The sequence below is a fragment of the Phragmites australis genome, chromosome 15 (assembly GCF_958298935.1).
Source record: "Phragmites australis chromosome 15, lpPhrAust1.1, whole genome shotgun sequence".
In the NCBI taxonomy this organism is placed as follows: Eukaryota; Viridiplantae; Streptophyta; class Magnoliopsida; order Poales; family Poaceae; genus Phragmites; species Phragmites australis.
In genome coordinates, this window is record NC_084935.1 from 10694765 (window position 1) to 10766853 (window position 72089).

The 72089-nt window shown below is 41.8% G+C and overlaps 1 protein-coding gene across 1 annotated transcript; it reads right to left on the minus strand.

Annotated features, from left to right (window-relative positions):
• Window positions 1-6495: 6495 nt before the first annotated feature.
• LOC133892575 (putative disease resistance RPP13-like protein 3) lies at window positions 6496-28574 on the minus strand. The gene is made up of 3 exons (XM_062333430.1): window positions 28163-28574; window positions 18082-18300; window positions 6496-9467 (listed from the first exon to the last, which is right to left on the minus strand). Exons 1-3 carry the CDS (start codon window positions 28426-28428, stop codon window positions 6767-6769), a joined length of 3186 nt encoding a protein of 1061 aa, XP_062189414.1. The 5' UTR covers window positions 28429-28574; the 3' UTR covers window positions 6496-6766.
• Window positions 28575-72089: the final 43515 nt, after the last annotated feature.

The following is a 72089-nucleotide window of genomic DNA, read 5'->3' on the forward strand; positions in this document are numbered from 1 at the left end:
TAGATTTTTGCGCATATTACCAACATTCCAGAAACCTTATCGCGCTAATTCTTATTCAGCAATGGCTGGTGCTTCGGATGCAATGAAACCTGAGAGGTTTACTGGTGGCATGAACTTCCGTAGATGGCAGACTAGAGTCAAGTTTTGGCTCATGTCGTTGGGACTGTGGTGGGTAATCCATCCACAGATGCCACTCACGGTTGATCAGAATACCAACTTTGGGAGTGCAAGAGACACTGCACTCGGTTGCATCTTGACCTTGTTATCAGGTCAGTTGTACGATGTGTATATGAATTACACAAACCCCACAGAGTTGTGGGAAGCACTTGAGCGCAAATTTGCGGTCTCCGAATCTGGTCGCTTGCTTTATACCTGTGAGCAATTCTATGACTACAGCATGGATGCTGCGAAGTCGATAGTTGCACAGGCGCATGAGTTACAGCTTCTAGTTGGGGAGATCGCAAGTTTGGGTTGTGTCCTGCCTGATAGGTTTGTGGCAGCGGGTATTATTGCCAAACTTCCTGCATCATGGAGGGATTTTGCCACTAGCCTGAAACACAAGAGGAAAGAGATCTCCACCGAGGATCTTATTATAGCCCTTGATGTGGAGGAAAAGGCAAGAGCAAAGGACATGCCGATTACATCCGCGGTAGCGGAAAATGGTGCTAATGCAAACATCATAGAGAAAAAATTGTACAACAAGAACAAGGGCAAGATGCAGGATGGTGGAAAGCCAAAGAAAACCACTAACTTCAAAAAGAAGAACATTGAGAAAAAATTGAAGGACAAAGCATGTTTTGTGTGTGGCAAAGATGGGCACTTTGCAAAGAACTGCCACTACCGCAAAACTAGAGAAGATGGACAGCCAAACAAGAAGGCTGTGAATGTTACTATTGGCAACAACGTCAATGAGGCCGGATCTTCTGGGTATGGTACTCTACCAGTTGTATTTTCAGTATTACAATCAACAGATTGGTGGGTTGATACTAGTGCCAATATACATGTGTGTTCTGATATTTCCTTATTTTCCTCTTACCAGGGAGCGCGGTCTTCCTCCGTCCTGATGGGAAACGGATCTGCTGCTTCTGTTCTTGGTGTTGGTACGGTCGAACTGAAGCTCACTTCAGGGAAGATTGTCCATTTGAAGAATGTGCAGCATGCTCCAACAATAAACAGGAACCTTATTAGTGGTTCTTTGCTTTGTCGGGATGGTTATAAGTTAGTGTTCGAGTCCAATAAAGTTGTCATGTCTAAATTCGGGAACTTTGTTGGTAAAGGCTATGAGAGCGGAGGCTTGTTCCGCCTAAGTACTATTGAGTCTAATTATAATTTGAATGTTGCATCCATGAATAATATTTGCGAGACCAGCTCTTGGCACTCTCGTTTTTGTCATATTGGTTTTGACACCATTGCTCGAATGTCCAGATTAGAGTTAATTCCGAAATTTGATTTTGTCAAAGGATCAAAGTGCCAATCATGTGTTCAAGCTAAACAACCTCGAAAACCTTTTAAAGGATTAGAGGAAAAGAGGAATTTGGCACCTCTAGATCTTATCCATTCTAATTTGTGTGAGATGAATGGATTGTTGACTAAAGGAGGCAAGAGATATTTCATGACCTTAATAGATGATGCAACATGCTATTGCTATGTTTATTTACTAATAACAAAAGACGAAGCTCTAAACTACTTTAAAATTTATAAGGCCGAGGTTGAGAACCAACTTGAGAGAAAAATTAAGCGATTACGTGATGATCGCGGAGGAAAGTATATCTCAAATGAATTCTCTCAATTTTGTGCTGATCATGGAATTATCCATGAAGTTACACCACCATATTCACCCCAGTCGAATGGGATAGCTGAGAAGAAAAACCGGACACTTACAGACATGGTGAATGCCATGTTAGAAAGTGCCGGTATGCCTTACGAATGGTGGGGGGAAGCTATTTTAACAGCCACTTTCGTCCTAAATAGAGTTGTGTCAAAGAATAGAGATGTCACTCCGTATGAGGGATGGAAAGGAAGAAAACCCAATGTCAATTTTTCTGCGTTCTTGGGGGTGTTTGGCAAAAGTCAATATACCTACGCCGAAAAAGAGAAAGCTGGGACCCAAAACAGTTGATTGCGTGTTTTTGGGTTATGCTCAAAATAGCAGGGCCTATAGATCTTTAGTAGTGAGATCTGATACTCCAGAAATTTGTGTTAATACAATCATGGAGTCTAGAGATGCTTCATTCTTTGAGAATATTTATCCCATGAGAGCAGCATGCAGTTCTAACTATAATGAGTATAATGAAACTCATGTAGATACTCCTGAAACCGTTATACCACCTGAATCAAATAATGAGATATCTGACAAGGATGACAATATAGTTGATGAGGCCCCTAGGATGAGCAAAAGACCAAGGATTGCAAAATCCTTTGGTGATGATTTTATTGTATATCTTGTTGATGATGTGCCAAAAACTCTTTCAGAGGCTTTTGCATCTCCTGATGCAGAGTATTGGAAAGAGGCGGTCCATAGCGAGATGGACTCTATCATGTCTAATGGGACTTGGGAGATTACTGATATTCCAAGCGGGTGTAAACCAGTTGGGTGTAAGTGGATCTTTAAAAAGAAATTAAGGCCCGATGGTACTGTTGAAAAGTACAAGGCTAGGCTTGTGGCCAAGGGTTATACCCAAAAAGAGGGAGAGGATTTCTTTGATACTTATTCTCCTGTCGCAAGAATTACTACCATCAGAGTGCTTGCTTTAGCAGCTTCCTATGGTTTTCATGTTCATCAAATGGATGTAAAAACAGCTTTCCTTTATGGAGAGTTGGAGGAAGAAATTTATATGGAGCAACCAGATGGTTTTCAGATTTCTGGGCAGGAAAATAAGGTGTGCAAATTGTTAAAATCCCTGTATGGCCTTAAACAAGCACCTAAACAATGGCACAAAAAATTTGATAACACATTAACATCTGCTGGATTCAGTGTCAATGAGGCAGACAAGTGTGTATACTATCGCTTTGGTGGGGGTTAAGGAGTAATTTTGTGCTTGTATGTTGATGACATACTAATTTTTGGAACAAATACTGCCGTGATTGATGAAATCAAATCCTTCTTGTCTCGTTGTTTTGAGATGAAAGATTTGGGTCCGGCAGATGTTATTTTGAATATTAAATTGATCAAGAGTGAAGATGGGATCACTTTAAATCAATCCCACTATGCGGAGAAGATTCTTAGCCGATTTGGCTTTGAAGATTGTAAAGTTTCTCCGACTCCTTATGATGCGAGTGTAAAACTTCGAAAGAACGAAGGACAAGGAATAGATCAATTGAGATATTCACAAATAATTGGATCCCTTATGTATTTGGCTGGTGCAACGAGACCTGACATTTCCTTTGCTGTGAGCAAATTAAGTCGGTTCTCGTCAAATCCAGGAGATGATCATTGGAAGGCACTTGAGTGAGTGTTGCGCTTTTTGAGAGGCACAACAACATTTGGGATTCACTACACAGGATATCCATCTGTGTTAGAAGGATATAGTGATTCCAATTGGATCTCAGATGCAGATGAGATCAAAGCCACCAGTGGCTATGTATTCACACTTGGAGGTGGTGCAGTTTCATGGAGATCTTGTAAACAGACCATTTTGACGAGGTCAATCATGGAAGCAGAACTTGTTGCACTAGAGACAGCCACTGTTGAAGCTGAATGGCTAAGAGAGCTTCTATTGGACTTACCATTGGTTGAGAAACCAATACCACCAATCCTTATGTACTGCGATAACCAAACTGTGCTAGCCAAGGTTATGAGTACTAAGGATAATACTAAGTCCTCCAAACATGTGAAGCGTAGACTTAAATCTGTCAGGAAAATGAGAAACTCCGGAGTAATAGCTGTGAGCTACATGCGTACTGAGAAAAATCTGGTAGACCCTTTTACAAAGGGATTACCACGAAATGCGATTTCAGTGATGTCCAAGGACATGGGAATGAGGCCCATTTAAGTTAGTGCATCACAATGGTAACCTATCCTTCTGAGCGGAGATCCCGTGAATTAGGTAATAGGAAAAACAAATTGATGATGTAACCAAAGAGTACATTACACATGTTCAAAATAAAAGTACTCTTGATTGCATGGAAGGTTGGCGTAAAGCCTTAATGTTTTTCGTTGCAGAAGATATTAGCCTGCAGGATATCTTGAAGGAAAACACCTACTTGAGCCTAACTGTTTGGTCGCAGTTCATGAGAACAAGGCATTCTCTTAGAAAGCTCATGAGAAGATATGAGAGCAGACCATAAACGCTCTGTTTAGGCGAGGTTGTTTTAGCAGCCTAGTATCAGTTGCGATTTCAAGTGAAATCTGCCCACACAAAACTGTGAATTCAAGGCATAGTCCATTCATCAGTTGTGGAAAGTTGAATCTTGATATTCTAGGTGTAAGTTCAACCCGTACGGGACTTATACTAAAAGATTGGTATATTAACAGCACTATAATACAGTGATCTTTTTTCCTTCTTTTTCTCGCTTTGGCATTGATGGGGGATTGTTGGAATGTGGCCCATTTAAAGCCCATTCATGAGAATGCAAAGTAAGAAGGTTTAGTCCCGTATTGCCAAGCAAGGGGATGTAGACCAACTTAAATACTTGAGTTCTCTGGCCTCTTTGAAATAGAGAAGATGAGAAAGAGAGAGTATACTTTGCTATATTCACACGCACGCGCACGCGCGTATTCGCGTATTTTTCACATGAATATCCGCGTGACTTGTGACTTGCGACGCGCGGACGTGGCGTGGCAGCACAAAATTGCAAGCCCTTTTGCCGCTCTCCCTTTTTAATTGTGATCAATGCCATAATCAGCTGTTTTAATCGCGATCAATGCCTTAACTCTGAGGGTTATTGGTCAGTTATGGAGGCTGCAATTGTGGAAATTTTATGAGAGAAAACGGCTCCAAGAGGGCAGCCATTTCCCTTTAAATCCTGGAGACGTCCAGGCTTTTGGGGACAGATCTCTCTGCTCCACATTTTCTTCTCCACCCATCCAGATCACTGTTCTGTGTGCTGTGCTGCCGGATCTCGCCGGCTCTTCTCCTTGCCGTGCACAAGGTTGGAGGGTGAGCGGTATCTCCGAGCCTCTGCCGTCGTGAAGCCCGCACGAGGGACGACAATAAGGTTTCTGGGCAGCGCACCTGCGCGACCGCTCCGCACTGCTTCATCTTCGATCTGCACGGCAGCAAATCGACACATCGTCAACTTCATCCCTTCATCAACCCGACTGTGAGTTCTTGATGAAACTGATGGATTTTTGGTACTTTTACTTGCTGCTAGGGTTAGAAGTATGTTCAAATGTTATAGATCGTGAAATATACCTTTGTATAAAATCTGGAATTAGATTTTTGCGCATATTACCAACAGTGAGTTGTATTAGATCATCCAAAACTGAATATGACTCAAAACAGCAGCTCTTAACTTGTATACAATTACTTTTCAAACGTACAACCCCCTTTTTCCTTTATTTTTAATGGGGTTTGGAGCACATTGTGTAGCAGGAAGCTCAACTGAAGCCTATAATCTGCAACAGGATAAGCAGTTGAGCCATTCGGTACCCAATTTTCTCTTAACAATGTTTTGTATCAGTCTCTTCTAGGTTTGCACGCCTACTGCTAGCTAGCTATATCTCTGAACAGCTCATCGTTGTACTAGTTGCATGCGTGTAGATATGTGTACCTAGATCGCTAACTGTGGCAGAACCGTTCGGGCAATTGCAAGCAGTGCCCAGAGGAGGTGCGTTGCGATGAACCCCTTTCGCCGGTCACGCAATACTCTACTATCACCCACGGGTAACACGGTACCCTGCTGCCTCTCACGGTGTGCTTGCTAGTTGTTCTCATTATATTTCACGGTCTAGTTTTAATTTTGAGGTGGTATTTATATCTGTATACAGTACTAAAAAAAAGGTGAAACTGAGAAAGGACTAGAATGAATTGGACCTGCATAAAGATGCACGCTTGCTAGTATAATATCTTGTGCAAGTGGTTGTCTCAGAGACTGAAACCCATGGAGCTAGGATTAGTACTGCTCAGAGACACTGACCATGGTATTATCGAACTGTTATTCTTGACGAAAACCGTCTATGTTTATCTGAAGAACATTACTGTGATTTGGAATTTTCTTTTATTAAACAGAGTCAGAATTATTCCAAGAAAAAAAGAGTCTAGAGAACAACATTTTGTAATAATAAGAAAGACACCCAGGGGCGGAGCATTGTGGTGGACAAGGTAGACCGTGACCCCCCTCCCTGGCCCAACAAATATTATGTATTTTATAGTGTATTTTAGATCTAATTTTTCATATTTCATTGATTCAGTCTCTTTTTGATCCAGTTGGAGCCCATTTGGCTTCACCGGCTCCCTCTGAATTTCGGTCCAAGCTCTACCACCAAAGGCACCCTTAAGCATTAAATAATTGTGACTTCATAATCAACAAGTTTTTTTAAACATTTTTGCAACATACACACCGTTACACATGCATATATTTTTCTGTAGGTTCTATAATACATAATGCAGCTAGATCCAGCTAGCACTTATTAAGTGGGCATGTCTAAATGCCACCAAACCCACACTTGTTACAATCACGAGAGAATTATACATGACACATACAAGCACATACGCATAAACGCTTATAATACACACAACAAGTCTCGAAGACCAGCAAATTAATTTACAAGCACACTAGGAGCCATAGTTCTGTCATATTGGAGAACTGTACGCCATATGTGGTCTTAATTTACCTTTGGTGTTCCACCAGCTACGCGTTGCTTGATGCTACCAGTTTTCTTTGGTGCAATCGGAACTTGAGTGATACATCCATAAAGCTCTTCATCCTCATCTTGGATTTTCTTTACAAATCCATGCTCACCGTAGACCTCAATGCTGATGTCTTCAGGGTACCACACAATCACCAAATCGGTGAGCTCTGGAAGTGCAGACTTGCCTATCTTGAGCTTCTTCAAATCCAGATCGGAGAGCGTCAGCTTTATTAGACTTTTAAATCCACCAGCACGGAACACAAGTTGACCTTGATCATCCTTGTAGGATTTTGTGTCCAATATTAAGTTGGCAAGCAATGGCAGCTTGGCAAGCTTGTCGATGAAGTCCTGTGACACCTCTGTATTTTCCAACGAGAGAAAGGTCAAGTTAGGGACACAAAATTTGGAGTCCTTTGGAAGCATGTCCAACTTGCCTCCTAGTGTCAGAGAACGAAGGCGTCTCTGAGAAGGGCTGGCAAACACACTCATTGGAATGATATTATGATCAAAGTATAGGATCATGATCTCTAGGTATTGGAGGAAATCAGATTTTTCAATGACAGCAGATAGAGCCTTTGCATTTACACTGTTGTTGGAAGGATCACAAATTTGTAAGGATCGAAGGTGAACCATTCTTTCAAAAGTCTTGCTATCCCAGCCATTCTTCTCATCAGGTTGTACAGTTTCAAGTGTCTGTAGATGTTTCAAGTCCCCAACCCGGTTAGGCAAGAAAAGACCACTGCCAAACACATGCCGCAATGTTCTAATCTTCCAAAATTCTGTTGGAAGCTTCTGAACATATGTGTCCCGAACATCCAATGTCTGAAGATTTTTAAGTTTCCCAATTGTTGACGGGATCCTTCTCAAGGAACAGGCTGTGACACCAAGGTATTGCAGGTGAGCCACGTTCCCAATTGTTGGCGGCATCTCATCGCCAATCTCAACGCCTTGTAGGTTGATGACGCGCAGGAACATGGATTGTTGCAACATCCCTCTTATATATGACTTGATGCTGTTTTGGGTGTTGGCCCCTTGTCCCCAACAACGAAGCAAGCCCGACCACGGCATTGCACCAGGCTTCATTTCCTTTTTCTCTTGTTCACTGCTATCATTTAGAACCGCTTCCTCAATTTTGTCTTCCTCATTACGCTCTTGTTGTTCATTATCTCTATCTCCCTTGTTCTCTGTATTTTCCTCTTCCGCTCTCTCTTCCTCTACATTTTGCTCCCCGTCTCTCTCTCCCTTTCCATCCCCATCACCTTCTTCCCTTTGCTTTGCCTCTTCCTTTTGAGATCCATCTCTTCCAACTTGTTCCTCTTCTCCATCCTCTTCCTCTCCGTCTTCGTCTTCATCTTCATCTTCCTCATCTTCTTCATCTTCTTCATCTTCTTCATTATCTTCATCTTCTATATCATCTTCAACTTCTTCCTGGAAATTGGACAAGATAGACCGTAGTTTCGGCAAAGAGTTTGCCAAAGCAGCATATTTATCTGTGTAATTCTGTAGAGAGAGGCGACGGGCAGTTGTCAAAGAAGGGATATCATCACCATTATGGATATCCACAAAGTTTGCCTCTTGTGCTTCAAGCTGTAAAAATGCATGAACCTTATGGTGGACAGCCACAAATTCATCATCGCGACTGATGTTATCCATCTTCACAAACTTCACTAGATTCCTAGCAATCAACTCCTTCAAGTAGTTTCTTCCCACTTTCTCCATTGTTTTCCCATCTTTTGGTCTCAAAAACCCTTCTGCCATCCACATGCATACCAACTTGCGAACCTCAATAGGTGCGTTCATAGGCAATGCAGCAAAGTAGAGGAAGCATGATTTTAAGTCATGCGGAAGATCATCAAAACACATGGTGAGTAAGCTATCAAGCCGCTTTGCCTTCGATTCCTTGGACTTGAGGTACTCGAATACTGCTTTCCACTCATTTGGATACTCCTTTGTTATCACGAGGCCAGATAGAAGAACAACTGCGAGTGGAAGGCCTCTCGTTATGTCATGTATAACATCAGCAATTCCTAACTTCTCATCAGTTTGTTTTCTGTCCAGTTGGTTCTCTACAGCCATTTCATCAATCTTTGTGCTGTTCCAAGAGACTTCAGTAGTCAATACTTGATCTTCAACTTTTTCTTCCATGCTCACCATTTGCTTGAATAGGTCATTGGTTTTTGCTTTGCCAAAACGGCTCAGTTCAATCTGAAGTTGGGAGACGCTACCACTTGGTCGTTTGCCATGCATGATACGAATAATTCTGCCCCTGCTACCTTGACCTTCTTCTGGCAAGGCAGCAAGAATGGCATTCCAATCAGTACTGCTAACCTCACCGTCAATTACCAACAAGAACTTCTTATTTTCTAACTTGCCTTGCACTTTCTTATCAACATCTTTTCTAGAGGGCCAAGTACCTTTTTTTGACAATTGCTGGTAGATTAATTGAAGGATATTTGAAGAACTCAAGTAAGGTGGGAAGCTCGCCCAAACTTGGAAATCAAAATGTTTCTTGGTTGTTGACCTTTCATATACTTCTCTAACTAGAGTTGTCTTGCCTACACCACTTTCCCCGGTCACAAAGATCACAACTCGATCCTTTTTGGTGTCCTGAAGTGCTTTTTCAAGCATTTTCTCCTGCTCCTCCCGTTTAATCGGAGGTGGTTGAACATCATCCCTGTGCATTAATAATGATGTTAAGAGTCATAGCATAGTAGCATAGAAACAAAAACTTTACAATTCTCTTAATTCTTAGCCCGTATAGTTATATGCTCATCTCATCTAAAAAATATACTTATTGTCTAATCGGAACCTGAATAAAACTCTAGTAGGATCATGCAATGTTCTAGACTAGGAATTATATCTAAAACATGTCTTGCTCCTATGTAACAATTTTATACTTGTACCTACTAAAAAATTACGCCTTTTCGTTATTTTGTTTTGCGGTGTCAACGTGGGAGGTTTTTGCCTCCACCTAAAATGGTGAGCATTCGGATTCAAGCCTTGTTGGCTGGCTTTTAACAAGAGCTATCGACGATTGATGAATCATCGATCTTACAATTTTGTCGAAGAGACAGGAGATGTTTCGAGTAGATAAATCAAAGACATATAGTGGGATTTTTATACAGGTTCATATCTTTCTAAGGATAATAGCTATACGCCATGTTTATCTTGTATTGATCTCTGAGATTGTTACAAGGATGCGTGGCTAGCCTAGATAAATTTAACCTAGTCAGGCGGCTTCCTTGTGTGTAGTCAGAGGAGATGCTAATACAAATCTAGCCGCGAAAGGCTTGGCGGATGCAGAGCTTCCGCATGCGTGTAACGGCTTGTATCAACTTTTGGCCAATTGTCTCTACTTAGCTCTCGTTGTTCTCCGTAGGGTTTTCAGGCTTCGTATATATAGGGGGCATCATACGTTATCTGGAGTCTTCCTTCTCATTCTTGGAGATAAACTTACTTGTTTACGAGATATTCTGAGTGCTTACGGGCAATTTTCATTCATCCAGAAATCCCCTTCCTAGAGATAGAGATATGCTATGAAAATAATAGGAAATATTAGAGTATCCGGATATAGCAGTTACATATTACTCATCATCATGAGCCTTTACCAACTGTTCTCATGCCTCTTCATTATAATGTTTGGCAAAAAATAATTTATTGCTTAGTGCAATATTTACGTAACAGCTAGTGCAAAAGGTCATAGTAATATAATATATATGTCCTTAGATATTTGCATGACATGTAAAAAATTAATATTCATACTCTTCCCTTTTGCGTATTCTTACAAAATTTAGTAAAGATTTGTTTACAAATTCTTCATTCTTCTATAGTCACTATGGATACTTTCCTAAAGTATCCAATTATTTCCACCCTACTTTACTATATAATTTCGTGTGTATTTGATTTTCCTTTTTTGTTGAAAACCAAACTGTTACTGTACAAAATTTATATAAAGTTTACCGGACTATATATCTACAAGAGAGAGGTAGGGGAATTTACAGCCTCCGAAAGGAGAGGATCAGTGCTAACGGCCATCTTGCCGTGCAGGTTTTGCTCTAGCAAACTCTTTGAATTCTCTCTTGTAGGCTGCTAGCAAAGACACGCCTTATGGAAGATGATCTGATTCCTATGTTTTTCAGGCAATATTATATGTAGCATGCTACTCATACACGATGTTTGCCCACCGCCTTCCTCACCGTCTCCGGCTGCCGTCGATGCGACCACCGACGAATTAGGGATCGGGGTTAGAGTTTGGGATTTGGTGGCTGTGGACTTAGAGGGAGGCTCTTGGGAGGCTGACCAGCCAGCGGTAGCAGTGAGAGATGGACGGAGCAGTGAGCAGCAGACGTCACTGGCTGCTAGTGGCGGAGGACAGCCGGTGGTAGGGGAGTCAACGTACACCTCACATAGATGGACAGAGGGAGTACTATGCATTGGGAGTAGCTTAATAGGTGACATCATGCACATTTATTAGGTGTCACAAAGATTTTTTTTTTCCTGATGTGGTTTGGAACTAAACAAGAAAGAGAAGAAAGATGTATCTTATACACGGGTGTCTTCAATGGTTATAGTAGTTATAGCTATAAGAGTGTACATGACATCTATAGGCTAGACTAAATCTAATTTTTCCAATAGGTTATCTATAAGCTTGTCTCTTGTTGTTTTTAGTGCTTGCATGTGTGTAGGAAATATGGTGATAATTGCCTCATTTTTTTGCTATAGACTAAACAAGAGTGTTGATGCCAAGTTATTATACCATATTTGCTAACAATTCAGTGGATATATTTTTATTATTCTATCATGAATGCCACTTGGTGTCAAACAATAACCCTGTTTTGTAACATGTTTTTTGTATGATTGTGGTAAATTACAGGAATACACTTGAAATTCAACATAATGCGGAGATGATGGAGGAAGCCACAAGAATAATAGTATATGAATGAATTTTTAGAGGGCTAAGGATGACGAAGGAGTCAACCCAGATCCATCAGAAAGAGCTAGGCCAGATTTTGGCCCAGCCCAGCATGGTGCCATGCGGCACCAGGGAAGGTGTCGCATGGCACCGAGATAGAAGAGGGTCTGTCGGCCCATCTTTTCCCCAAAGGTGGTTTACCCCAACATAGATTTTCTGAAGCCTTCCTCAAGAGACGAGAAAATATCTATGGTGGCTTTGTGAATCTCCCCAACAAAAGATCATGCCCGACGGCCTATAAATAGATGATCTCACCCCACACTGAGGCTACCGTGATTTCCCATGGAGAATATATCATATTAGGGTTAGACACAATAGGACGTCATCTTTGGCGAAACCCGAAGCAGCACTGTAGAGGATAGGGCAGTGCTGCATGGCATTACCATAGGGTGCTGCACGACACCACCACCATAGCATTAGGTTGGCCACCTCCCTTCGTAGAGGACTTCCAAAGGAGATTACTAGCTCATCTAGCCATGTATCCTCGAGGTATTATAGGGTAATCTCTCTGCTCTTCACCAAGTTTGTCAGGGATCTTATCATGTAAACTCTGATGTGATTTTGGTATATATTTGATCTGCTTCAGTCTACATGATGTATGCTTAATTGTCTCGTATGAAGGACACCGAGATATACACAATAAGGTAGATATAAACAAGGTGTTTAGATCTACACTTATCGATAGCATCGGCATAGTGTGTTTGTAGATGATATTAGCATAACCTACAATGTGACAGGGAACTTGGCGGACCTCTAGTGTAGCCATTGAGTAGTCATACTTAAGATATCTTGATCTGATCTTTGAATTCAAGTGAACCTTAACTTAGGGAAGATCACCTCTCATAATCTGTTTACGACCCTTTCCATAATTCTTTGAATCACTTCACTACACAATCAATCACTGTTCTTGTTGGTAATAATTCTTTAATAGTTAAAACCTGAGATCCACTTATTCCTTTAGATTAATAAACATTGGAATACTGTAAGAGAAATGCTACATTGACCCATGCGCTTACGTTTATTAATTTTTGTGTATAACCCGCATCAAGAATGAGCTAGTTGTGTTCTCTCTCTTGATTCTCTTTCCTCCATGTAGGACAAATGTTGACCTGTGCTATCTTATAGCTAGCTAACATGTCTCCATTGGAGATGCCTTGTTGACGATTTGTAAACCGCTGATCTTACAAACTTGTGAATGGGGTAAGGGATACTTTCTGTAGTCAAATCACACAACACCCATAGAGATTTATACAAGTTCGGGCCTCCCTTAGGATAATAGCCCTACATCTCGTTTGTCTTGTATTGATCTTCGAGACTGTTTATAAGGGGGGGGGGGGTCTTAGCTAGCCTAGATAGATCTAAACCTAGTCGAGATGCTCCTTGTACATAGTCGTAGAGGGTTGTTGATTAGAAGGCTTGAGGGTTTAAGGCTCCTGTAGTCATGAATGGACTTTAATTGGCTTGTCCTCCGCATGGCCCTTTGGCTTTGTATATATAGGGGCATTGTACCACCTCTGGACTCCTTACTTATCATTCTTAGAGATAAATTTTTCTATTTGTGAGATATCTTGGATACCTACGGGCAATTTCTATACGTCTAAGGATTCCCTTCCTAGGCACAAAGATATGCCCCGAGAATATGGGAAACCCTAGGGGATCCGGATATGGTAGTTTTGTACTACCCATCATCAAGACCCCCATCAATATGTGAAATGATGCTTCAACAGATCAAAAACCTAGTGCATCTTCGAGTTGTAATTTGGGTCCCCATACAGGATACATCTAACCAGGATCCCAATGTCCTCAGGTCATCTAGTTAGGATTCTGAATACCTACGAGTGCTCAGGTAGGCCTCCGAGAAAGTATTTCATCCGAATAGGAATTTTGAGTCATCCAAGAAATATCATCCCCACTTTTTGAAAGGACAGAGAGAAAAGACTTGTCACTGATCAGATTTGAAATTTAAACCGTCATAGCTGAGATTTTGCGTAGTGGTGAAAAGAATCTTTCCCTGACAAAGGACATGATACCATTTGGAAACAATGTGCATACGACGGAGTAGTGCACCATTCTCCCTGGGGTACTTTTCCAACTGCCCCGCGTGCATCGAAAGAGATCCTGGGCATTGAATGCTACGAGACGTCAGCGCAAGAGATCGTAGTTCTGAGTTGTACTCAGAATCGTTATTGCGCTAGTCGGGGAGCCATCAAGCGCCTCTTTGTTTGCGTAAGCCCGCTTAGTAGACATGATTTGACTGTTGGTAGACAGTTGGTTTACCATGAATCATTATGTGGCCAACCCCGCCATACGACTTTTGAAGACGGAGGGTCATAGTTGCTCCATAACCTGGAGTCCTTTTTAAACCCCAGGTGGCGAGCACTTGTTACCCCAGGTAAACCAACTTATCCTCTAAACCTAGTCATGGAGTCCTCATCATCTTCTAACTCCCAGGAAGTTAGGTTTAGAGTTCCATAACCAACAGGTCCTTTGCCCTCGTCACCAAGGTCTCCCTCTCCAGCACCACCGCCATCTCCAGGTGGGTCCAACTCAGTTGTGGAAGTCATCGACATCTCCTCCAATGAGGATATGGAGGGGGAAGCGGCCACTGGCTCCGCTGTCGCCAAGGTTGATCAGTACGACGAGGCGCCAATCGTTGAGCAGTCGTCCCCAAGCTAGGAGGATGTGGAATGGGATCTCCTAGAGGAAGAGATATGAGAGGAGGAGGCTAAGAGAAGGAGGAGGCTGAGGTTTCCACTTCATCCTTATCCCCAAGTGACGATGACGATGACAAGATGGCAGCAGAGCAGCCAACTACTACATCAGCTGTTATGGGGGGGGGGGGAGGGGGCGGAACCTTAGGCGTAGGCTCTTCTATTAGGGCCTTCTAATCTTCTCTTTCTTCCTCTTCCTACACGACGTCAAGCTAGGACTTAGGGCATCTTTTGTATGTATAGTTTCCCTATAATGTGTTTGAGAAAGAACTCGAAATCTCATTAACGAAATTTCTACTTTCTACTGAAATGCCTATGTATGAATATGAGACTCTCCATGAATGTAGAATATAGAAAGCATGTGTGAGCTTATCACGTCTAGCCTCAGACGTATTTCCTTCCGATTAGGAGGTTCATAGCCACTTGTCGGGATGTTCATTGTGGATTATCTTAGGTCCGACTTAAGTGAAAAGCATCATAGCCTTCAAGCACTCGAGGACTCGATAAGGAACTTCACAACCCACTCAGTTGTGACTTTAAAGCAACATCCCCTTCTCTTTCAGAAACCGTTTTGAAGCGCGCATGCTATGCTATCATTAGCCTTCGGTACCGAGTACTCGTTAAGCCTCCGATTGGTTATCTATGAAGTGTTCCCAAATAGACATTCTAAGACAAAAAAAGATAAAGTAAAAATCACACTACCATTCATTGAGAAATTATTCATAAAGTCGAGCATGAACGTAGGTATAGATGCTTGGATAGCGTCTTATCTCATTATCAAACATTGAGTTGCAGTGTCGAATAGAGAGTGTGGAAAAAAGATTCATTCAACTTCTCGGGTAATATGACAACTACTATTACACAATATATCCTAAGTACTTACAAATAGAACTTATAGAGTTGGTCGATATTCCAAGAGTTTTTAAGGACTTGAGCATCCTTCATTGCTATCCTATATGACCTAGGACGATTGGATTCAACTACAGTATAAGGACCCTCCCACTTCGAAGATAGCTTATTGCTATTTTTCTGGCTCTGAACAAGTCATAGAGACAGATCCCCGGGTTGTAAGGTTTTCTTTTGAACGTTCTAGTCACAGTATCAACAATGGAGTCCTTTTTTCTTTGAGAACGTTGAGGTCATCCTGTCTTCTCGAGATTTCATCCTTGTTGGCGTATAGCTCAACGCGGGGAGATTTGATATTTAATTCATAGGGTAGCATGGTTTCAACCCTATAAACTAGAAAGAAAGGTGTTTCACATGTCGCCCTCCTGGATGTTGTCTGAAGTGTCCATAGTACATTAGGCAATTCGGATGCCCAGGCTTTAGAGTAGGTCGATAAGTGGTTGAAGACACAGGTTTTGATTCCTTGGAGCACTAGACCATTGGCTTGCTCAACTTTTCTATTGCTATGTGGGTGAGTTACTAACGCAAAGCAAACCATAGTGCCTAGTCCCTTGCAGTAATCAATAAAGGCCGTGCTTGAAAACTGAGTTCCATTATCGATGATGATCCTACTCGGGACATCGAATCTTGCCATGTTGCAATTTTGCCAACTTATGAATGAGGTAGGGGATACTTCCTGCAGTCGAATCACACAACACACATATAGATTTATACAGGTTCAGGCCTCCCTTAGGTTCATAGCCCTATGTCCTATTTGTCTTGTATTGATCTCTGAGACTGTTTATAATGGTGGTTCTTGACTAGCCTAGATAGATCTGAACCTAATCGAGAGGCTCCTTGTGCATAGTTGTGGAGGGTTGCTGATGTAGAAGGCTTGAGAGTTCAAGGCTCATGTAGGCGTGAATGGCTTGAATGGACTTCAATTGGCTTGTCTTCTGCAGGGCCCCCGGCTCCGTATATATAAGGGGGGCATCACACCGACTCTGGACTCCTTACTTATCATTCTTAGAGATAAACTTCCTTATTTACGAGATATCCTGGATACATGCGTATAGTTTCCTTAAGTTTAGGGATTCATTTCCCAGGCACAAAGATATGCCCCGAGAATATAAGAAACCCTAGGGGATCCGGATATGGTAGTTTTATACTACCCATTGTCATGCCCTAAGCTACTGCTTGGGTGCGAAATTCAATATTAGGAAATCATTTAGATTTGCATTGTGGCGTATCGTACGAAGAATTTGTTTAAAAGACTTAATTGATTTTGGATCGGAAAGAACAATATGATATTATGTATTTGTAGGATTGTTTCTACACTACTATAGAAAACCCTTCACTGTCGGCTCATAAAAGGGTTTCACTGCCGGTTTTGGAGCCAGTAGTGGGCAACGGGCAGTAATAGTCCTTGACTATAACTGCCGGTCCCCTGACCTGCAGTGAAGGGGTTATCACTACTGGCTGAAGGCTTCAGCCGACAGTGATAGTCGAGCGTCGAATCAATCTTTTTGGGGCTCGAAAAATTTAAATTTTTTTTTTTTTGCACCCGAGGGACTCCCATGCCCGCACAAGTCACAAGTCACGCGATTTTTCGCGCGAAATATACGCACGTGCGGTTCGTGGCACTCGAACTAGAAACCTCTCAGCTCACGCGATACGTCCTTAACATAACACCACAGAAGTACTAGTGATACCACTAGCATATGCAATCCTTTTAACATCCTCTGTCTGAAACTTCAAATGATTATTTGGATATTTAAATGGCATAAAATGAAAAAATTTCAACTATAAAGTTGTAGATCTCGTCGAGGGCTATAGTTTTGATATAAAGTTTGTCCTCATCCGACTTCGTATGAAAAAGTTATGAATTTTTTAAAATAAGCTGTCATCCACTATCACTGCCAGCTCTAGCCATGAGCCGGTAGTGATAGTGGATTTTCACTGCCGGTTATTTTCGAATAGTCTTTTAGTGTCAGTCTATGATACAAACCAGCAGTGATATTCTATCACTGCCGGCTCATAAGAAATCGACAGTGATGGACCGGTATATAAACCTATTTCTGTAGTAGTGCTACATATTATCTCTAGTCTTTTTACTTGTAGTTTAGGACATTGACATGTCTCCAATGCATGCACTTGACTGTTGCTTTTCCTAAGTATTTCTTATCAAAAGTTATTAAAAAATATAATTATTTGAAAGTATTTTCCATGACCAATATACCAATACCATTTGCATGTGAGAAACCTTAGTACCTTTGTGTATATTAATCTACAGTTAAAATTTCTGAAGTTTGACTCTACGCATCCCAAAATGGCATGTTTGAGAATGGACAGGGTATCAATTTATAGTATTATAAGGTTTATCAAACTCATGGAACAAGTATATCAAAGATTTAGCTAAAGAAAATATATAGACCAAACATTGTGCTATAGACCAATTATTGGAGAGGTAATTGTATCTATAGATGATGTGGAAGAAAGAATAGATAGTAACTAGCTACACTGTTAGAGACACTCTTAGGAGTAGCACCCATCTCTTGTGAACGATGAGATGTTATGGAGGGACCATACATGCTCCATGCAACTTGGAGCTTTTCAATGCGCCCTGTCACTAAAGGCCTCAATATAGAGTATGTAGAACTTCTATTATAATATCGAGGTTTCAACTCTAAACTGAAACTATGGTGCTCATAAATACTTACAAATTTGTGACGACCGTAGAGATGATTGTAGAAGGTTTCCATTGCGATATTGCGTAGTTATCAGCCGCGACTTCAATCTTGTATTTCTCCTTATTGTTAATGATATCTTCCAGTCTTGTGTTGATCTCTGTAATCTTTCTAGACAGGTCATGCCGGACGCTTATTTGTGTAGTGAATCCAGCAAAGAACCTAACAGTCGATCGAGTCCAGCCCGGGTACCTTCAGAAGAGGGGGGAAAACAACATTAAGTCAAATTACGCTTGAACGTGGTGATGCATTGGTACTTCTGGGAACGAAATACAATTTGGCAGAATTTACTGCCAAATTGCTGTGGCAAAAATGACAAAGAATAGTTTATGACAAAGAGTTACACGTATACCTGTTTTATACCATCCTATTTTTCATCTTCGGATTTGTTCGGAATATTAACATAATGCTCGTAGCGATAAAGAGATATCAATATATATCTTTCGTTTTCTAGCCCCACCGTTAATAGTTGCTCTCGCCATAAGAACAGAAAGGTCATTAGGAAAATCTATCTATCTACTATCTTTGTAATTGGTAAAAAAGGAAGAAGTAAGCTCAACGTTTTACTCTCAAGGGTTAGAAATTCTGACATTAATCAAAGAGAAAAGGAAAAAAAATCGACACCATCGATTTGCTGGGTCCCTAAATATAATGGTGGAGATTTATCTTAATACAGATCGATTTTAGAACTTAAAAAAGAGTCCAAGTCTGATAAGGTAATCAACTCAATTCGATATGTTTTTCCTATCGCATACTGAGCTCTGAGTCCGTGAGATTTGGAGGCATGCGTGAGCGATTAAAGAAATATCCCTGGATGGGATGGTAATTTAAGGAGAATATTCTTTTCAAATGCTGGATGAGCTCTTCTGCCAAAAACTGCTATTTATATTATGGATGAGTTTTATTCCTGCCGATATGGCATATTCTGGTTGGTTAGAGTAAATACATCTTTTGTTAGCATGTTTTAAATAATATTATCTCCTAAACTATTTATTTGATTTGTGATTTGATTGCACCATTTATTCATTACAATTAAATCAATAAAACAAGATCTCGCGTGATTATATTTTGATGAAAAACTAAACAAATGACACGTGGGTCCTATAAAATTTTGACTAACCAGATCCAAGTTCTATATGTCCAATCAAACAAAAAATTAGATCTTCATATCCATCCATCAAAAAAGAAATTGGATCACCCTATTCAACAAAATATAGATGGCTATATTCCATCACTATGTGAAAAATAGACAAAGAAGGTACGATTTAGTGACAAGTCCTTCTACGACCCGTCACTTATATAGCCTTAAGTCGGGACAGGACCATGACCTTCACTGATAACAGCTCATCAGTGTCGGGTCATAAAGTTACCCATCATTTATCACATTAGTGACGGGTCGAAACTACACCCGTCACTAACGTATAACACATAAGTGACAGGTCTCACTACACCAGTCATAACTGACAGGTCAAGTTACGACCCGTCACTTATGATATGGCATTGGTGATAGGTCTTTCTAGGTCAGACAATGTCCATGCACACTTGATCATGTGTTACAACAAATATGGCAAGGAAGGCCTTAACAAAGAACAGATGGATCGGAGCCTCTGTGCCGACAGTATGGATCAAGGACTTACACCCGGTGATAGGGATCATGATCTCAGGGATGGGGACATATTAGGTCTCAATGAAAATGATCTCATGAATTTTGTGGAGAATGTGGACTAGATAGTGTGGGATATCGAGTGGCACGACGAGTATAATAATGGTGAGTTTGCTAAATTCCAGGAATATGTGCGAGATTTCAAGGCGCCCCTTTGTCCTAACTATAAGGAGAAGTACATGCGGCTATTTGGGGACTTAAAGCTTCTACAGCTAAAGGTAACCCATGGTTGGACTGACAAGAGTTTTGAAGTATTATTGGATCTGCTAAGGGACATGCTACCGGAGGAGAACTTGGTGCCCGAGGGTGTCTACAATGCGAAGAAGATAATTTATCCTTTAGGACTGAAAATAGAAAAAAATACATGCATGTAAGCAGGATTGTATCTTGTTTCGTGGAGAGTATGCAGAGCTGGATCAATGCCCCATTTGTGGAATCCATCGATATAAGCGTAGAAATGACGATGGTGATGGGGATGGAGGCAGGAAAAGTAAAGGACCTCCTAGGAAGGTGATGTGGTATTTTTCTATAATTTCCCGTTTGAAGCGTTTGTTTGCCAACAGAAAGGAGGCTCAATTGGTGCGTTGGCATAAGGAAGGTCGTAAGAACGACGCAATGATACATCACCCGGCGGATTACGCTCAGTTGCGAACCATTGATTCCACATTTTGTTGGTTCGCTGAAGAATTGAGAAATATTAGGTTTGCTATGAGCACAGATGACATGAATCCATTCGGTAATATGAGTACCTCACATAGCACCTGACCTATTGTATTGTCGATCTGCAACCTTCTGCCATGGCTTTGTAACAAGCGAAAATACATTGTGTTATCGATCTTGATATCAGGACCAAAATAACCTGATAATGATATTGATATGTACCTCAGGCCTTTAGTCGATGATCTTAAGAAACTCTGGTCGAAAGGCTTTGAGGTTTGAGATCAGTACAAGCAAGAGTAATTTACCTTGCATGCTATGTTGTTTGTCACCATCAATGATGTGCTATCACTTCGTAACTTTTCAGGTTAAAGCAAAAGAAAATATGAAGCTTGCTCCCATTGCTTAAATGACACATGTAGTTTGAGGTTGAACAACTCAAAGAAAATAGTGTACATGCGGTATTGATGTTTCCTTCCCTAGAAGCACCCGTACTGAAATATGGACAAGCAGTTCGATGGCACAACGGAGAAAGCGTTACCTCTAAGGTATTTCAGTGGGGAAGATGTCCACAATTAGGTTAAGAATATCAATGTTGTCCTTGGTAAGAAAAAACAATCCTCCAAGGATGAAGAACAAAAAGGAATATGGAACAAGAAATCAATACTATTCGAGCTAGAATATTGGGAAAAATTAGATGTTTAGGACTCTATTGACAACATGCATGTAAAGAAGAATATACGTGAGAGTTTGATCGGTGTATTGCTCCAAACGAAGGGAAAATGAAAGGATCATGAGAACGCACGAGCTGACCTTGAAGAAATAGGTTTAAGGCCGGAACTCCATACACATGATACGGACAAAGAAAAACACATACCACCAGCAGTTATCACTCTCTTCAAGAAGGAAAAAAAAAGAATTCTGTGAGTTCTTGCACAGTGTGAAAGTTCCCTCCGGTTACTCATCCAACATCGCAAGACTTGTTTCGGTGGAAGAGCTAAAAATGAATTTTGCCATGATGAAGTCCCATGATTGCTATGTGATGATGACGTCACTGCTTGCGGTAGCTATTAGGAACATCCTACCAATTAAGGTTCGCGAGGCTATCATAAGCATGTGCTTTTTCTTCAATACAATTGAACAAAAGGTGCTCGATCTAGACTCGCTGGATGAGCTAGAAAAAAGACACTTTGAGACTCTATGTATTCGTGAGTGTATTTCCCACCATCCTTTTCGATATCATGGTACATCTCACTGCTCACCTTGTGAAAGAGATACACTACCTTAGCCCCGTGTTCTTGCATCATATGTTTCCATATGAGAGATATATGGGCGTTCTCAAGTCGTATGTAAGGAATCAAGTATTTCCCGAGGAATGCATCATGTAGGGTTATCTGACGGAGGAGGCATTGGAGTGGTCTTTGACCCAAATAACCCAATTGGTGTGCCTAAGTCTCGTCATGAGGGGAGGCTCACAGGTGTAGAGGTTCTGGAAAAGATGACAATAACTCCTGATCCGAAGGCATACGGCCAAACTTATTTCCTTGTGCTGCAGCAAATGAGCGAAATGTGCCCATATGTTGATGAGCACAAATAGATGCTACTTGAAGAGAATCCAGGGTAGACCGAAGCTTGGGTTGCGAGGCAACATATGCAAAGGTTCATGACTTGGTTCCGAGATCGAATCAGGCAATCGAGTACTCCTACAAGTGCTCTGATAAAAAAACTGGCATCGGACCCTATATAAACAATTATGACATATCATGGGTACGATATAAACGGATACACATTTTACATGGTTGCCCAAGATGACAAGATCATATACCAGAACAGTGGTGTCTGTATAGATGCTTATGATATTGACTTGCAGAGGGGCACATACTATTTTCATAGAGGAGATCTGGAAGCTGAACTACTTGGGATTCAAGGTAGCACTATTTCGGTGTTGTTTGGTACATGGGGCAAATCGCGTCACTAATGATAAGTATGGATTCACTAGTGTTGATCTCAAACATGTCGGATACAAGTCTGAACCCTTCGTACTCACTAAAGATATTCACCAAGTCTTTTATGTGATTGAGACAACAAAGAAGAAATGCCATGTGGTTCTCGCTAGGAAAAGACACATCATCGGAGTTGCAAACATCGTTGATGAGGAGGAGTTCAATAAATTCGATGAAATCCCTCCTTTTGCTATTGCAATCATGCAACGCCTTTTGCCGACCGAGAAAACTCCATACCTGCGCTCCAACCATAACGAAGGGATCCATATCAAGAAAGCACGAAAATGGCAAATTTGAATTTAAGTGTCAAATTTGAATTTTTATATATTAAATTTGTAATATTAATGTCAATTTGTAATATTAATGTCAAATTTGAATTTTAGGTTTCAAGTTATTTGAATTTGTAATATTAATGACCAATTTTTATTGTAGGTTTCAAGTTATTTGAATTTATAATATTAATGTCAAATTTGTATTTTAGGTTTCAAGTTATTTGAATTAGTTCAGCAAAATATTTTTCTCTTCATCGGATGGTCTGGTGCTCTCATTTTCCTCCTTAGCGGATCGTAAGTAAAAGGTGATGGGTGATACTTTTCACCCATAACTTATTATAAGTAAAAGCTATCTTCATCCGTGACTTATTATGAGTCATAGGTGATGGGTTAATAGTATAACCCGTAACATATGACTTATTATAAGTAATGGGTGAAGATCATAGGTGACGGGTGACATTCTTCACCATCAGTTATGACCATATATGTATATATAGGCTGAGTCCCCGCCCTCCTTCATGTCATTTTACCTAAGTCATTTCCCGCTTGCCTGTAGCACCCGCTGGCGGTAGGGTTCGCCACCTCCCCACTCCACCGCACCTCTCTGCCGCCCTTAGAGCCCCACTGCCCTTTGGTCCCCACTGCTCTCACAGCCCTGCCGCCCTCCGCCCTGATAGTTATACATGCATGCTATATAATAGTTTCTCTTTAAATGCTAGTATTAGTTATAACCCATTTACTGAGCCATACTACAATCACCACTCGTAATACTCAAATAGTAACCGTAGAATACTTCCAATACCAGATATAATGATGTTGGATGAAACCTTGTCACTAGTATGCTTAGGGTTGATTACTCTGCTGTCTTCGGAGACGTTTGATCTCTCCTCAGAGAGTACTTAATCACTTATTATTATGGCCGCTTGCTTTGCAAATGAGTGAAATATGTTGAGGTGGTTAATGGTGTGAGTGGTGGAAAAAGGTGCGGTGTTAAGAAAACCTTGAAAACTACTTTGGCAGGGGTAAGCGGGATAGTCCTCTGAGAGTTGGGGGATTATCTCTTGCAGGTATTCCTTGGAGAAGGATGCCTCCTGGTAAGCAATTCCTCAAAGGAGGATTGCTGATATGAAGATGTTTGCCCCAGCTATGTAAGGACCGAATCATTGAGATGCTGTGCTAAGCCATCTCGTGCAATCATGCGTCCTGTTATGGACAAGACTTGATCTCACACGCCATTAGCTGAGCTCGGTACCCACCTTGGAGGTAGGGGTGCAACAGGAACTCAGGAAAAGACTCGCACTATGTGTAGCACGAGGGCTGGCTGGTGACATTGCAGTCGCTGGACTCGAGCCATGATTAATCTGATATTCTAAATCCCTGTTTATTCCTGGGTGGATAGTGTAGCAACATGCTAGATGGGTACGGGATCTTGATACGATTCGCTCCTCCACTTGCAATGGTTGGAGACTGAGCATATCGTGTGGGTACAGTGTATAACATTTGAGAGTATAAATCTATTCGAATAGTTGTGTCTATGGTTATAGACATGCAAAGTTACAGATTCACAGTGGTTATTTTTGTGGTGTGCATATCCCCTTAATGTGTGAGTGAGCAGTGTACCCGTGTTTTGGAAAAAGCTGGCTGTATGCTGTTGAAACTGGTTAGACTAGATGTCAACCATCTAAAAGATGGGAACTGCAGGGGAACAGATAGCTTTCCCCCGGGACCAACAACTCTTATCAATCAAATATGTCTTTTGATTAAACTGGTTTAAACCAAGTGTTACACCTTAATTCACATTGTATGTAAAACTAGTTTTGTTCCCAAACTATAGCCCTTTAGCTTTATCCTTGGTTACCTCCCTTATGCATCTACTCAATTTCTTGAAGTAGTGTTAGAACTTGTTGAGTATCTTTCATACTCAATCTTGCTGCTTTCAGATTATTAAGATGAAGATTAACCTCGATCCAGATGAACTTAAAGATAAGAAGTCTAAGGTTGCGTTCGCACCCAGGTTACTCTTGGCATTAGGTTGTTCCATTTTGTGCTGCTGTAGGCTCTTCTGCCTAGCTGGTCTGCTGTGGATCCTAGTCAACGAGATCATCGTTCACTCTTTTCAGGTAATTATTTTATTAAAGTATGTATTTGATATTATTTTGTTGAATTTTGTACATATCATCTATTTGATATAGGGATTGATACAGGAAGCACAGGAGAACCCGAGATCAAGGTCTAACACCTACCCCTACTTCAACTACAACACGTAGACGCTCGATTGATATGGGTGTGGGTAACCCGTTGGGTACCCGTCCCCTGCACAGGTATGGGTAAAAATGTATCCATGTGCGGATATATATATTGTAGCGAGTGTGTTTTTTTAATGGATACGTGTATGGTGGTGGTACTACCCGATGAGTCTTGCTCCATTGCCATCTCGAATTCCAAAAACATTTGACATGATGGACCCACATGGAAGTCGCACAGGGCCTTCTAAAAGAACCATCACCGACATACGCAAAGATCAAGGTGAGCACGCAACCAGAGGAAATGGTGCCACACAGCATGGACTCCCACCACCTTAGGATGCATGCCGCTACCTTCCAGTGCATATATAAAGGGAAACACTCAACGTCTGATCATCTAATCTCGAGTTTAGACTAGTCTAGTTGATCTAATTAGTTTAGTACTCCCTCCGATTACAAATGTAAGTCGTTTTAGACTTGTGCACAAGAATTAAGAAAGTAGATTAAATGACTTTGTTGCCTTTCATTTATTCTGCATTGAAAAAGATGACTCATTCATTTGTGAGAGTAGTAGTATTTATTAAATAAGGGCAATACGGGAACAAAAGAAAAAAAAATGCATAGAAGTTTGAGAATGACTTATATTTAGAGAATAGTTGAAGAGGCTAAAACGACTTATATTTGCAACCAGAGGGAGTAATTAGCATTGTATTAGAACCCTCTAATGAAAGAGACATTCTAATTAGTCTCCAATTAAACAAGGTTCTAATTAGATCAAAGTTCAACCGACAAGATTCGATCGCCGCCAAGGTATGATTACAAATGCGTTGGTGTTTATATGAACTATCTTAATGAAGATTTAGTTGCCTTTGATTAAAGTGTTTTGTGATCTTGTTTATCTCTTGGTCCTTGTTTTCATGTTTCTGCTTAATCCTTCATTTAGTTATGAACTAAACGATTAGCTAGTAGATGTAATCATGGTGACTAGATTTATTAGTTATACTATTATGTTATTTAACCTATAACCTCGGCGGACCGTGGTTTTTAACCGCTAGGTTCCGGAACTTATAGACTATCTGGCCCGTTTAATGTTTCTAGTTTTTACTCTCTGTTTAGTTTGTAATTACTAAAGGACTAGGGTGCGAGTAACCGGTCACGGGGAACGCACGAGGACTCATAGGCTTAATGTGTCTTAAGCAATTCTATCTTTATGGATGAACTACTACTAGTAACTACCGATATCATGCTTGTCTAATTATATGGTTGCAAATCTTAGATCTGGTTTATGCTTTCATAACCATTAATCTACACTCTTTCATCAATCAACGATAGCCCATTCTCTATATGCAATTAAGGTTATGATATATAGTTGCTCTACCGGTTTGCTTGCTGATCTTTTTGTATTCAATAAACCTAGGAATACTTTAAGGAAAAAACAATAGTTGACATTTTTTAATTCATATACCGTACAAAATGACATTTTTTAATGAAAACTATTCCTCTTAGCAGCCGTGCGTCGAAAAGGACATGTCTGATTTCCCTCTCATCTAATTGGCTTTGTCTGTACAAACTATCTTGGATCGAGCGCATGGTGTCTCCTCACTTTCATGCCGTGTCTATTAAAAAAAACGATATTTGTTTCACTTGACTAGGAGCACGTCAAAAATATCCAAGTCAACTGTGTTTTGCTCATGATCGAATAACAAGTGGGTATTCTTCAAATCAACTTCTCTTTGGATAATATCACTCGGTAATGCTTCCCGCAAAAAAAAAAAAAAAAAAAAAATCGCTCAGTAATGAATTGCGCTCCAGCCTTCCCAAAGCAAGGATTAATTTGCCTTGCAAGACAGTCGTCAGTTTAACGCACTTCGTCACCAATACAAAACTGCAACATCTGTGATGAGCAAATGGGTATGTGTCCTGTGTTTTTATTTAGGGAGTGCATATTAGTCATGTACATGAACTTCAATAAACCATCTTGCACAAATTTGGCTCGTTGCATCACTCTGTTGTCACCCGAAAACTCACCGTCCAATTAGTCCAAAAGTAGGTACTGCACAAGTGTCCCCGAGGCTTCAGCCATGAGTAGAGTTGGGACTTTGGGCCATATTTTTTGGGCCGGTCCGAGCCCAGCATGGCCCGGTGCAGCTTAAGTCCGACCCGACCCGAGCACTGATGGGTCGGGTCAACCCGGTCCGATTTATGGGCCGGATCGGGTCTTGATATGGGGTCCAATGGGCAGTCTGGCCCGGTAAAAAATGGGTTCACGCCCTCACGTACGGTGGAGTGTGGTGGTGCTAGGCCCGTGCCAGTCCGGCCCGATAAGGTCCATCGTGCATTCGGGCCGAGTCTGGACCTAGTTGAAGGTGGATTGGGCCAGCTTGGCCCGACCCGAACAGTTTATCGGGCCATCCTAGCACGGCCCGAAAGGCCCGAAGCCCGAAGGGGTCGGGTCGGGTCGGTCCGACCCGGCCCAAGTCCCACCTCTAGCCATGAGGCTCTCTACGTGTCACCTTCAGACGATAATTAACAGGGAGTTTCTTTGACGAATGGGGCAGCGATGGAAAATCCGATCTTAACTTTCAATCTAAATAACTTATATGGTTTGAGGAATAAAATAGGTTGATCTATCAAGTAGGACGACGATGGATGCTACCAGAAAGGCGCAGATGTAGCAGAAGCAAGCCACATGGTTGGAACCACGGGAAGGCCTACATTAGGTGGATCTACGTTCAGTTACGTGCAGCGAGGGTGTATGTCCCTACTCAATTTTTGAAATTTCACTTTGATTCTTTGTATTTACAGAGAAAAGTTATATGGTGTGCTGAACAGCTGAAGGCAGTGTCCATTTACTTAATAGTGGCAGTGCCCTCACTCATTTTTCCGGCTAGATCCGGCCCTGGCCAGCACGGGTGGAGGGGGCTGATGGCGGAGGTGGAGAGCATATGCCACAAAGGAGGAAGGTCAACGGGTGGAAGAATGGAGGGGGTGTGCCGATGGTGGAGGTTGAAAGCGTGTTCGCGTACAGATCTTGTCTACAGAGTTGACCAGCTACCACAAGATATAGGCTGCAAGTTTTGCATCATTACGATCATTTTTTTTGGGGGGGGGGGGGGGTGTGAGGACGGAGGATACAGAAGGAGCTTGTTGAGCTTCTTGTTCTCTACGAAGAAGGTCAAGCATACATTGAAGAAAAAAGGAAGAGCAGGTATATACCTTGAGAGGTCGAGCTTGAGGAAGTACAGGTCGATGGCGTCCTCAGCGTCGAAGGCAACGTCGCGGGTCTGCTTGAGCCACACCCTCATGAGCTCGTCGGCGGTGTCACGCCGGCGCGGATCGGCGTGCCGCAGGAAGGCCTGCATCCACATGAGCCTGTCCCGGAGGCCGCGGATGTCGCCGTTCACCGCCACCAGCGCCTTCGCCTCGCTCAGCGCCAGCTCCTGGAGCTTCCCCACCAGCGGTCCCAAGATGGCCTCCGCCATGCTGGAGCTATATTAGAGTAAAAGCAGTCAAGAGAGTTGTAGTGCTGTGATGGAACTTGACCTCACGGGAGGGTGGAGTACTAAGGTGCCTTTATAGCTGTTGGCTGCGCTTCCCTGTATCCTAAAGGAATCTGGCTCCTCCTACTTGAACTATTGGGATTTTTTTTTTTAAAAAAAGCCTGAAAGTCACATGAAGTTTGAATTTTCCATCTTATAATTGCTCCTAAGAAAACTTTCCACCCCAAACTATGTCATGGTATAAGAAGCCTACCCACGGATAAACTTTGGATGTGGAAATGGCAGAGTTCATTTGACACACCAAAAGATGTAGAAATGAGAGAGGAATAACTCACACAATATATTGATTATGTAGTGAAATTGTTTACATATAGGCACAAATCTTCTATGGAGAATTTTTTGGCGCAAACACCCACCCAGTGCAAACAGTAACAGGAGGCTGTGCGATCCGCATCCAACGAGCTGACTGATCTCACCACGCCGGTTTCTCAGATAACCCCCTACGTGAATTCCCCTGTTCGCGACTAGGTCCCACGTCTTGCCCGCTGGCGTCACACCAAAATTCCCCTGTCCACGGGCGAAATTTCATGACGTCTGCCTTGATCTCGCTACGCGACGATCGCCTCGATCTCCCCAATGCTCCGGCGAAGGCCTCAGTTAGCGCTCCAGTAAGGTGCTTGTCAAGATCGGTTTAAATAACAAACTAATCTTATCTATATACCGAGTCTATAAATCAATCATGATATATAGTAATTTTATTGATGATAATCATCACAATATTCATATCTTAATTAAATAAATCATCTTACAAAAGTGATCTTTGAGGGTCAAGATCCAAATAACACTTTATAACATAGCTACGTATTCTCTAATCCTTCACGTTATCTCCACAGGAACGATTGACGTAGAATGCATCATAGAACGGTCTATCCTCAGCGAACTCTTCGATACCTTCTCTAACTAAGTGTTTGATAATAGCAAGAGTGGACATTTATCGTACTTAGCAAGTTACGAAGAAATAATGTACATATAAAGGCTTAACAATGATATGGCAAAATGACTCTTTTGCATAAAAAATATTTAAGTAAAAATATATGAAAAGTAGTAATAATTAAGTAAAAGACAGTAAATAACCAGCCACCTTAATATTCCGACCTTGACTTAACCAACTTTCTAACACCTCAACCAAGGTACCCATCACCAAAGTTGAACACTCCTCGATCATAGTTTCCACCATCATGATAGACTAAATAAACCAAAACATCAAGTTCTAATCATACAAGGTTTTCTTTGCCACTCTTAAACGTAAGTACGGCTAATTAATTAGTTTTACACTTTGCATAGGCTGTACACTTTACCCACAAGATATTTCATCCTGCTTTGCCGAGCATCCGTTCGCCAACGGAAAACTTTTACACACTTCCGAGGTGTGTGCTAGGAATCCACTATAAAGCCTTTACAATGCCACTCTTAACATGTGTCTACCCACTAAAGTTTTACCATTGTGAGAGTACACGCTCCACTCTGGAAGCCCCCTCTTATGCCAATGGAATACCCTAGAAGTACACCCTTCCATTTCATACAATCGGATTGTCTACACAATGCTGAGAGTATGCAAATTAATTGGCTAGGCCTATCCCATTTCAGGCCTGTGGTTGTATTATTTACACAGAAAGATCACTCTATGAATCGGTTCTTAGATTTGAGTAAGACTACCACATCCCAACCGTAAATCATGTATCGGACTCATTATACCACATGCCCAAATGCCTATACTATGTTGCTACAAAAATTATACCATCATCTTTTATTATTGTTACATAGGATCATTATCAAGTTTCAAAGAGAAATTATCATGATCATCATCCCAAAGCAAGGTTAAGCATCATCAACCCTTCCTTAACCCAAAACCATAACCAAGGTACAAGGATGATAAAGAAAAACTAGGGTAAAGCCTGACTCTTGGGATTCCCGATAAAATTATTATCATGCATATTTGTAAAACAAAATATTTTAAAAACTAGGGTAAATATGTTGAAAAAACACATCTTGCCTTTACCGTACTCAGTTGGGTCTTCAAAATCTTGATCCTGAAGTCATTCTAGCTCATCTGGAACATTGGCGTCTACTCGCAAACATACACAAAAAGGCAACACATAAACACAAAGATCCAAAAAGAACCAAATATCATACAACAAACATCATCACATAAAAGATAACACTTTTCTGGATAATTAGGCAAGAGAACGGGTCAAATTAGAACAAGTTATGATTTCCAAAACATTAAAACATGACAAAAAAGATTATATAAAGATGAAATTATGTTACTAGGAATTCTCTAGAATTTTTCCTGAGTCATCTATGATTTTTTAATTTTCTAGTATTTATTTGAATTATAAAATTATATAAAGCTATTAAATAGAATTAAATAAATCTATAAAAACATTATTAAAATCATTTTCCTAATTATTATTTTTTTCATAATTATTTTTTACTAGAAAATTACTTATTGCATAGTATATACTATTTATGATGTCAGCAGAACAATAAAACAATTAAAAAGAAAAGAAAATGTTGACTGGGCTGCTAACTCAGCCGAATATGCCGACGTGGCCTTCTTCGTAAAAAAAAAAAGAGGTATCGGTCAGCAAAAACGCTAACACAACCTGCTGACTCAGTTGTTGACATGACACAAACGGCTTCATGGAGGTGTTAACGGCTGATGTTAGGTTCATTAAATCTGGATCATTTATCCGAGATCAAACAACCAAGATCTAACCAGTGAACTGGTATGCATCCATCTAATGGCGTCAGTTTAGATCAGGTCAGATGGCTCACCTTCGTTGCCTTCATTCCTAATGCGAAGAATGGCGGTGCAGAGGAATCTTGCGGCAGTGTGATGCCGGGGAACGACTGGAAGCTCATTGCCATGCTCCAAACACTCCAACGAGCGGCAAAATAGGGTCACGTGCTCCCGATGAACATGTCTGGGACGTCGGCGATGCGCTGGTGAAGCTTCGGTTCTCGCTGGAGATGGGGCTAGGGTCACGCTATTTGCTCGGTGAGCTGGGAAAAAGCTGTGCAATGGTATGGGGAGTCTAGGGGGTTGAATATTTATACACGTGTGAGCTTGCTATCTCATAATTGAATTAGATTTGAAAAGCAGCAGTGGCGGTGGTCCGATCTCGATCTCCTTATTCAAACGGGCTCGGCTATAGATAGCACGGGCTAAAGCTCATGTGAGATCTCTAGATTCTTTCCCCTCTTGATCCATGGCTTATCTATAGCTCAATTGTGTGAATTTGATTGAAGTGACGTGCGACCGACAGATTTGCTTGTGAGGTATTCCCATGAATGGCTTGGGCTATGGCAAAACCGGCATGAGCTTGAGCTTCTAGAGGGTCGCACAGACTCGTTTTGGCGGTCACAGCCTGGTCTCCTACTCGGGCTCGATGATCTCCACGTGCGGCGGCTGACTGCTCCTTTTGCCGAATTGGAACAGAGAGGAATGGGAAGAGAGAGGCTGGTGTGTGGATCCGGGCGGTCAAAGAGGGAAGAGAGGAGGATGGTGGGAAGAAGATGGGCCGGGCCGATCAGCTGGAAAGAGAGAGAGGTTGGAGGTGGACTGCCTGGGTTTTGGCCCGATTAACCTTTTCTATTTTCCAATTCTTTTTCTTTTTCTATTTCCAATCTATTTCTTGTATACTCTTGTATATACATGTGTATATATATACTTATATAATATATACACTATACATATAACTATATTAGCTCACATAATCAATCAAAAATTCAAGCAATCAATTATATATATATATATATATATATATATATATATTCTTTTATACGGAAATAGACCTTAATGTATATACATGCTTATACCTATAACACATATACTCACACACACACACACACACACATGTGCACACGTACATACACTTAGGGTTTTATCTGGTTTTGCAAAACTTCTTATATTCTTTTGTAATTTTTTTTATTTTCTTTGGTTTTAGGAATTGGTCTGTTACAGTGAGAACCTGCATGATGATATGCAGAAGCGCTCCCTACCTGCAGCGAATGGCAAATGCGCAATGTCTATGGGCAAGGAATTCAAAATTGTAAACAATAATTAAGTAGTGTGATGTAAGCATCCAACAAGACCTCAATCTAAGTTTTTGCATCCAACAAGACCTCATCAACCAGACTTGTCAATCTGGAACTACTTACATTGTAACCATCCAAATTCTGAAGTGCAAAGAAGAAGAAAAAAATCTAAATGTTTGCTTCTGGCCAAGGTTCATGTAAGCCTGCAGCTCGCCCAGATCATAATCACAGGGGTCGGAGTTGATGGCACGATCTACAACTTCAGATCGAACGACCCAGATCATGGGGCCGGATCGTCGTTGGGATGCCCCACTGCCGCGCTGTCATGCGGAACCACACCCATGGCACGACGATGTGGATCCAGCCTCCATGGCATGGCAGTGCTGCAGATCTGGCGAGAAGGGGGTCATCGGCACAGCACATCTGGCAAGAAGGTCGCGGTGGTTGTGTGGATCCGGCGAAGTTGAGGACAGGGGCCTCCAGCTGCCACTTCCATCCTCTAGCGCCGCCTCACCCACACTCCGTGCGAGAGTGGTCCGCGTCGTCACCACCCAATTGGTTTGCTGTCACGCAGAGCTGCCCAACAACTGCGACTACTTGGGCCCATCCACCCCCTTCTTCTGCGAGAGAGAGAGAGAGAGAGAGAGAGAGAGAGAGAGAGAGAGAGAGAGAGATGTGCTGTGGGACTGTGTGTGTGCCACTTGAGAGGTAGGGGATAAGGTTGGTTTAGGTGGGGAGAGTGAGGATAAGGTGGGGGGAGGGGGAGGGACATAGAGAAAATAAGTTATTGACCCGAGTCATCGACCCGGATTATTTAGGGTCACGTTCCATGTTCCAAACTAGCGTCCCAAAGAGGTGTCATCCCGCGTCTCTCGATCCCGTTCCTCGACCCGATCGTCCTCGAGTTCTGGTGACTATGATCCGGATTTAGATCCATGACCTCCCCGTTTTGTCGGTGCTGGTGTGCTATCGTGTCCTGCTCCTCCACCTTCACCTTTTCCCAGTTGTTCTTCTTGTTGTACAGCCAGCATAGAACCCACTCGTCCAACGCAACCACGCAAGAAATGAAATGTTAGTATCATTACAAATTGCACGACGCATGAACTGGACCATCAAATATGATCTGTCATGCACCTTCTGGGATCTTGTCAGTCTTGATGCCCCCTTGGCATCTTGCCAGAGTAGAACACCAGCGCCTTCTTGATGCCTGTTATCCTACTGCTGCCCTTCGACGCGATAGGCTGTAGCTGAGCACTAAGCTTGCCAAAGAGCATGTTGCCTTCTTGTGGCTTCCGCGGCGGTGGAGGGGGCTGACGGGGGGAGCCACGCTACAGGGGAGGAGGAGACCGACAGGGGAGCTCAAAACCTAGCGAGATGGGGATTGAGGGTGAAACTTTGGTCACTGATCACTGTGATTGAGAGATTTTGGTGTGGTGCGGGTGGGCAAGATGAGGGAATAACTCACGAGAAATGTAATTCACATAGGGGGTTTTCTATCAAACCGATGCGGTGGGATGGTGTGGTCACACACTACCATTGGATGCAGATCGGATGGCCTCCGGTCACTGTTTGGAAGGTTGCAACTAGCATAGCCAAGGAAGCGACTACGACGGCGACATAACTATGATGGAACTCTTTGACAGCAACAACCCATCACAAAGAAGCACACTCACAGGGGAGTATGATGCAATCACAAAGCATATGGTGTTATTCCGAGATTATTCCCTTAATTGAGGTACTTTGCCGGGCCAAAGTGGGAGTACTGATGAATAATTGCTCTTGTTTGTTATATGTCTGGAGGACCAAGATATTAAGGATGCATCACCCATGTAACTAGCATATTTATTCACTTCTATTTTTCTTTATTATTATTATTTTGTAGATGAATTCCCGACTATGTGCACCATTATCTACATGGCACTGTCGTATTCTCCACCCTATTTTTAATCATTGTCACACAACCAACGCAACCAAGCAATCATTTATTTTTTACAATTTATTATAATTGTCTTTTATTGTCTATAATATCAAGCACAATAGTTTTATGGTTTTCTACATAATCTCTTCTCCCTGTATTACGATATTACATGCAGGATAGAAACAACATACATGGTTAAGTAGACACTTCACACTTCTCTTTGGGATTGATTTAAACCTAGGTCACTCAAGGGAAGAGGGGTGTGGTTCCTCGTAGTGTCATTGGAGAAACTGAGTCAGCAATATCTACACGAAAAGATCCATATGGAAGTCATAGGCATCTTCCAGAAGACTCACAAACCGACCTCGGGAAGAGTTAGCACCGAAGGCAACAAACGGGAGATGTTGCCTATCGGCAAGTTCCTTGCGTCGATCGGCAACACATGTCCCTCCACCATCTTTTGGGAGGGGCAACCCCTCGATCCCCAGACCCATAAATAGAGGATTTCTAATGCCCTGAACCATACGTTATACAATTCGTGGAGGAGCAAGACTAGTCCTTGACTTTACAGCCACAAGAAGGTGAAGTCCTGCTTCATTGTTCCACCGAGTCTTCTAGTTATGTAGGTTAACTTAATCTAGTCTAGCCGGGTAGTCTACCTATGAGGTTGATTACACTGGAGTTTTGGAGCCAAGTACTTGACTACTGTCAAGGTATGTAAACGATGGTGATGTGTCAAATTATCTTTAATTGAATTTTTGTTCATCCATCGATCTGATCTATTTGCGACCTGATTCCTCTAAACTTACCGCAACTTATCATAGTAATGCCTAAAACCTAACCTAGAACCAGGACTCAGCACTACTATAGAAATGATTTAGTGGGATGCCCTAGTACAGACCGTTCTATGTAGCCGTATGTGGAAAGATTACCATATATGGCTCTAAACTAGAACCGTCTAAAGAAATTACGAGGAGCAGCCACAAGTTATTGGGATGCTTTAGTACAGACATTTCCTATTTGGAATTGTATGTACCAAAACCAATAGTACAGATTGTTCCAAACTGGAACTGTGTGTACTATTAGTACAAACCATTCATATTTGGAGCTGCCTGTACTAATACCAATAGTACAGACGGTTCCAGTGATGAGTCATCTGTATTAATAGTATAGATGGCTCTAGTTTGCTATTGGCTATATCATCCCCTTCCTCTTGCTTGAGCTTGTCTAAAACAGAACATATGAGCTCCTCTTTGTACCTTGTGCAGCTATTTGAGGAAGTGGCCAATGATTTTGACCAAAATATTACTAGATTTCGGTAGAAACATGATGATTCATTGGTATTTGTTACTCCAAGTTGAGCATTTTGTTCTAATTTGGTTTAGATGATCTAGATTTGGTTTGGAGAAGTAGCTAGATCTAGATCTAGTTTTTTTTTCATGATGATATAGAATTGTTCTAGGTATTAGATGATATAGATGATCTAGATTTGTGTTTGAATTTGGTCATGAGAGATCAACTATATGTAGAACAATTAAATGCTACATAGTATTTTATGATAAGTTTTTATTTAATGCTACCCCTTATTAGGTACACATGTATATAATGTGTAATGATAATCATTAATTATTTTTGAATTAATTTCTCATGTATATGGTAATGTATAGATGTATATAATGTAATGATAATCATTCTTTATTTTTGAATTAATTCTCATTTCTATGGTTAATGCATGGTTGCATGGTAGCTCCATTTTTTCGATGAAAAGCTAGCTAGATTGCTCTCTTTTCTGGTTAATTTAACATTAATTTACTCCATACATTGTTAGATGGATCATGGCTAGATGCACAGTTCTCGTATGAACCAAGGGTATGTTGATAGTGTGATGACTTTTTTGACAGCTTTCAAAGAGGATCATTTGAAGAAGGGTTTTGAATTTATATATTGTCCTTGTTGTGATTGTAGAAATGAAAAATCCTTTCTCAGACTGAACACAACCCTACAGATCCAAGCACACTTAATTATTATGTGTTTTAAACCAGATTACACGTGTTGGACCAAACATGGTGAAGAGCATAATGTATTACATGAAGATGTTGGTATCGTCGAAGAATCCGAAGTTGATGAAATAAGAGAAGATGATAAGAAATTTGGTGCATATGATGATTGTGCCACCGGGTGTCTTGGGTGGAGTTCCGCCAGGCATAAAACACGATTCTCATATTCCCAAGGGGATAATGGAAATCAAGAAGCGGGAGTTCCTGGATCTTCAACAACGAGCCAAATCTGTTATGGAGTACGTGTAGGTGTTCAACCACCTTGCCTAATATGCGCCGGATGAGGTCAATACCGACGAGCAGAAGCAATACCACTTTGTAAACAGCCTCACTTCGAAGATGCAAGACCGGCTATCCGCACATGAGTTCACCGACTTTAACAAGTTGGTGAGCACCTCTCTCATGGTGGAGTTCAAGCTGAAGAACCACCAGGAAGAGAAGAAGCAAAAGAGGGTCCTGTTGCCTTCCATGGGTGAGGGTTCTCAACGCACCCGCACGGAGAGTCCGCCTCCACCATCTCACACGTTGGCCTCGAGTGCTCCACAACCGATGTGGATAGTGCAGTGCCCATTTTTCTCAGCTCCACAAGGGAAGCCTCCAAGACCCATTGCATCTCAGGGCAATGTGACAGGTGGTCCCGGTGGCCCGTGCTACAGCTATTGGTGTGTTGGCCACTATACTCGAGATTGCCCCTACCCGAAGGCGGGAGCCATGGTGACCACTCCAAGGCCACCACCCGCTCAATCTACTCTGCAAGCCTCCCAGGCTACGCATGTCCCCAAGTGTGGCCGAGTGCACCACGTCACCAATGAAGGAGTTCAGGAGGACGATATCGTGCTCGTCGGTACGCTACTTGTGAATTCTCATCCCGCAGTTGTTCTTTTCGATTCTAGTGCATCCATTCATTCATCAAGGAGGGTTATGCTTTGATACACAATATAGTTATCGAGACCCTACCTTCTGCCTACCATATCGATACACCCGGGACTAAGTTAATAACCAATTGGGTTCTTCCTAAGGCCAAGATTCTCATTGAGGGAGTTCAGTTTTCTGCAAATTTGATCTTGCTGGACACTAGATGAATGGACGTAATTTTAGGAATGAATTGGTTAGCCCAATATAGTGCTCGACTTGATTGTGCCAAGAGAGTCGTTTCTCTTAAAAGCCCAAGGGGTGAACATGTTTCTCTTCACCTTGGAGAGGGAGGTCTCCACCTCTATGCTCTAAAGGCTGTCATAGCCACAGATCTCCTGAATATTCCTATGGTTTGTGAATTTCTTGATGTCTTCCTAGAAGAACTACCAGAAATGCCACCCGACAAAGCAGTAGAATTCTATATGGATCTTGTGCCTGGAACAGCCCCAATTTTGAAGAAGTCATATAAGATGCTACCGAACGAGTTAGCGGAATTGAAGAAGCAAATTCAAGAGTTGCTTGCTAAGGGCTTCATTCGTCCGAGCTCCTCACCCTGGAGATGCCCAACGCTCTTTGTCAAGAAGAAGGATGGCACTCTGCCGATGTGTTGATTACCATCCTTTGAATGAGGTCACTATCAAGAATAAGTATCCACTTCCTAGGATCAATATTTTATTCGATTAATTGACTGGTGCTCGAGTTTTCTCGAAGATTGACTTGAGGTTGTGCTACCATCAAATAAAGGTCCAACTGGAGGATATTCCGAAGACGACTTTCTTCACCCGCTACGTGCTTTATGAGTTCACCGTCATATCTTTCAGCCTGACCAACACACTAGCATTCTTCATATATTTGATGAACACCGTGTTCATGGAGGAACTCGATAAGTTTGTCGTGGTTTTCATCGATGGTATTCTTATATACTCCAAGACTGAGGAAGAGCATTCTGAGCACCTCCGTGTTGTTCTTGGCTGCCTTCGAGATCACCAACTCTATGCTAAGTTCAGTAAATGTGAGTTCTGGCTCAAAGAAGTTTCTTTTCTGGGTCATATCTTATCAGAGAACGGTGTCACTGTCAACCCAAGCAAGGTACAAGATGTGCTCAATTGGGTGCAGCCCAAGAATGTCACCGACATCCAGAGTTTTCTTGAACTCACAGGTTATTACTGCCGGTTCATTGAGAACTTCTCCAAAATTGCCAAGCCAATGACTGAACTATTGAAGCAAGGAAGCGTGTTCGAGTGGTCGCGTGAATGTGAGTCAGCTTTCCAAACCTTGAAAAACTGCTCACGACCACTCCCATCCTCGCTCAACTAGAAGTGGACAAGGGTTTCGACATCTATTGCGATGCTTCCCACATAGGCCTCGGATGTGTCCTCATGCAAGAGGGCTGAGTTGTTGCTTATGCCTCATGTTAGTTGAAGCTCCATGAGGAGAACTAACCAACCCATGATTTAGAGCTCGTAGCAGTTGTCCATGCCTTGAAGATCTGACGCCATTATCTATTGGGAAATCTTCTTGCCATTTGCGGAGTTCTCCAACAACAACAGTTACCAAGTGAGCATTGAGATGTCACCGTTTGAAGCTTTGTATGGCTAACGATGCCGAACACCGTTGAATTGGTCTGAATCCGGTGAAAGGGCTTTTCTCAGCCCAGATTTGGTCAAGGAGGCAAAACAGCATGTTCTGACGATTCACAAGTGTCTCCTCACGACTTAGTCCTAACAAAAGAGCTATGCGGATCGCCGTAGACAAGATCTTGTGTTTGATATTGAGGATTTTGTCTATCTTAAGGTATTGCCTCTCAAAGGGGTTCAACAATTTCAAGTCGGAGGGAAGCTAGCACCTCGCCATGTTGGTCCATTTCAATTCGTTGCTCGGTGTGGAGTGGTGGCCTATCAGTTGGACTTGCCTCCATCCCTCTCCACCGTGCACAACGTCTTCCATGTCTCTCAATTGAAGAAATGCATTCGAGTCTCAACCGAAGTCATTGAAGTTGCAAACCAAGAATTGCAGTAGTATCTCTCCTATTGCGAACATCCAATTTGTATTCTTGATGAAGCCAAATGAAAGAAGAGGCACAATTCAATTAAGTTTCTCAAGGTTCCATGGAGTAATCACTCCGAAGGCAAAGCGATGTGGGAACATGAGGAATTAGTTTCTCCAAATTACGAGTGTCGAATTAGTTTCTATTCCTCAGAGTGTGTAAATGGTGCTTTAGTAATATAGATGTCATGAAACACCCTGCATGATGTTGAGATGCATTTACTTTTGAGTAGATGAAAGTTCCATCATTCCACCCACACCACCCGTGGTTTAGTAGGAATCTTGTATCCTTGTTTTTCTTATATATGTACACAATCACCATCAAGTTCCCAAGGAGACCACCTCGCCTTTGTTCTCTCGTGAGTATAAGTGGAACTTGTTACTTTGTCGTATCAGTGAACTGAGATAAGAAAGGATGATGACCCCATCATCGCTCACACAACATCCGCTATTTTCTTGTGGAGTCCTTGTTGAAGGATTTTCTTGTCTAGGTGAATATGGCCCTCAGAAATCTGGGAGTTTTTCCAGATCTAAGAAGTATGCCCTTGCAGCACCATCGTGTCGTTCGGTGATGCTATCATCGTTCCATTTTGGGAACTCTCAATTCCTCGCACCCTACCCGAATCTCGGAACGAGATTCTTTTAGGGGGGGGGGGGTTGTGACAGTCCAAATTGCTTAAGCATGTCATTAAGCATCATGTTTATTGTTTGAGGAAGTTTTGGCATGAAATTCAAATTAAACATAAACTATTAAAATTAATATCAATTGGTGCATTGTGAAGAATCTCACAAAGTTGCTATGAAACATAGGGCTGGAAACTATTTTAGAAATTAGTCCATGCAATGTGAAGAATATAAATGAATTTTTCCAAATTTTGGGGAATTACTTTGAAGGCATAAAAATTACCACAAGTTGGAAAAGCTTGCATCTTTGGAGAATTTTAATTGAAAATTAGCTCAGGCTATTGGGGTTAAACAGTTAAAATGGATTGCACGTGAATTAAAGTTTCACACAAATTTTGTCCCATAGTTTTTTGACCAAGGGAAAGCTTTCTTTTGGATTAAAGAAGTGGTGGGGATATTTTTTTTGGTGGTCACTGTTCATTGTGCCCCACCCGTCATCCCCTCTCTTTCTCTCTGCCTCTCACCGCCGTTTTTGTTGACTACGGAGGGCGGCCGCCGTTGTGGACTTTTGTGGCCGGTAGTCAAGTCACGAGGTCCGAGCACCTTCCAGGGCGTCGGTCGCCCTTATCCCTTGCTCGCTCTCTCTCTTTTCTCTCTCACTCGGCCACCCAGCACAGAGCAAAGCAGAGTAAGCGCAACGCCGCACCGACGCCAAATCCACCATGCCCAAGTGCCAATCCGCTGAGTCCGAGCCACAAGAAGCACCAAGGGAGGCCACCGAAAGTTCCCCGAGCTTCTCCCCACCGGATTCCTCTCCTTTTCGGTCGAACTAAGCATAGAGACACGGTCTTCCCCAACACTGGCGTGTTCCTCCATCGCTCACCGTTGACCTGCCTCACCGCAACTCCTTCATCGAATCCACAACCACAGTGAGCTTCCCCGAGCTCTCTTCTTCCTTGCGTGCGTGTTATTTCGGGTTTAGCCCATGGCCAGTGCGCCTCCTGTTGTACGACCATGCGCCGCTGACCCGCTTCACACGTCGCCGGCCGAGTTGCCACCGGGCCCATCAACCGATAGCCGCACCGTTGGATCCGCATGCTCGCGTAGATGCTCTAGATGTACTCAGCCAGTTCGATTGCACCACCATCTAGCCGCCGGCATGTTGAATCGAGCCTTCGACATGCTGTCACTGTTGTGCTCCATCGCTCGCCGCTTTCCAGCCGTCGCTGTCGATCATGTGTGTATCAGTTAGGTCCGCCGTGCTGCACTGATGCTTTGGCTGCTCTCCCCGGTCCCTGCTGCTGCGCCGTTCGCCGCTGGTGCACTGTGCAGCCAGGCCTTGGGTCGATTTTGACCTGAGTCAAACACCCGGGCCTACTGTCAGCCGCTGAGGCTAGAGTCCCCATGGTGTAAAATGGATTTCAGGCATTTAAATATTTGGTAAATTCAGAAATAGCAAAATCGATTATTTGTTCAAGTATTATTTCTGCAGGAACTTGTAAAATGCATATGCAATTAAATATTACTCCAAAAATTGTGAAACCAATTTTGTTGGGTTTGTTTGAGCATAATCTACATGTTAAAAATACTGGGAGCTATGAAATATGTATTTAAATTTTATGGGTTAATAAAATAGATTTCAGCTTAATTAATCTATAATCAATTATTGGTAGCTCCAAAATTGATGAAATGTCAATTTTGTAAATCCTATTATCTTATGCACTGGTTATGAAAAATACTCACCATCATTCTAAACCTAATTAAACTGTCTATTTTGGGCTAAGCTTAGATTTAAGCTTAATAAATCCAAAAAGGTATTAAATGTTTAATAATGAATCCAAATCAAGAAATATTTGATGCTTTAAACTCATGTCATGATGCATTGCATCTCCACTTTGTCATAAACTATGGAGCATCCGTCATTGCATGTCATTCATGCTCATCATTGCACATGTTCTTCATTAGTGAACAAAGGTCCGGAGCGTGACGCGAGCGCAATCGCGGACAACGCCAACCTTCCACATTTCTGTGAGTTATGTGCAGGAAGTATCAGGCAAACCCCGGAGCAGCAAGGCAAGCATCTAAGCATACTACACCCTTTGTTCAAATTGAATGAAGTCTAAATTGATAAATTATGCTTTATGTATATTTGCATGTGTTGAGTCCAGTGTCGAGCTGATATGGGTGGAACCCATGTTGATGCATTGTCTCTACCTTAACTTATAGATGAATCCTTATCCGTGTAGCCTTGATGATATAGTTGGTGTCTAGCTTCAAAATTATTCGAAATGCTTAGTAATACTTAGTTCCTCGGTACAAATCGAGTGACGATGCTGTCGTTGTTCATGAGCCTAGGCTTAATAACTGTTCACAAATACAAAGATGAGGTAGAAATGTGAGATTGAGGCAAGGTGTGGGCAGTGTTAGGGGTATCTTCTACCCAGGAGGAGTCCTCTGGGCAGTTCGGGAGAGGAGCCTGGATGCCATAGCCCACTTGCATCGTTTAAGGCCGTCTGTCGGAGCAGTTGGCTCTAGCACTTTCCGTACTCACCACATGCTGATCTAATGGTAAGGTAAGCTGTAGGTGTCTAGGTTGCTTACTGTATATGATTTACTTAACCCTGTGGCCTTACTCTTGCTAATAGATCAATGCATGATTCTTGGAGTCAGGCTATTTATATATGCTCTATATAGATTAAGTCTCGCGAGTACCTTCGTACTCACACTGCTCTTTCAGGTTCTGCTGGTGAGGGTGAGGCAGTGTTTGGCTATTTCGTGCCCACCGATGCAGGTGGTGGGCAAGAGTAGTGCATCCTACTCTGGTGAGGAGTAGCTTTTGGCGTGGAGCCTAAGGGCATATGGCTCCACTCTCCTTTTGTTGTTATTAAGGTTTTAATCTTCCACCACATAGCTTCTCTTTGTGTAGACTGTTGCAAATGGTTGCATGCTTAAGAACTTGTAATATAACTTTAATTACTCGCTATGTTGTGATGTACATGTTGGCAATGCATGTGTTCCGATCTTGGGCATAAAACACGTGCCGGGACTACTGGGATGGTATTCTGGTTAATTATTGAGGTTGTGATTATGAATAATTATCCTCCTGATGATTAATTGAAATACTGTTAGGACGGTTCCTCACATGTGCTAGGTTTCACGGTTTGGCCTCAAAACTGTGGGAGGACTAGAGGTCCTCGTGGCATCATCATGAATCTTGCGTCGAGGTGAAGGTAAGTCGTGAAAGTGCCACGGTCGTCCGATGGATGAAGCAGAAAATGGACCAAAATACCCCCGGTGGTAGGTAGGATTGTACTACAAGAGAAAGGTATTTTGGGAACAATCAATGAAACTTATGGGTCATGTTTCCTAGGCTATAAATAGAGGGGTATGGCTAGTTGGAAAGTGTCTCCTTTGAGCCATCCATATAAGAGCCTTGTGCTAGGGTTTTAGAGTTGAGGGAGATGAGTGCTTAGCCTATGCAGTAGGTAAGAGTTTTGAGAGATAAATCTTTGTAATCCACCTAAAATTGGGATGAACACTTTGAGTATTGAAGTTTAAGTTTTTGCATATACTTGAATTCCCCTCCTTCTAGTTTTCTTCTATTGCTTCCCTTGCAAGTTTGCAAATTCTTGGTGTTTTGTTATTGATTTTCGTTTTTCCTTTTGGGCTGAAATTTCAACACCTTGGGATGTTGTTTTTCTTGATGCTAGAGGTATAGAATTCACATACATATGCATATGTGATGGGGTCTTGAATTCCCTTGCCTCTAGACCATCATCTCATAGAGTTTACTTGCCCGATGATCTTATCTTTGTTTTGTTTTTCTTTGAAGTTGTGAGCTTTTGGGCACAAAGACACATGGAATGGTCTTGAATAGAACCTATGGTTCATATTCGATCCGTGGAGTTATATTGTCTTGAAACTTTCCATCTTGCTTTGTCTCTCTGAGTATTTTGCTTCCACTCAAGGTTTGAGGTGTGTTGGGTGATTAAAATAGGAGAAGGTCATATATTTCGTAAGAAATTATTGAGACGCCTATTCATCCCCCTCTAGTCACCAATCTTGATCCTACAATTAGTATCGGAGCAAGGTTTGATCACTTGTTGACCTTAACCGGCTTTGTAATTCATAGGCGACATGGAGAGAAGTGGGAAGATTCCACTGTTTGATGGTCTTGACTTTTTGTATTGGAAGGTGCGCATGGAGGCTTATCTCTTAAGCCAAGGAAGTGCAATTTGGGAGGTAGTTGATTCCAACTACGAGATCCCTGCCGCTCGCACGACTTAGGTTCAAATCGAACAGTATGAGGCCAACAACAAGGTCAGAAATATTTTGTTCACAAGCCTGTGTCGAAATGAGTTTGACAGGGTTCAACACCTTCGTACTGCCTGGGAGATCTGGACTACTCTGAATGTCTTTCTTGAAGGCACTAATCAGATTAAGGCCAGATGCCAAAGCTCATACAACCAAGAATATCAAATGTTTGTGCAAGGCCCCAGAAAATATTTGGATACCATGTTTGCTCGCTTTGATGGAATTGTTAGCAATCTTAGATCAACTGGCATTTTGCCCTATTCTGACCACGAGAGAGCGATCAAACTTCTCTATGCTCTAGATCATAGCATATGAAAAGTGAAGATCTTGAGCATTGAAAAGTCATTAAGTTATGGCACGTTAACTTGTGATGAACTCTTCATCATGCTCAAGTCCACCTAGATAGCCAAGGCGGCTTGGATTGGTCTCAGAAACCCCTTGTCCCAGAACGTGGCGTTGGTTTTCGGACCTAGCGGCGGCAATCCGTCTGGAGTTGATGTTTCTTGTGCTAACATTTTATCTGGTGGTTTTTCTTTGTCTTTCTTGGTATCTATCATAGAGGAGCAGGTGGATATACTTGATGATGAGGATCTTGCACTAATCATGAAGAAATTCACCCGCTTTTACAATAACCATCGAGACCGGAGGAAGGGTAGTTCCCGTGCCTGCTTTGAGTGTGGTGACACTACCCACTTCAAGGCAGACTGCCCCAAACTCAAGAAGAAGGAAGACCGCGACCACGACTACGATAAGCACAAGAAGAAAATAAGAAGCCTATCTTCAAGAAGAACCAGGACAAGATGGACAAGAAGGCGGCCAAGGCGACTTCTAGGGCGTTTGTTGCAGCTCTCAGTGACATCGAGACCTCTTCAAGCGAGGAGGAGAGTTCGGAGGAGGATGAACCGCAAATGAAGAGCAAGAAGAAAGCCAAGGACTTCACAGGCCTCTGCTCCGAGCTTGATCCCTCCAAGGTATTACCTTCTTACGACCAGCTTTCCATTCAAGTTGATACCTTGAATGATGCTCTCATTAGCCAGGATAGGTTACTTAAGAAAGCTGTGAGTGAGTTAAAGGAACTTAGGCCTAAGTATGAGTTTGTTTCTTTTGAACTTGCACTTCTTAGGTCTAGGAGTGATTATGAGGAGTGTGAGAATTGTTTGGTGGTTATGACAAAACATGCCGAGCTTCAGGCTTTGCATGCTCAAGTTTCTAGTCGACTTTAGACTACTGAGAAGAAGTCTCTTGAGGAGGAGTCTATGTCCACTCTCTAAGGTACTTGCAAGAATTGCCCTTTGCTTGCAAAGGATGTTGAACTGAAAGCCAAGCACATTAAGGAATTGGAATCTAGATGGGAGAGTGCTGGGAGTTTGAAGGATATGCAGCCAAATTGTTTCACCTGCACCATCTTTCAAGATAGACTCAGTTGGGTTAGAGGGCAAGTTGAGAAGCTTTTGGTCGAGAATGAGTATCTCCTTTCTCTAGTGGAGAAATGCTCAGAGGGCAAAGGAAAAATGAACTTGATTTTGGCCAAGACCATGATGTGTGCTGATAAGGCGGGTTTGGCTCTTGGGTTAGGTTTTGAGAGGGTGGCTTACAATGGGGAGAGTAAGACTGTTTTCACCACACCTACTACCCTAGAAGCTGAGAAATCCAAAATCAATGTCACACCATAACCCAACAAAAAGAAACCCACACCACAGCCTACCAAGAAGAAGCCCGCACCACAACTCAAGAGAGCCCCATAGTCTCATATGAGAGCCCCTGTGAGAGAACCTAGGGTGACCGACAGTCGATTTCTCGAGAGACGCTACCACTGCACCTACTGCCTGAGAGAGGGTCACTTGGTTGGGTTTTATTTTCGCCGTAGGAGGTTTGAGCGGCGTGAGTGGGAGTGGAGTACCCGGGATATGTACCGCCCCTCTATTGGTGTACATGAGCCTTTTCCTCATTCCTACCCATGAGTCTCTAACGCTTTTCAGTCTCTTCCTAGAGGTGGTGCCTGGCATGGATCCTACCATGACTCATATGGTTTTGGTTCACATGTAAGAGGATTTGAGTCACAACACTTTGATAGACCACGCTCTCCTCGACGTGGTACTCGCCCTTAGCATGCTAATGCTAGGATTTATTTGCATGCACCCGCTTTTACTACCTTAGGGTGGATGACCCAGTACTGGATTCTCAAGAAGTTTATGACTAATCCCAGTACTAAGCCATCTACCTACTACTCTTCTCGCATGTAGATGGCATGCGGAGGCTTGGAGAACAAGTGGCTCATTGACTCTAGTTGTTTGCGCCATATGACAGGAGATGCATCATGCTTCTCTAGCTTCACCCCGACGAAGCGGCATGAGTACATCACTTTCGGGGATGATCGAAAAGGAAGGGTGAACGATAAAGGTATGGTAAGGGTGAATGAGAGTTTTACTCTCAAGGATGTAGCTTTAGTGGAGCATCTATGATAAAATCTTTTCTCTGTATCTCAGTTGCTAGATGAGGATTTGGAAGTGCATTTCAAAAGTGATACTTCTTGAGTTCTTGATTGTTCTGGCGCTTTGATTTGCAACATTTTAAGAGTTGGGAGAGTTTTTGGAGCTAATTTTTCTGAGTCTCTTAGTTATTCTCGTTGTTTGATTGCTTAACCTTCTTTTGAGCTTTGGATGTGGCATAGGAGACTAGAGCACATGAGCTTTGATTTGCTTACTTGTTTGAGTGCCCTACGCTTGATCCGAGGATTGCCTAAGCTCAAGTTTGAGAAGAATCTTGTTTGTGCTCGCTGTCAGTATGGCAAGATGATTGCTACCTCCCACCCACCAGTCAATCTTATGATGACTGAATGACAGGGATAATTTCTCCATATGGACACTGTTAGTCCTTCCCGGGTTCGTTCGGTGGGTGGGAAGCGGTATGTACTTATCATTGTTGATGATTTTTCTCGCTACTCTTGGGTCTAATTCTTGTGAGCAAGGATGAAGTGTTCTCACACTTTAGGAGCTTGTCTTTGAGATTGTTTAAGGAACTTCCTGATTCATTGAAAGTAATTCGCAGTGATAATGACACCGAGTTCAAGAACTATCTCTTTTTTGCTTTCTGTCTTGAGCATGGCATTGAGCATCAATTTTCTGCCCCACACGTTCCTCAGCAAAATGGCGTGGTTGAGAGGAAAAATCGCACTTTGGTGGAGATGGCTAGGACGATGCTCGATAAGCATATGACTCCTAGGAAGTTTTGGGCTGAGGCAATTAGCACAGTATGCTACATCTCCAATCGGGTTTTCTTGTGCTCAATTTTAAATTTGACTTCTTATGAGTTGCGCTTTGGGAGGCAGCCGAAGGTCTCACACTTGAGAGTATTTGGTTGTTGATGCTTCATTCTAAAGCGTGGAATCTTGACAAGTTCGAGTCGCGTTTTTCCAATGGTATTTTATTGTGGTATTCTCTTCATGGTCATTCTTATATGTCCTTTAATCTTTACACTAACACCATCATGGAGTCCTATGATGAATCAACCCTTTGTGTTAGTGCTTCCTTTGAGTGTTCAGGTGACCATGAAATTGGTGAAAGCATCCTCTTGGATGGCGACCTTCCAGCTCTTGGGGATGAAGATAATGATCCACTACTTCCTACTACACTCACTCCCGAGCTTGCTCCTACCTCTTCTACACCGGTAGAGGGTCCTGCAGCCTCTTCTTCCATTTTAGCTGCTTTCGAGCATCCACCAGCAGTGTTTGAGGGAGAGGTCTTCTCACAGCATAAGGCCTCTCAGCACATTCAGCGGCATCACCCACCACACCAAATGATTGGCGACCTCAGCGAGAGGGTAACTCGTTTCAAATCTGCTCATCATGCTCACTTTATTGATTTTGCATTCGTTGCTTCTTTTGAGCCCCATGATGTTGGACAAGCTTTATCTTATTCAAATTGGGTCAATGCCATGTATGAAGAGTTAGAAAGTTTTTGAGAGAAACCAAGTTTGGGTCCTAGTAGAACCACCTCCTAATGGGTTTTCAAAAACAAATAGGGGAGGATGGGTCTGTAGTGAGAAATAAGGCTAGGCTTGTGGCTCAAGGTTTCACTTAAGTAGATGGGATAAACTTTGGAGAGACCTTTGCATCAGTAGCTAGTCTAGAAGCCATTAGAATTCTTCTTGCATTTACGGCATCCTAAGATTTCAAGTTGTACCAAATGAATGTCAAAAGTGCTTTCTTAAATGGTTTTATAGAAGAAGAAGTCTATGTCAAGTAACCCCCAGGTTTTGAGCACCCCAAATACCCTTATAGAGTGTATAAGCTTAGGAAGGCTTTGTATGGGCTTAAGCAAGCTCCTCGAGCTTGGTATGATAGGCTTAAGTCGTTCTTGCTAGAGAATGGGTATGAGATAGGGGTCTGTAGATAGAACTTTATTCATTCTCAGGCATGGCAATGATTTCCTACTTGTTCAGATTTATGTGGATGATATCATCTTTGGTTGTTCTTCTCATGCTCTTGTGGCCAAGTTTGCAAATAATATGAGCATGGAATTTGAGATGTCGATGATGGGTGAGCTCAACTTCTTCCTTAGACTACAAATCAAGCAATGCAAGCAAGGTACATTCATCCACCAGACAAAGTACACCAAGGATTTACTGAAGAAGTTCGACATGGACGATGTGGAGCCCTTGGCCACACCGATGGCTACATCAACAATGTTTGATCTGGATGAAGATGGAGAGGAGGTGGACCAGCAAGAGTACAGGAACATGATTGGCTCCCTCCTGTACCTGATGGTGAAAAGACTGGACATTCACTTCGTCGTTTGCTTGTGTGCACGCTTCCAAGCTTCACCAAGGACGTCTCAACGCCAAGCGGTGAAATGCATACTCATGTACCTCAAGCACACCTTGGAGTATGGTCTTTGGTATTCTGCCACTTCTTCTCTTTCTCTCTTTAAGTTTTTCAGATGCAGATTTTGCTGGTTGTAGAATTGAAAGGAGGAGTACCTCTGGTACGTGTCATTTCTTGTGCATTTCTCTTGTGTGTTGGTCTTCTCGCAAACATTCTAATGTTGCGCAGTCTATTGCTAAATCTAAATGTGTAGCTGTTGCTCATAGATTTTGTGGATGGTTGCTACGTTGAGAGATTTTGGGTTGGATTTCAAGAGTGTGCCACTTTTGTGTGACAACACTAGTGCTATCAGCTTATCCAACAACCCAGTTCAGCATACAAGAACCCAACACATAGATGTGAGATTCCATTTTCTGAGAGACCACAATGAGAAGGGAGATATTGGGTTGAGCTACATTGATACCCAACACCAGCTAGCCGATATATTTACCAAGCCTCTAGATGCAACCAGATTTGCCTATTTGAGATGAGAGCTTGGAGTGTACCATCCCTATGGCATTGTGTGAGGGGGAGCTGCCCTTTAAAATACTCTATTTTACTTTTGTTGTATTTGCATTGCATCTCATTACGTAAGATAATTATGGTAGTTGAGCTTTGACTTGTATGTCTTTAGCATTTTCTTGTGCTAGGCTTGAATTTGAACTAAGTTGAGTAGTTGTGCGGAGCAATCTTTTAATCTTAGGCTATTCTTGATGCTTTGACATGAAATATTTCAAGGAAGCTAGCTTTCCTTAAGATGAAATTTGGCAATTTTATGAATCATGTGGGCTATGGAATGCTACACTCTTGATTACCATGTTCCTAATTGCTTAGGCTTAGTCAATGCTTGTGTTAAGGCTAGTTTGATGAATATCTTGCTCTAGAACTTCTTAGTTCAAGACAGTGGATTAGGGAATATTGCACTATATTTTCTGTCTTTGTCAAATGTTTAGCTCATGATAGAACTTTGAGGGAACATATGTTTCATGTGTCGCAAAGGTACTATTTAACTTGATCTTGTGACCATCATGATAACTTGTGCAAATTGAATAATCATGAAAAATCAAGTCTTTTGTGATAAAATATGTCACACTCGATATTAACGGATAAAACCAGATGCGGCTTATGTGTACCCAGGATGTTTAACACATATAAGGACGTCAAAGGTGAAGTAACAAAAGCAATACTTTAAAGAAATAAACATCGAACTCTTATGGCAATTGACATATATTTTCATCTATGTAGATATCTGCAGCGGAACAGAAACACTAGTGCCCAATAGCACTGCAGGCAACCACCAGGAGACATGCGCCTAGAACATCACAACCTTATCCTTATAGTCTTCAACATGTTCACCGATAACTCCATAGGAAATTGACGGAGAACACCTCACTAGAATGCATCTTTCACGAGGTTTTCGAATTCTTTTCCAACTAAGTATTTGGTTATAGCAAGTGTGAGTACATGTCGTACTCAGCAAGTTGTGAAGGAAATATTATGCATATGAAGGCTTTGACAAGGTAAGGCTAGTTTGGCTCTTTTGCATAAAACAACATTTAAGTAAAAAAATATTTGAAAAGCAGTAGTAATGAAGTATATGACTGTAAACAACCAACCACCTTAAGATTCCACCCATCTTGACTTAACCAACTAACCATCTCAACTAAGGTTCTAACCACCAAGCTTCAACACCCAACACCTTAACCATGGCTCCCACCGCCAAAGTTGAACTACTAACCACCTCAACCACGATTCCCACCATAATGACTAACCCACACCTCAACTATGGTCCCTACCACCATAGTTGACCACACTGACCAAACCATCAAGTTCTAATCATGGTAGATTTTTTGTTCCGCTTGTGACCATGAGCACGCCTGAATATTCAGTTTTAACTCTGCAGAGGTTGTACATATCAACAAGTTGTGATTTCATCACCTGCAAGCAGGTGACTTAGTCTCCAATTTTCCCATGTTAGCTAGACACTTGCACACATCCAAGGTGTGTGGCTAGGAGATCACTAAAAAGTCTTTATAATGCTCCTCTCATCACATCTCTACCTGCTAAGGTTTCACTGCCATGTGATTCCACCTCAACAACGGAAGCCCCCTCTTGCGCTTTTCAGATCCCAAGACATCGTGCATTCATCTCTCTTCAGCCTGGTCTACACTTTGCTGAGAGTAAGAAAATTAATTGGCTAGGCGTGACCCATACCAGGCTTATGGTTGTACTGTAAACACAGAAAGGTCACCGCATGAACCGATCCTTAGATTTGAGCAAGACTATCACTTTTCCATCACACACCAGCCTCATCATACCACTTGCTCAAAACCCTAAACCATGTTGCTACAAAAATTATTCCATCATATTTTTTTCATTGTTGCATAGGACCATTATCAATTTCGTAAAGCATTAATCATGATTACCATCTCAAAGCAAGGCTAAGCATCATCTACTCTTCCATAACCCAAAATCATACTAAGGCAACAAGGATGATAAGGGAAGACTAGGGTAAAGCCTAACTATTGGGATTCCCAACAAATTATTAGCATGTATATTTATAAAACAAAACATTGAAAAACTGGGATAAGTATGTTCAAGAACACAACTTGCCTTCACTCGACTCAGTTGGGTCTTCAAAGAAGTCTTGGTCTTAAAGTCCTTCTAGCTCCTCTGGAACATTAACTAATCGTGAAAACTACTGACAAACAACACAAAAGAAAATAGTAAGAACAACATACCAAACATAATCAAAACACTGTGGTTGGATGGGTATGATTATAGAGAAGAAATTTAGATGCAAGAATCACCTAAGTCAGAGTTAGGATGAAAGATAACAGCTTTTGGAAGATGGATTGGGCTGAAAAGGAAAGTTTGGTTTACCGGAGTTATCTTCCTATAGGAAAAGGTTTATTGCGCAATCATTGTGCCAGACATGACAACATCATTGTGCAAGGTTCAAAGGGTATAGGGCTGACTAGACTCCACTGACTAGGCTAAAGAGGATGATGTGGTGCTGACTTGGTATGCCATGCAGGCATCGTCTTGGATTAAAGAAGAGGTGAGCTAAAGTCTAGCCTAAACCATCCATGATGGATCAAATGGCTAGAGGTTGCGCTTCTGGGTTAAAGATACTGCCCCTACGTAGTGACGGCAACTCGGGTTTCGTCGGAGACGACGATTGAGCACGTAGCCACTGACATTGATGTTGGGCTTCAATGGTGTTTCAGCGAAACGAGTGAAGCATAGCATAGAATGTGGAAAGGCTAACTCAAAGGTATGGTCGGTTTTGGAAGGGGTCATCCGAGGTAGCAGCAAAACAGCGATAAACGCTCACAGCTTTGATCATGGCTGCGTCCAGATGCAGTGAAGAAGATGCACGCGTCCCAGTGATTGTCTATGAAATTTGAGAAACTATTTAAACAGAGACATTCATATTTCCTGGGAACACAATGCTATAACATGGGTTTGGGTAGATCATCCCCTGAGAAGAAGAACGAACAGTGGAGATGAGATGGGTGATGACTGCGGCATGCTGTAGTTGGCAGCTATGTTCTGGACATGTCACTGCACAACCAGTTAAGAGAACATAGGAACATGTAGAGGACTCCATGGGACATGTCGTGATGCAGATGGCACATCCATACGACTTTTGGATTGATGGGGAACACGACAGCAAACTCGGTGCACGCACAAAACGCGTCCAGAAATCGGACAGCAGGCATGTCGACCTTGATCCCGACGGTTTGGCTGATCTACTGGACAAACTAGTTTGTGAGGTCATGGGTAACATCATGGGTCATGCTCTGGTGAAAGGGAATTATGATTTGACCTCTGGTCAGTTGGGAACGTTGATGCCAATTGGTGATGGTGCAGCTATCCTCGACGGTGACGACTGTGGTGGCACAGATCAGGCTTTGGCCGGGGCTAAGGCTTGGCTAGTGACTTAGCATGATGGTAAAATTGGTTTAAGGAAGGAGAAAGAGGGGTCCTTACCTTGATTTAACGATAGGGGAATTAGGATTTGCGGATATGACGACCGCATCGACGGCGGCGGCGACACCGGTGAACGGTGGCGCATGGATATGGCAGCTGTGGTGGCAGTGCATGGAGGGATGTAAAGGGGGTAGGGGAGGACGTGCAACACCTATTTATAGGGCTAGGGGCGGCTAGTTGAGGTGGAGTCCAAGCCGAGCATGATTAGGATTCGAGTTCAAGTAAGTTAGGATTTTCTTTTTCGTAGCTCTTTATTCTGAGGATACTATCTCCACTGTCAGGACTCTAAATTGGACATTTCTGGAATCTAAATTGTAGTACTCGAAAATATCTACAACTTTGGTATTCATTGGAACTTCTGAAAACGCCATATTGATTTCCAAAAATGCATCAGAAGATAAACTATTTGAACTGAGACTTATCTGCACAATACTAATTTTGGGGCCATAACTCCTAGCTCCATTATCCAAAAAGGGAGTTCCGTAGGTTCAAATCGAAGTTCTCGATGATACCTACAACTTTGGTATTGTTAAGATTTGCATTTGAGACCGTCTTGAACTCCGAAACTGCATGGGAAGATGAGGCTGTCTCGGACTCCGTGAATATCTATAGATTTCATGGATCCTTTGTGTTGGCCTCCTAGATGACTTGTGTGCCGACCAAGGGCTTGAGCTTGGGTAGGATTGGATCCAAAGGTAGTTTAGACATGTCTAGGGTTTTAGAAAAGAAACTTTTGTAAAGAGATTTGAATGGGGTTTAAATTTGAATTGAGCTTAAAGTGAATTTAAGAGAAACAAAAAATGAGATTGAACAAGAATGGGAGTAGATAAGGAATTTGAATTTAGATTTGGGTAGAATTTAAGAAAGAGGAGAGATTTGATTTAAACAAGAATTTGTATAATATTTGAATTGAACTAGAGAAGGATCATGTATGATCAAGGATTGAATAATGAATTCAAGAATTTTGAATTCTAACCATTAAGATCCTTAACTAATTTATTATTGAGTTTTGTAAAAACTTTTTCAAAATCTTTTTCACTCAAAACACCAAAGAGAAAGAAAAAGAAAAGGAACTCTAATGCATTTACCTGGCTCCTAGCAAAACTTAGCACGCAATGCACACAAAATAATAACCTATATTGATTGATTGTTTATGAAAATAGGTTTTAAACCTATTATACTAGTGAAGCTACTTACTAATGTTGAAAATTTTTAAAAAGTTGTAAAATCTTGGAAAATAGGGTGTTACAATATGTGATCCAATACGGTTGTCTTGAAGCCTCAAGGTGTCTGCCGCACCCAGTCGCGTAACACTTTGCTTGGATAAGAGGCAACTTGAGGATAAATTGAGAATGAGAGAAATGTGTCTAAATGTTAATTATTTTTAATCACTTGATAAATCTAAGTCTTGGTTTCATATGTGAGTGCTTGCAAAGCCCTATGTCCTGAACACTTGTTTGCCTAGTTTGAGGTTGAAATTGGCTATTTCTTAACGCTTGTATTGCCTTGGCACGAGTGATGTGGTGGTCACTTTGAACATGATTCGACTATGTGAATTTCAATGTACCAACCATTTCTTTTGGTTTAGCTTGTAAAGATTTATGTGTCTCTTTTTGAGCCTCTATGCGATTGTGAGCTCCAACTTCTACTTTTCACAGCTCTTTGATATTTCTAGCTCTTGCAAATGCTTTATGGTATACTTGTGAAAGCTCATTAGGATTGCATGTTTATGCTTTGCATAATGTTTTGTCTTTGATGTTTGCATTACCAAAGGAGGAGAGCATATGCACAAAGATGAGAATATGTACAAATATGCTACAAAGGAGGAGAAATGAGGAAATTTGCAACAAACCTCAAAGAAAAAAAATGAAAAATGTGCATTCATCAAGGGGAGCATTTCTTTTTAAGCTTTTGAGCTTTTATTGCTCTTTTGAGGTTTTGGCTCGTCTTTGCTTCTCTTCGGCCTTTTACAATCTGTTTTATGCCAAGTGATTCATGTTTACTCTTTTTTGAGTTTTTGTCACTTGGATGTGCTTCACTTCTTCTATCCCAAATCTTTGTGCTTTGAGGGTTGTTAATCCACTCATCAAGAGGAAGATTGAGAAACCAAGTGGAGAAGTGCCTTGGTTTACGTGTGATGAGGTATTGACAATAGTTGATTTGTATTGAACTTGGTTCGCATGTGTTTATGGATGCTTGTTCTTGTTCTTAACTAACTCGAGTTGGTGGTGTTTGGAATTAGTGAATTCTTCTTTGTATGCAGAAAAATTACACACACCGGAAGTTCCGGTGTGGGCAGTGTATACTCACCGGACTATTTCTTGTAGAGAGTAAGTTTTTGGGCAAAATTGGAGATCAATGCACCGGAAGGTCTGGTGAGTGTGGTGGCTACACCGAAGGGTATCACCGGAGCTTTTCTTGCAGAGAAGAAATCTTTCAGAGAAAAATTTGAAATTTGCACACCGGAAGTTCTGGTGTGATGTTTGTGAACTAGACCCAATGTTTCGGTGGGTGGTGCTTCGGGTTGAGAACAATGCACACACCGGATATTCCAGTGTTCAGACCGAAACATCCAGTGTTCAGAAAACTGCTACGATGAGCTCTGAATTGAATTGGATTTCAATTGAAGATTTTGATATTGAGCTAACCTAAGATGATTTGGAGATGGTTTGGAGAAACATGTTTGCTTGTCTCAAGGTGTGCAGGTGATGGATGCAACTTGGTAGTCCACGGCGGGTGATCGGGGCTAAGCGGGATGTTTGGTGCCGGATGATCAAGGGGGCCGGGGGAGTCAAGGATGATCCTAACGGTACACATCGAGATCAAGCAAGGTAAGAGATGAAGGTTGATGAAGGCGGCGTGTTGACATAGTTAAGCGAAGGGGATGCCAGTGCATGTGACAAGGTGGCTCGAGGGATCGGGAGCGGGAGAGACCTGCCGGCGGTCAAGATCGCAAGATGGAGGACACATGTCATCATCGAAGCGCTTGCTTCAGGTGAAAGCAAGTGACGGCTAGTCACGCTTTGAGAAACATGCTAGGGTTTGGCGGTTTAGTCTCAAAACCGTAGGAGAACTGGAGGTCTACGTGGCATCATCACGAAGCTTGCGTCGAGGCCAAGCTAAGTCGTGAAGGCGCCACGGTCGTCTGATGGATGGAGGAGAAAATGGACCAAAATGCCCCCGATGGTAGGTATGAGTGTACTACAAGAGAAATGTACTTTGGGAACAGTCAAGAAAACTTAGGGGCCAAGTTTCCTAGGCTATAAACAGAGGGGTATGACTGATTGGGAAGTGCCTCCTTTGAGCCATCCATATGAGAGTCTTGTGCTAGGGTTTTAAGGAGATGGAGAGGAGTGCTTAGTTTATGTAATAGGTGAGGGTTTTGAGAGATAAATCTTTGTAATCCGTCTAAAATAGGGATGATCTTTTTGAGTAATGAAGTTTAAATTTTTACATATGTTTGAATTCTTCTCATTCTAGTTTTCTTCTATTAGTTCCTTTGCAAGTTCTTGGTATTTTGCTGTTGGTTTTCGTTTTTTCCTTTTGGGCTAAAATTTTAACACCTTAGGAGGTTGTTCTTCTTGATGATAGAGATATAGAATTCACATACACATATATTTGTGATAGGGTCTTGAATTCTCTTGCTTATAGACCATCATCTTAGAGAGTTTACTTGCTCGGTGATCTTGTCTTTGTTTTATTCTTCAAAGTTACGAGTTTTTGGGCATAGACACATGGAAGGGTCTTGAATAGGATCTATAGTTTATATTCTATCTATAGAGTCATATTGCTTTGAAACTTTTCATCTTACTTTATCTCTTTGAGTATTTTACTTTCACTCAAGGTTTGAGATACATTAAGTGATTAAAATAAAAGAAAGACATCAATTTCAAAAAAAAAATTATTAAGACATCTATTCATCCCTCTCGATCCTACAGCCTTATATTCCTCTCTACGTGGGACAATGAAATAAAGAAGTACTTATATATGGCGGAATGTTTGCAAGGGGTACCATGATTGATATTATTGTCTTTAACGTAATAATGAAATTCTAAAGATATCAAATAAGTCGAGAGCACGTACGATCATTTTTAGTACCTGGAAGGATTAGTTAGGGTGCCGATTAGTACATGTGCAGTACTTTTTTTTTTTTTTGACACCATGTGCAGTACTTGTTTCAACGGGTTGCAATCGCGGCCAGACTGGCATCTAGCTTGACAAGCATACGGAGTGTACACCATATTTATTGATGTCAATTCATACACCTGTTAAATCCTTAATGAATTATTCTTATGAAAGTGACTTTTGCTCTTAGTACGATTAACCTCATAGGTTTGCAACGTACATCAAGACACGTCGTCAAAGCTGTTTTCTCAAAGGAACATGTATTCGCCCCTAGAATTAATCCAAAATACTAGTTGATTGAGTGTGGAATGTGTTTTACATAGTTTCTTTTAAGGTATACAAAACCGTTTGGAGCACGAAAGTTGAGATTCGATGGTAACCGAAAAATCACGGTTATCGCGATAACCGCTCGAAATTCGGCAAGAATACGCTCAAAATTCACTCGATCAAATTTAAAATTCGGCGAGAATTCGGACCGAATGGACCGAACGGTAACCACGGTTTGCACCGGTTACCAAGCGGTTTCACAGATTTATCGAGCGCAATTTCTGTATTTTCCGTATTATTGGTAACCACTCGGTTTTATCATAACTGTTCGGTTTTAGTGATTTATCGAACGGTTTTCTCGAATTTCAGTGATATTAAAAAACCAAAAAATGGCTCAACCTTGTAAAATCAATAACTAATTCATCTGAGCTTCAAATCAAGTGAAACAAATTTTGTTGCTTTCCTTGTAACATGATATACATGATAAAAGTATTTATAATCATAAAAAAGTTGAATATTTTCTATGAGAATATGTATTTGCTAAACCAAGTTAAATGCATAGTTTACTCTTTGCTAATCCAAAAATCATGAAACCAAGTTTGTTAGTCCTATTACATGATCTTATATCTTTTAAAAATACATGAACTTATGAAATGATTATTGTAATATGCAGGATTGTATAAATGTGTTGCAAATAGATTAATTCATAACTAACCCATCACACCTCCAAAATTAATGAAGCAACTTTTATTAGTTTACTTATACTATGATTTATGTACGAAAAATAATGGTAGATCTGAAAAAGTTAATTACAATAATGTTTCTTAACATATTCACTTAATGCTTTTGAACTTTGTAAAAATTATGGAGAAATTAATAAAACTCTAACTGAAGTGAAATTAATTTTAAAGATCCTGTTAAGATACATCCTACACAATAAAAATATGTGCTTACATGTTAAGTTTTTTTACATGAGTTAATAAATGAGCTACGCGTTTTAAGTTTTTTCTTTTTTTAAAGCTCCGTTCCAATAGAATATGATGCAGACGACACTATTTTTGAAAATAAAAATATTCCAACCGAGTTTGACGTACTTGTATCTTATGTTTCATACTACTCATCTTTAACCCATGCATATTCTATTTTAGCATTCAATCATTCATATCCGTCTAAATTAGTTTTTTCTACGTGCGCTGTCTCTATCCGCTTCGTCATCAAGTAGTTGTGCTTTCTCTGTTTCGTAACTCTTCTTCCTAGCATTCTCAATGTTTGGTAGACTTGATCAGTTGCGGTCTTATTCTTTAGTTTTAATGACTTGACCGCAATTTGTGTCTTAATTAACTCAAGTATGCAATTATTAGAGCTTGTCGTAAGTTATGATCGAATGGCGTTAACTTCTTGGATCAGTGGCACTGCGGGCCGAAGCTTGCCTGAGTGGTAGCACAGTGTTCTCGGTGAAATTGCACAAAGGACGTCGTAGTAATGCGGCATCAGCGACGAGAACAACAACTTCCTGTTACGCACTGTATTTGCATTTGGTCCCATGCTACCAACGGAACAACGAGCCATCACAAACAGAATGAACTGGTGTTTGGTGCCAAGTCTTGCTCATCTCTTGGCACATGAGGTCCGATTATTGACAAATCATTATTTTGCGGTCTAATGCCAAATCATGCTTGGTTAAGAAAAAAACATGCTGAGAACACAAAAATTATTAATTTGCTGACGTTCATTGTGGAATCTTGGCCATTTGCCAGCACACTAGACCATCTTAAGTCACTGAAATATTGTAGTTCTGAAAGGATGTTAGCAAGACTAGCTAACAGCAGGCCTGTATATTAGCAAGTGCAGTATGGGCGACTGCACAGGGCTAAAAAAATTAGGGGCCCTCAAATATCGCTTGTTGTGCATAATTACTATTGGTTATGTAACTATTAGTTGCCTGCAATTGGGTGGCGCAACAACTGCAGCATTTTCCCCACGTCTTTCTTTCCCTCTTTCTTTCTCTCTCTCTTTGTGCTCAATCCTGCTAATTTATTTCCTAAACAACTCCTTAACTCCTGCGAAAATTGTTTCCACCCATCAAAATTCTCCTCGTACCAACGAACTAACGATTTCCACGAGATAATCCCGTTGGTGTCAATGGATCCATCCAGTTAACTCGCATCTTTTATTCCTAATTTCATTGCAACTTTCTTACCCATCTCGTGTTCGTTTCTTTTTCTTATTTTTTTAAGAACTCCTGTAGGGGAATCTCCTACTGCAAGGCGACCACTTCATTAAGGAAGAAAAGTATTGTACAACGCCTGTAAGCAGGAAATGACTAAACAAAGTTGTTAATTCATCGGGAAAACTCGACATGTATGGAGCCCTTCATTCTGTGCTGCTGCAAGTACACATTGTCAATGAAATTGCTCTTTCATCTGTGAAAAGCTGGGTTGAGTTGCTGCAAAATCTTTGCATTCCTTTGCTTCCAAATCTTCCAGTCTGCAATAGCGAAGACTTCGGAGAAGAAGTTATGATGAAAGGCCCTATCTTCTTCGTGCAACATTGCAAAGAAGTTTGCATCCTGGTTCTAGGCAATGCCAAGAAAGGACCAGCATCTAACGCTAAAAGCGAAGGCATCGAAGAGGTGGAAGGCCGTCTCTTCCATGTTTAAATTACAGAGAACATAATTGTAATTGTTGTCTTGAATTCTCTGCCCTTTCCTTTTAAGAATGTTGTCAGTGTTAATTTTGTCTTTGTAATTCTCTGCCAAGTGAACACCTTGATCTTTTTGGAGCACCTTGATTTCCAAATCCTGCTAATGGGAGCTGGAGGAGAAATTGCCTTAAAAGGCAAAGCATAAAACCTACTTGAAGAGTACTTGTCACTGCCCCAACAGTAACTCCAACAATCCTTTTGCATACTCTGGCTCTGAACATTCTCCAGCCGTAGTTGTAGGGTCAAGAATTCTTGGAAAGCAATAGTTGATAGGGGGGTGTGGAAGTTCCTGTGGGGCAGGTTTCTTTCTCTGTAGGTTGCAATAGACACATTCTTGTCTTTGGCAAACAGATACAGATGAGGAAGCTGGTCTTTAAGGTAATTGCCATCCCACGCATCCTGCCAGAGAAGGATGGTGGAACCAATCCTTGGACATCCTGAGGCTACACCTCAGAAATGATCCGAAAAGGTCATGATATCTCTCCACCAAAAGGATCCTTTAACTTTGGAAGCATGAGGGACACGACCATTGATATAGTGAGTATTCTAGATTAGATCGCCCATGGAATGTCCGGCTTATTGTAGAATTTATGCAGATGCTTCACTAGGTGGGCTTCATTTTGCATTGATAGGTTGATGACCCCCAGTCCCCCTTTTTTTGGGATTCACACATGCTTCCAAGCAATAAGCGCCTTCCCTTTAGATGATCCATTGGGGCGCCTCCATAAATTGTTCCTCCTAGCTCTGTCAATTACATCAATTGACTTTCTAGGCAACTTAAGAGTGCACTTGGTGTAAGTCGGTAGGTAGAAAGAGTTGAATTGACCAGAGTCAGCCTGCAAGCTAGGCCTAGAAGAGAGGAGGTGGCTGTAATTCTCCTCTCAATTCTGCTTATGATGGGGGTCAAATCCTCAAACTTCATCTTAGTAGTACCCAAAGGCAGTCCAAGGTAGGTAAAAGGCCGAGAACCAACAGAGCAACCAAAAACACCTACCAATATCTTGGCCTTCTCAGCTGATAGATTGATGAGTACCAAACAAGATTTGGCAAAGTTCACCTTGAGGTTTGATGATTGCATATAACTGTGCAAGATTCCTTTTAGACAAAAGAGTTCTCTTTGATGGGCCTTCATGATCGTTACATTAGCATATTGGATTATGGGAAACTCATTTGTATAGTGTAAAATCAGCGACAAAGATAGTATGCCTCTAGCTCTGGCCTCGTTGATTAAGCACTGGAGGAGGTCAGCTACAATCACATTGAGGAGAACAGAACATGATCTAGAGGCTAAGATTGCCTCAATTCATCCTATCCATTTCTTGTTGAAGCCTAGGCACTCTAACATATTGATGATCAACTTATGATCCACCGTGCCAAAGACCTTCTCAAAATCCAGTTTATGGATTACAATTTGTTCCCCCAGATTGGTGGCATTGGTGAATGTATTCAAACGCCCATCCCATACAATCTTGGATAGCACTCCCTTTGATGAAAACATATTGGTTTTCATGAACCAAGTCAAGAATCTGGGTCTGAAGCCTATTGACCAGTAGCTAGGTGATGAGCTTTATAGCTGTGTTTAGCAGGAAGATAGGCATGTAGTCGTTGGTTGTCACTGTATTATTGACCTTGGGGATCAGAATAATGTGGGATGTGTTTAAGGAGTGGAGAGAAAGAAGATCTTCCTCAAAGTTTTTTAAAGTAGACCATAGAAATCTTCTTTGATGATGTGCCAGCACTTCTAGAAGAACATCCCATTGAACCCATCAAATCTAGGTGCCTTGCCAAAAGAGATTCTCCTAACCATTTCATCAATCTTGGCTGTGTAGAAACGGTCTGATAAGGAAGAAAAGTCTTCTCTAGGGTGTACAAGAGAATCCAACTCAAAAACCATCTTAGTGTCACCAGAAACCACCATTCTGTCTCTGTAAACCTACTAGAGGATTGCAGCCATCTGGTTATACAATTCTTCCCTCCTTAGTTTCCAGACTAGTGATAGTATTGATCCTATATCTTTCAGTGGTTGCGGCATGGAAGAATTTTGTGTCTTCATCATCGAATTTTACCCATCTGATAGTGTACCTCTTCCTTCAGTACTCATTCTTTGCTTTGAGCAGCTTTAGGATGTGATCCTTGAGGATGTTCCTGAAATTCTTCTCTTACACATAGAGTGCTCTTCTCTCTTCTATTTTTCCCAGAGATTGAAGTGAATCATTGCTTTCCTTGAAATTTTGTTTTTGAAGGAGACAGATTTGCACCATTTCTTTAGGTTTCTTCTCAGCAACTTCATCTTAGCCACCAGTCTGGAGGTGAGGTCAGTAGCCTTGATGTTGGCACTCCAAGAACTTTGAACCACCTCAAGGAACCCAGGCTGATCCACCTAAAAATTCTCAAATTTGAATATTTTAGCCTTGGGTATGCTAGTTCCGATTTGCACATAACAAGGGATGTGATCAGAAATGGGCTTGGACATAGGGAAAAGAAGGGTGTTGGGGAAGCTTGTAGTTCAATTAACCGATGTGAAGCACTAATCTAGCTGTTGCAATAGGGGATCCTCCTGCATGTTACTCTAGGTGTAGCTTCTGCCTTTCAGAGGAATCTCTAGGAGACTAAGTTAGCTGATGAGACCATTGAACAAGATCGTATCATTGAAGTTACCTCCAAGCTTGTTTCTATCACAAGAGTTTTTGTACAGAATGAGATCACTCAGTAGCATCCAGTTCTCCTCATCCTGGATGTGAAGAACCCATAAAGCTTAGAGGTGAAGATAATGGTGATTTCAAAGCTAGATATGCTCACAACTTGCCTAGAAAATTGAGCCCCAACCAAATGAAAAAGGATGCCACCCGAAGCCCCATTCGAGGGGGCAAAGGGAAATTTATTGAATCTCTTAAAAGCCAACTTCCTGATGTATGAGCTGTTGAAGGAACTTCTTTTTGTTTCCTGCAAGCAGAGGATAGAACAAGCACATTCCTCCACCTTGGCTATAACTACTCTCTATTTATCCTCTCCATTGACACCTCTGATGTTCCAGTTGAGCACGTTCCAGCTTCTACTATGATTATTTATTGACCTTAGTAGGCTAGAACAAACTCGAGGGGGTGATGCACTTGCTCAACTCTAGGGAGACCATGACCCTTCATCAGCCAATGGTTGGCAATCAAAACTTGGTCTAAGCAAAAAAAAAAACTTGGTGACGAACGAGGTTGCCTTCATTGAAGCAAAATAGCAACAAAAGTAGAAACCACAACTACATGGCTGACAGGTACCAGTAAGAGGCCGCACCTCCTATTGTCTGATTTTGAATAGTGTTACACATCGATTCTAGGGGTGGCAAAACCAGGAAGTGAAAATGGCTAAATGTTAGAGACATGAGCCTAGTGGACCAGGGCCCTGGTTTCCCAAGGAAACTGAAAACCTCATGAAGAGAATATGAAGAGCAATACAAATGGAGAAACAACATAGACCAATAAGAGGAGAAAGTGAAACAAGGGTTACATGCACTAGAAACTAAGCAGTCTAAGAAATAAATTACATCACCATAGCCCAATGGAGAGGCTGTCCAAAAGTTAGAACAGAATGTCGTATGAGAGCGAACCCCTGCCAAAGACCACCCATCCCAAAAGATTAACATGACAAAAGTCCATCTATAACTATGTCAGAAGAGAAGCTACCACTGATTTGGAGTTCTGGATCCACTAGTCCATTAGTTTGTAGCACACCAGTAAACACCTCATTAGGAGCAATGTTGCAATCCTCCACCACTCAGCTGGATAGTGTCCATAGAAATTTCAAGGAAAGGGTCAGGAAAGCTACCAAGGTCAGCTAGGGAGGGGAATTTTGAAGGGCCAAGGAAGAAAGGAGGAGAGATGGGAATACCATCTAGTAAGGTTGGTGCAATTAGGGGGGGGGGGGGTTGGAACCTTTTGATTGTGGCGCTTCTTCTATGTGTAGAAGCTTAGATAATGTCTCATATTGATCCTTAGAGCTTGGCCTCCAGTCTCTTGCTTCTATGCGCAGGTTATCCTGGAGCAAAGAAGGTGAATCCTGAGCACTCACAGACTTAGCAGGCAGTCTGTGGGACTTGAAAGATACATTTTGGGTGGGGCAGTGTATTTGATTACCTTGTTCCTTTTGTAGTTCTGCTTGATGGGCATGCTAGCCTTAGATTCATAAATATCTTTCATTTGGACATCATGGTCTGGATCCTAAAGTTCGTTAGCCGCACCAGAAGAAGACTGCACCATGGAGATATCCAAGGGAGTGAACATAACCTAACTAGGAGCATACATCCTAACAACATTTTCCCTTATGCCTTCCAAGAGGGAGAGGTCTACTGTTCATTGCATTAAACAAATTCTAGGGATGGAGCTGGGCTGCTATTGGCGCCACTATGTAGATGATGATGCTTGAGGAAAGGTAGAGGCGAGAACACATGCCAGCGCTTTTGACATGAATGGCTCAATCCAGCTAGGTTGCACGTCCAACTGATCAAGTTTGACCATCTGAAGATCATCCTGGTGCTAGGTAAACACTCGCATGTTATGTCTGAAGTGAAGATGCCAATCTTGGCCAGTGTCAGAGGAGGAACTAGTACAGTAGAGCTAGTATCCGAAGAGGTAGAGAGCTCATTCTGTGGGTGTAGCGGGTGCTGGGGAACTTGTTGAGCCACTTGCAGAACAAGCGGCCAGGCATGCCAGGTGTTCTACTGCTACTGGAGTTCTTCCACCGCGTTGTCCCAAGAAGGGTCTAGTTGGGGTTGCTGCTGAAGCGTGTCTTCCTCAAATTTAGGTTCATCGAGAAGAACAAGAGGATGGAAAGGGTGCGGTTTACCTTTGTTGGGAGCGACGTCATCTTTGTTCATCGGGAGGGGGTCTGCAAACTCATTGTTCAAAATGTAAACTGGGCAAAAAGTCAAGGACCTACCAACCCCTCCCATTCTCACCCCTAGTCTGATGACCAAGCTGCGAGGGACTAGTTCAGCACTATCGAATAGACACTTGAAGAGAACATAGGCCTTGCTTATGGCACCGAAGTTCTAATATACTAACTTTCCAAAAGATGCACATGCTTGATCCAGGAAAGCTAGGTTCATATAGTCCAATGGAAAACCCTGAAACATAAATCACCCAATCCTCAAGAAGGGGGAATTCCTAAAATTGAGATCCTGGTCATGCTCTATGAATCTGATGGTGGTACCATTGATGATGTGGGGGTTGCCATTGAATAGCATGTCCCTCTGGTAGACATCTCTAAGCTGGAGAAGGGTAATCTCGAAGCGATGAGGGCAGGAATAGAGACCCTAGAAATGCAGATGATCTTCAATGTGCAACCTAATTTGCTGCGAGAAGAAATTGTAGTCATCCAGCTGCAAGAACTCAGCCTCATCAACGGCCAGCACATACTCTTCGTGTGCGTTGAGAGGGTTTCCAGCCAAGGGCACACAAGTCATGGCGAGACAGTTAGGACTGCCATCCTTCAGCACCATTTCTAGTGCAATGAAGTGCAGGGGGTCGATCGCAAAGTTAGCCATGGTAGGAAGCAAGCTCAAGGCAATCTTGGTAGGATGAGGGATACTTTCTAAGGGAACGATAGCGATGGAAGAGCAAGAGATTGTGGAAGGTGAAGGGTTGCTAGAGAGATCGAGGTGAACAATTTCTTTGGGTTTTTTTTAGGATTGGAAGGTTAGAGGGGAGTTAGCATGGATGGGATAGTGGGGTACTGGTTCTAGTACTTGGGCTGGAACCTTGCAAACTGCTGAACGACGTGGGCTAGCATGTCTCTGTTGATTTTAACCTTCATTTCCAGCTGTTCCTCAACCTCGAAATAAAGCAATTTGATTTCTTATGCCCATAACCAAAGTAGCCTTTTCATCTGATCGCACTAATTCACTCCTTAAAGCTGTGTCCCAAAGCTAAACATTTGACACATGAACCATAAAATCTCTTATCCAGCTCAGAAGATGAAGCATTATCTTGGAGGAAAGAGCCTTTTGGCACGGTGATGTTCCAAGTGGGCCTCTGAACTTTTCCTGAAGCAGTGCCTCGGGTAATGAACCTTCTCGCCTTAGGTAGGGCAGGAGATGACTGCCTCTCCTACTATCTGTGATCTTTTGCTGCCTCTACCCCCTTGTCGGAGGCAAGTCTGGCCTTCTGACTAGCTAATAACTCTCTAAGGACACGTGGGATTGACAACACACTGTTGGACAAGACCGCTCTTATTGATATCTATGCTCCTTTTCAAACGGGAAAAACTCTCTGGGCAGGGATCACGTTTGAACTAGGAGGGAAGAAAGAGGTTCCTGAAAATGAACATGGGAGAACGGAATTGGAGATCACCAGGCAAATGAACTGCTAGATCTTCAGAGACGAGCCTGAAGGAGGAGGGATCAACTTTTTGGAAGGAGAAGGAAGAACCAACGAAGGATCAAATGGAACTCGTTTGAGATAAGAATTAGATTTCAATTTCTTCCTATGAGAAACCAAGGTCTATTGACTAGCCTCTTCTCTAGACCAAAGCCTACTTTCTTGGATCCAATCCATCCCCCCATCTCCCCAGAGATGGAAGTAAATGTCAAAGTGATTGGTAGTAATATGTTTAAGTGCATAGATTAGCATCCCAACATGCTTAGAGCCAACCAAGAAGCGAAAATTCCTATCATATTCAAAGCAAACATGGAAACCCGCTGGGGTTCCACCAAGCATAGCATGTACAACCCAGGTCACCACATAACACATGAGCTGGAAGGTGTAATATCTCCTGAAGACCGCAAGCATGAAGAAGCAATCATTGGTAGTGGAGGAGGGATGGTGTATTGTGGTTCCAAAGCGCGTGAGGACCTCCGCCTGAAATATTCTTCCATAAGAGAGTTCCCAATGCTTCATCACTACGAACGGACGATCCCCCATTGCATCGAACGAAAGGCACCGAGCTAGATGCTGAAGCCATGGAGAACACGAGTGACTAGGGAGGTTGAGGGGGCATCCGAGGGTGAGCAGGAGCTAGCAGAGGTGAGAGCGAAGCGAGGGCGAGAGCATGAGAGAGAGCATGGGAGGGCATCTGAGGAGACTCTCAACTACTATTTAATTGCCTAGTTTTGTTCTTTTCTCATTGTACCAATCTCTTTGAAATCGTGCTTCGATTGGGGCAATGGCACTTGCTGTGCCGCTTGGACTTAGAGGTGTGCGATTTGTGCAGTGTTGGGGCCTCACAGCCCTTAGGTCCTCAAGAGGACATGAAAGACTGCACTCTTTACCAAGCACAACCAGGTTGCTTCTTTCCTTGCCTAATGACAAGCATGACCTAAATATATTTATCTGTGGATCTTTAGTTTTGCTTTTAAGTTTTTAACCTTTTGTTTCCTTCTATCTATACAACTTGGTGGTGTTTCATTTTCTAGCCATGTCTTCTAGAATTAGGAAATGTGATTATGGTTATAGAAATAGTAAGAAAAAAAAAAGACTTGACAACCTAACTGAAAATGGTGCTCTTGATATGTTATTGTAAAAGAATCTCAAGTTACTTCTGAAAATTAAACTATTGATGTTGTTGTTCATAAGAGCCATGGTGCATAGGTATGTGTTGTCGCTATGGACATCTTTCCTACTTTCGTAGAAGCGCAAGTTTCAGATCCTTTTATCGCAGGATGCTTGGAGCACTGCCTCCAGTCCCCAAGTCTCAGCCTCTTCAGATCATGGATGTCACATCCTCCGAGGGAGGAGGAAGCAAGTACGGCAAGCCCCTAGAATCGGCTGATGCCAGCCAGGAAGTGGAGCTCGCAATAGCCCCGGCAATTGTGAAAAGGATGTTTGAGTTGCCTGAGGACATGACCTGGAAAGAAATCATCCAAGGTCTGAGTGGTCGTGACCCAGAGTCGACCTTCACCTCCTTTCCTTCGGTAAGCATTTCCATGAAAGATAACCGTTTAGTTGATGAAATAATAGGTACTGACCTGATTTTTGTAGTTGTCACGTTATAGTTGCACAAACTTTGTGGCAAGACCGAGAAGGCTGCTTGAGTAGCTGAGCTTGAGAAGGAGGCCACCGAGATGCGCCATCAGCTTTCCCAGGAGATCACTGAGAAGAAGAAGACACACACAGAGCTAGAGGGCTAGGCAAAATGTTAGCCCCTGACAACCCAGATATGCCGCCTCTTCACCTTCTCGTCCTGAATGTGATGTCCTAAAAAATTCTCTGAGACTCATGACTCCCAGGTCTAGGAGGAGATCCGAATGTTTGTCACCCGGTAATAGCTTGCCGCAACCTTGACGTCTTCCAGGAGGTGCTCGCTGGAGTCGGTATTCAGGTGGAGCTCGTGGGAGGTGCCGATATAGTCAGACTAACCACCCAGGCGACTAAGCTTGCCAAGGCCTACGGGGGGGCTCTGAGGGAAGATGGCTGAGCTCATCTCGAGCTAGGCTCGGAGAGGCACAGAGGAAGTGGTTGCCCAGGTGTTGGCCATACTAAAGGCACACTACCAGAACATTGACACCAGTGTTCTCCAAGGAGACTTCCCAGGGAGAAGGATGAGGAGTCAACGTAGAACGTAGAGGAGATGCTCGGGCCGACCAAAGCTTATGTGGATGCGATGGACTTTGGGCTTGGGTCATCGCCTTAAAACTTTTATCCTATAATATGTAATATAGAACTCAATAGCTTGTTAGAGTTTTAGGAGTTTTAATCTTAAATGCTTTGCATTTGAGGAGTCTACTAGGTACTGGATGTGTTCGATGGCATATCACGATATTCTTATTTCTTCCTTTGATTATTTCAGGACGTGTTAGTCACTAGTTAGAGCGCTAATTATGGCCAGGCTTAGGTCCGCTTGAGTGGAAGGCGTCATAGCCCCCGGGCAATCATGGAACACAATAATGAACCTTTTCGCAACCTCAAAGTTGCAATGTGATAGTCCTTCTATTCTCATTAGAATCAGCTTTCAGAATGTACACAATATGTCATTTTTGGTTTCCAGTACTAAGTACTTGTTAAGCCCTCGACTGTCTGCTCGGGAAGGTTTTCCGGGTAGACAGTCTAAATGAAAGATGTAATAAAGTGAAGAGAGCTCATATTTCCTTTAGGTTGTAGAAAGAGCTTTTCGCTGCCCCGAGTGCACGCTTGATATGAGGTTATCCAGAGGCAACTTACCCCGTTGTCGGGCATTAGAATGCACAAGAAGACAAGTAAGGCGGAAAAAGATTTCAAGCGACTTTCTAGGAAATATTATCTTTATTATTATGAGGTACTCTTAGTACTTGGGACTTACAAAGCTAATTGATGACCCACGAGCTATTGTAGGCCTAATATCTTAAACCTAAATGACATAGACTAAAGTAAGTCAATAAGTAGTGATGGGAGTTTTACTCGATCTTCCAAAAGGTAATGTGATAAGTTGATTTGGTAGAGTTTCGACGTTGATAATCCAAAGGCTTCGACCAGAACAGATCGAGAACCCTAGCAATCACTACACCACCACTTCGTGGTTATCAACCGTGCCGAACGTGGTTGACCTTGCCAAGAAGACTCTTCCTGCAAGTGAATCGAGAACACAAGCAAGAATATGGTAGATGCAATCTGAATAATGCTAATTACCAATGAAGACCTCTAAGTTGGGGTTCCACAACCGATATACAAGAAAATTGTCTAAGCAGAATAATATAAGCACAACCCAAGTCTAAACTTTGACGGCTACTACATCTATATATGGGGGACGTGGGAAGGTTGACCTAGGGTTGTGTGGCCGTGGGGAGAGGCGTACACAACCTGGACTCTGACCCTAACTTGCTTACAAGACCCGATAAGGCCCACAATGGTGACACAACACATTATTTTGCACATTATTTCATTGACTCTGATTAATATATAAGGAATCTAAGGATTAGACTAGATACATTGGAAAGGGTGTGTCATAATCTTTTCATCAAGTCTATGAACGCCTTAATTGGACTTTGTATGTGAAAGTTATGCCCGTTTTATTGATATGTTGTCCTGAGACTCCAAACTGAATTTGGGGTTCGACTTGATAATGACTTTGAGTCCGAGTAGACTTGGCCTTTGAGAGGTGACGTCCAGATCATATTGTGGTGCTTATCCCATGTTCCTAAGCAACAAAACATCACAATAAATTAGTAGCATCCCATCCTTTACAAAGAAAGCATTAACAATGAGGAACGATTTAGCTTGTGTGTATCCGAAGGAGTGATGTCCTCATCATCCTGCCCTTCTTTACAACAAACTGTTATCAGCTTGCGTATATCATTATCTTGCCCATAAATTTTTACACAAAGCAAAATGCATAAGGAACTCTCGTTATGTAATATAAGTTCTTTATCAAACAATTGTAATTCTCTTTGAAATGATTATACCTGATCATAATTGACTATAGTAGACAATATTGGTATAATGTATGCATGTGTCACTTCTTGCTCCCCTTCTTTAAAAGAAGTGGTATAGCATGGCAACCTGGTATCAATTGCATCTTCTGTACAAAGAAAGGTGAAGCAATAGTTATGGTGTATGGTAGTAGCCAACAGTGCTCCCTTTCTTGAGAACTATTCTATAGATTGCAAATAGAACTACAAAACCTTTACATGACATTAATAGTGCTACTGTAGTCCACTAAATGTTCACTTTGTGGCACAATAATATAAGGTTTCAGATTTAAATAAATATAAATTTGATGCACCATATACTCTTCTTTATCATTGTATTTGCCAATAACATGAAAATTATTTTGTGACAAGCATAGCAAGTCAGAATTAAGTTTTAAATTCTCTTCTAAACTCGTTACATCACAAAGAACATCAAATTCAATAAAATCTAAAGTGTTTAGAGAAGTTAGCAATTTCATATCTTCTTTCTCACTAGCAATGCATTGAACATGTTTAATTTCATAATAAGTATTTATTTGTATAACAAAATGAACACATTCATGCACAAGTTGTGGTTGCGATATAAGTGAAGCATTACCACACAACTCTTTTTTTTTTCCAGAAGGAACATCAAGCAAATCATCTTTCGACAAAGATAAATCAAGAATTGGTTCCACTAACACTTGTTATACATTAACATCATTGGTGGAAAATTTATGCACATCAAAACAATTCTCACCTTGAGTGATTGTAGCAACTTTTTCATTACCTTTGTTCTCTTCCTCAACTGATATAGATGCATTAGCATTTGTACCTTTTTGAAACATGCATGGGGCAGCAAGTGTTTCCTCTTTCTCCCTGTTCTTCTTGTTTTCATCCATCGCTTTGTTGATTTTGTTATCCTGCAAAAGGTTAGTAACAATAGGAGGCAAAGAGCTAGATATATCCTCAATTGAAACTAAATCATTTTTGCATTCAAAGCATAGCATGGCAGCTCATTATCATAAAATTTCAGCAAGGTCAGATTTAGTGGTAAACATAACACACCCTTTCAATTTAATTTGGTGTCACTTTCTCCTTTTTCGAACTTAGAATTTGGTGTCACTTTTTTCCTTTTTGGGTGGGTAAATATTTTTTCTACTTTCTGATTTCCATATTCATGCTCACGCTCTTTTCTCTCCTTTTTAGCTATCTCTTTTTCACATGTTATAATTTTAGCAGGGTTAAAGATAGAAAAGTTATTTTCTTTCCTTTATGCATAAGGGTATACTTATTACTTCTATCATGATATGTTGCATCAGTATCAAACTCCAATGGTCGTCCTAGCAAAAAAGAGCATGATTGCATGGG

Coding starts and splice junctions, on each gene's coding strand:
- LOC133892575 (XM_062333430.1), bottom strand. CDS start 28,428: ATGGCGGAGGCCATCTTGGGACCGCTGGTGGGGAAGCTCCAGGAGCTG. Junction 18,301..28,162: donor CTCAAGCTCGACCTCTCAAG/GTATATACCTGC, acceptor CCTCTTCTGAAG/GTACCCGGGCTGGACTCGAT. Junction 9,468..18,081: donor TCTACGGTCGTCACAAATTT/GTAAGTATTTAT, acceptor ATTAATGCACAG/GGATGATGTTCAACCACCTC.